Genomic DNA, 72089 nt, shown 5'->3' on the forward strand with positions numbered 1-72089 from the left:
TCTGTTCTCACTGTATGGAAAATCTTTGAGGATTGGTAAACGTGACACATGAATGAGAGGAAAAATTCTTACCTAATTTTTTTACTGTGTGTGACTCTTGCCCACTCCAGTGTGGCTTAACTTTTATTTTTTTTTAAAGAGATGAGCATGCTTAGCAGTGTTTGCTGTTCCAATCATCTTTATCAATATGGGTAGCTAAATCTACAGCTTTGGAAGAAGTAGTTCTAGTGGGTTTTTCTAGATGTCTGGTGACTTCCAAGGGAGATCCTCTTTTGAGAAGAAAAGCTGTGTTGTGAGGATTGGTGAGAATAGTAATGCTGAGAAGAAATGGTCAGGTAATAGCAAACTTTACGTTAAAGTTACTCCTAAACTTAATTTGTCTCATACTGTTATTAGGTTGGAGGAACCAATGATAACAATTTAACTTCCAGTCTGAAAGATCAACCTATTGCCGTATGTAAAGCTTTCAATAAACTTAAGTTCCAAGTTCTGTTGCCTTGTTTTTCCTCACAATAATACAGTGATAAATTGGCCCCTATTTTACTGAACAATAGCTGTTCCCTTGTACTTAAACTTTAACTCTTGGGACACTATTATTGCTTTATAGGTCTGAGCACCCACTACTATCATACCTCTTTAAATCAATGCTTTTCTTAAGAGTAAAGTTTTTCTTGCATAACAAGCAGATAAAATGTGTTTTCCTCCTGTGTTTTGGATAAGATTTTTAATACAGAAGGGTAACCTGAAAGTTGCAAACAACCCATAGAACTTCCTGTACACTCAAACATTTGATTACCTGGAATTGTAAAGCGGAGAAGTGAACCTGCACAACATGCAGAACTAGGGATTGCCATAAACTTGCAGAATTGGAAAACTGAAGTAGTGGCCATAGTATCATATTATGTGATATTGTCCATCTTTCTTCTTCTGGTGTCATGGTTGGGGAAACTTGCTGGGGTGATGCATGAAGGACTGGGTTGCAAGTGCTTAGCAGTGCAGATGTCAGAAGCAAACCTAACAGACAGCCTTGAAATGCAGTACAATCAACTAACATTCTGAAATGCCTCTGATTCCTTAATAAACTTGTGTTTATTTGTATTTACTCCAATATGAAAAGTGGGTCAAGGGACGCTGGAGCTTTGTGTAATACTTTGTTCAGGTGTAAGATTTATGTAGGAAGATTGCAGTGATCTTCAGATGACCAGATTTAGAAATTAATCTTCTAGTTAACCAAATTTAAACACTTTCCTAAAATAATGTAGAAGCGATCAGGATATGAAGCTTATCAGTCTTTGACATTTATATTTTGTTGCATTTGCACATTAACCTTATTATTTCCCATCTCTTCTATCTTTTCCTCTATTTTGTTTTTTCACCCAATCTCTTCCTTGCAATAAAATTCACCCCTCGCCCCAACTGAAAGGCAAGGGGATGACTTTTTTAAAGGCCTTTCTTCTCTGATCCAATCACCAAGGAATGGAGTGGCTAGTAAGATTAATTTGCATGCCAATTTTTTTTACATGCCTGATCCTAGCTGGGAGGGAGGAGGGAAATGCTAAAGTGTTTCACATTAACATTCTATATAATAGATTGAGAACTCTCACAGGATTCATTTAATCTGTGCACAACAGTAATGATCTGGAAATTATTTACTGGATGCAAGAAAATGTCTGCTTAGATGGCTTAAGAATATTTTACATAGAAGTAGTCATTTAATGCTGGCCAGCTGATGTGATTTCTCAGAGCCATACTCCACGTTGCATCCATTCCCTCAGACCAGAAAATCTCCCCTGAACTGGTATGATTTGCTTTCAGAGGTAATGGAGCAGTAACACTTTCTACTTAAGCACACCACCAGCACATTAGTGCAGGATGTTATTTAAATCTTAAATCACTTGGCCTTTCATTGTGTCTAAGCTGAAAAAGAGACAGGAGACTGCAATTCTAGTGACTCTTCTCTTACTGTTACCCATAAAATTCTACTTCTTCCATCAAAATGTCATGGGCTCCTCCAAGGTTCTATTATTTTTCAGTGTTTGAATAGCTTAGCAAGAGTTGATGTGCTGGGAGTAAGATTCTGAAATGCTAACATGCTGCTAGCACAACTATTCTAGCAGTTACTGACTAGATGCCTCCAGTAGCTGAATAGAAACCGATCTTATATTAAAGAAGATACCGTTTGTTCTCCAGGGGTTACTGTATTGGCCTAACTCAACATTTGTTTTGTAGGATGTCTTCTTAATTTGCTTTTCCCTTGTGAGTCCTGCATCCTTTGAAAATGTCCGTGCTAAGGTAAGTATAGGCTAGTGTCCCCATCTTTCCTTGGAGAGACTAATCACTGTACTGTTTCTTAGGGCACAGCCTGTATTCTTTGCTTTACAGTAGGAATTAAAGGAAAAACTAGGTTCACATGTTTTATGAAATTCTTGTGAAGACATCAGTAATGTTGGGGTTTAGCAGGTGTCATTTAAATTACATGACTGAACAATGTTTGCAGTGTTGTAGCCGCGTAGGTCCCAGGATATTAGAGAGACGAGGTGGGTGAGGTAATATCTTTTATTGGACCAACTTCTGTGGGTGAAGGAGACAAGATTTTGAACTGCACAGAGCTTTTCTTCAGGTCTCTGCAAGTTATGCAGCTCAAAAGCTTGTCTGCTTCACCCACAGAAGTTGGTCCAATAAAAGATATTACCTCACCCACCTTCTCTTTCTGTGATTGAACAATGCTACTTTACCTGTAAAGGAAAAATCCAGAATTTTGCTGCTTTCAGCCATGTCAGTTGATTCATCTTAAAAATTCTTTTTAGCAGTGCAGTGCACCTGCTACATTTCAAACTAGAATCTTTTTCCTTGATGTGTGATGGTAAGGAAAAAAGTAATTGACAAAACTGATAGGAAAATAAAATGTAAGGCAGTGGTTAAATGGAATACACAATCTTATAAACCTATTTTAAGATGTCAGGTGGTACGGGGAGCTCTAAAAGGCACATTTGAGAGCAAAGAATTTGGGAAAGTACATAGGCAAAAGGGGCAAATTTTGGTGATGGTGGAAGACTTGATCTAGGCTCTGGGCTTTGCCTGCTGAGTAACCAGAAAATCAGCTGGCATTCAGAAGCTTATTTTATTCCTGTCACGTTTCCATTGGTAAAGAGAAATGATCCATTCTGCATGATGGAGAGCTGTTGCAGATGGTCTGTATTATCGTGAAAGTATTCTCTTCTCCTTGTTTTGCAAAGCCACATAAGGATTTTTCAGCCTGTAGAAAAGTCAACTGTCCTGGATAAGAAAGGAGTTAAGTCTCTCTCTGATGTTAAATGCTGGATGCCATACTTGCTGGCCCAGGTTCACAAAGCCAAAATTTAGCTGTCGTGGGGGGGATCCCCTTTTGGATCCTATCTTTGTTATGCTTAATGTTCAGTGGATCTTGAACAAGGGGATGTATTTCAATTTAGGCACACATTGATTTTACAATTTACACTATATTGAAAGATATGGGAGAGTATTTCTTCCACCCACCATCCCTCTGTCTTGTTAATGTCCAGTATACCTATTCTGGGGTATCTGTGCCTGTAATTACACTCCTGAGCCCAGATGGACTTTAACTGAAATTTTTCTGCTAACTGTTGAATTGCCAAGTACATACTTGCATCCTTTTTTTGCAGTGGTATCCAGAGGTGCGACACCATTGCCCTAACACTCCCATCATTCTAGTGGGTACCAAACTTGATCTTAGAGATGATAAAGACACTATTGAAAAGCTGAAGGAGAAGAAATTGACTCCAATCACCTATCCACAGGGCCTTGCCATGGCAAAAGAGATTGGTATGATTTTTACTGAATTACATTGACTCTACCTGAAATTCATTGTCTAGGAGACACTGCTTTTAACTGACTGCCAAAAACAGAAACAAGGGTATCTTTGGCACAATGTAGAGAATTGTTTTGTAACTTCAAACCTTCTGGCTTTCTGCAGGTGCAGTGAAATACCTAGAATGCTCAGCACTTACACAGCGAGGCCTCAAGACAGTGTTCGATGAAGCTATTCGAGCAGTTCTCTGCCCTCCTCCTGTAAAGAAGAGGAAGAGAAAATGTCTGCTGCTGTAAATGTTACCCTGCCCCACCCCCACTCCGAACCTTGTGTGCTTTGCTCAGAACCAGGGAGCATTTCACATTCAATGCCAAGTTTTCTGTTATAAATTAGTTCTCTTCCATAACATTTTTGAATCAATCAATTTCATGGTTTCATTTGTTTAAAGTATGAAAACTGCTTTTCAAATCCTACTAAAAGTGAAATCCTAAAAAATGACAAACCTATGTAAAGCCTTATTTTTAAAGTCCTATTCTTGCTCAGATTAATCAAGTGTTGCCAAACTATCTGCTGAATTAAGTTGCGTTGTTGTGCTATGAACACTAAGCACTAAACTATTTTTAAGACTGTTGTCTTTAAGAAAACTCTAATGTCTGTAGGAAATGCAAAACACTCTAGTTTTTCACAAATATGTAACAGTACGGTATCCTTAGGAAAATGTTGCAGTCTAATGTAAATGTTTTCTCAACCTGTGGTTGTTGCATAGCATTGTATATCAAACCTAAACGATTAAGATAATTGACAATATGACTGACCTTAGAGTCCCAGTAAAAAATGGTTTATCACTGGTAAGGGCTCAGTTACAATCTAGTTCTTGCTGCTGTGATTAAAAATAAATATTCTTACTGAAGTATATGTACTCCTCTTGACAGCATTGTATTGTGATGGGTAAGTGAAACACATCTGGTTTGATCAAGTGATATTGCCAGACAGTATTTTGACATTGTACAGACCAATTTACACTACATTGTCAACTGAGTGGTTAAGCTGAATAGATTTTTTTTGTCACAGGTAAAATCAGTAACAGTAAAATTAACTTGTCACAAATATGCAGTAAGTGAAAAAGCGGTTGGTGTTTATAGGTAGGTTTTTGAATTTATTTTCAAGTAGGGCATTCATTTAACACAACTTTGAACTGGTCATTCCCACAGATGTTATATTTAGTAAATGCTTTTCTTGTAGAATTTCTTCTTATTGAGCAATATAACTTGTATTTTAAAACCTTTCTGATATATTAGCATTTTGTGTTTTTTTTGTAGATTAGAAAACTTAAGCATATCCTTATTTTCCTGTTACTTCTGATCCAGTAAATTACGTGCTTTCTGAGGCGTTTTCTTTAGTCTTCTAGTCATTAGGTGTAAAAATCATGTGAAACAGTTTACAAGTTTTAGTAATTTTTATACTTTAGACCTCCTTAATCTATGAACCTTCTCAAACATTACTTTGCCAGGTACCCCAACACTAACATGACTAATGCTGACAATTGTCCTTTAGCTCACCTACATGTGCATCACGTTGATTTATCTGGTAATGGTAACTTGGGTCTGTGAGGTTCTGTAACTTAGTGCTAACAATGTTCTGTACATCCTAAACTGGCAAGAATACAATGTTGAACTACACCCTTTCAACCACTAGAACAAAATTTAAAAATCAAGTTGCAAAATTGTGAAGTTTTTACATTGATCTTTTGCTAATGCAGTTAGTATGTTTTGCATGTATGACTTAATAAATTCTTGAATCACATCATTGGTAGTGCTTGATATTTTTGTCAAAATGTTCTTAAATCTTTATTGCAGAAGTGTGTGTGCTTGCTATTTATAGCAGAATGGTAGTAGTTTGGAACTGTCTGTCTTTCAGTAATATGTAAGTACATGCTCTTCAGAACAAATGAATTCCAGGTTGCTAGATGTCATAGGGTTAGGGATTAAAAAAACTAGTTCTTGGGTCACTAACCCGAGAACAATGCTGAGAGAAGTTTCCTGGACCTAACAGTTTTTCTTGCTCTTTGTAGGATGCCATGCTTTGGCCCTTCAAATAAAATTGCTTCTTACTACCTTGCCTTGATCCCTGTTTCAGTTGTGATAGAAAGCTAACCAGCTACTACTGTCTCTAGCTCCCAGTGGTGGCAATTTAATGCTTCAATGATTTGAAAACTGGGACTTGTAGTATGGGACAACCATCTTATCCCCTGGACCATGCTTTCAAACTCCTTTGTGGAGAGGGCTGGAGTATAACTCTAGGACTACCTCCTCCCTTCCTTAAAATAGTATATCTCACTGCTAATGGGAGGCCTAATCAAGAATGGCCTTTGTCATTCTTTGTTTAGCCAGTCAGCATCACTTACTGGGAGGACATCCGCTTTGTTTGTGCCCACTGCTATTGCCCGTTTCCTTTCTTTGCTCTTCATTTCCCTTGTTGCAGCAACTTTGTTCTCCCTCTATTCCTGTCTGATAAATTTAAGTATATAAAGTAGGAGTGATCAGCAGTTACAATTGATGGCATGAACATTATAGACAACACACCAGTAAGACTAATGGGGAGGGCTTTCAAGAAGCAGCCAACACTGCATCATGCTTACCTTGCATTTAGAATGTTAATATCCTAGAGGGCTGGAAGCATTTTTAATGAAAAGTTTATATTCTGTAGAATCTGATATTTTTGTGGTTCACTTAGAACACTTACTCTGGCCCTGTCAAGGCTGTATCCCCCCTTTGAACTTTAGGGTACAATGTGGGGGCCTGCATGAAGACTTCTAAGCTTAAATACCAGCTTAGCTCTGGTCCGCTGCCACCATCTCAAGCTAATTCCCTTCCCTGGGGAGCCTTGAGAAACCTTTCACCAATTCCCTGGTGAATACAGATCCAAACCCCTTGGATCTTAAAACAAGGAGAAATTAACCATTCCCCTCCTTCCTCCCACCAACTCCTGGTGAATACAGATCCAACCTCCTTGGATCTAAAAACAAGGAAAAATCAATCAGGTTCTTAAAAAGAAGGCTTTTAATTAAAGAAAAAGGTAAAAATCATCTCTGTAAAATCAGTATGGAAAATAACTTTACAGGGTAATCAAACTTAAAGAGCTCAGAGGACTCCCCTCTAGTCTAGGTTCAAAGTACAGCAAACAAAGATAAACACTCTAGTAAAAGGTACATTTACAAGTTGAGAAAACAAAGTAAAACTAAGACGCCTTGCCTGGCTATTTACTTACAAGTTTGAAATAGGAGAGACTTGTTTAGAAAGATGTGGAGAACCTGGATTGATGTCTGGTCCCTCTCAGTCCCAAGAGCGAACGAACCCCCAAACAAAGAGAACAAACAAAAGCCCCCCCCCCCCCAAGATTTGAAAGTATCTTGTCCCTTTATTGGTCCTTTGGGTCAGATGCCAGACAGGTTACCTGAGCTTCTTAACCCTTTACAGGGAAAAGGATTTTGGAGTCTCTGGCCAGGAGGGATTTTATAGTACTGTACACAGGACAGCTGTTACCCTCTTCCCTTTATAGTTATGACACAGATAGTGTTGGACATCCGGTTCCACACTGGCTGTGATTTCTTCCTGGAGTTCTAGGAGAAAACAGAGTTAATAAGACACATGTACCTTTAGACATACTACTGATTATATAAAAACTAACGATATGTTTCATTCCAGGAACAATTATTAATCAGTTAACTCTGGGAAACTTTCCCGGGAGAGTGCATCAGCCACTTTGTTAGAAGCTCCCGAAATGTGTTGTATTTCAAAATCAAAATCTTGGAGAGCTAAACTCCACCGAAGAAGTTTTTTGTTATTTCCCTTGGCGGTATGAAGCCACTGTAGCGCAGCATGGTCTGTTTGTAGTTGGAAACGCTGTCCCCAAACATATGGGCGTAGCTTTTCCAGCACGTACACAATGGCGTAGCATTCCTTTTCGCTGATTGACCAGTGGCTTTCCCTCTCAGTTTCTTGCTGAGAAACATGACAGGATGGAATTCTTGATCCGGTCCTTCCTGCATTAAAACTGCTCCCACGCCTTGCTCGGACGCATCTGTGGTTACTAGGAATGGTTTGTCAAAGTCTGGGGCCCTTAGCACAGGGTCAGACATGAGTGTTGCCTTAAGCTGGTTAAAGGCCTTTTGACACTCAGTCCACTGAACTGCATTTGGCTGTTTCTTTCTGGTTAGGTCTGTCAGCGGGGCGGCGATTTGGCTGTAGTGGGGTACAAATCGCCTATAATATCCACCCAAGCTAAGAAGGATTGGACCTGTTTCTTAGACTTTGGAACCGGCCACTTTTGGATAGCATCCACTTTGGCCTGTAGGGGATTTATAGTTCCTCGACCCACCTGGTGCCCCAGGTAAGTCACTCTGTTTTGGCCTATTTGACACTTTTTAGCCTTAACAGTTAGTCCTGCCTGCCGGATGCGCTCGAAGACTTTTTCCAGGTGCTCCAGGTGTTCTGTCCATGAATCAGAAAAAATGGCCACATCATCAAGGTAGGCAATTGCAGATTCTCCCAATCCCGCTAGGAGACCATCTACAAGTCTTTGGAAGGTGGCGGGTGCATTTCGCAACCCAAAAGGGAGTACATTGAATTCATACACCCCTGCCTGGGTGACGAAGGTTGACCTTTCCTTAGTGGGTTCATCTAGTGGTACTTGCCAGTATCCCTTGGTTAAGTCTAAAGTAGAGATGAATTGGGCATGTCCCAATTTCTCCAATAGCTCATCTGTGCGTGGCATTGGATAGTTGTCAGGATGAGTTACAGCATTTAGCTTACGGTAGTCCACGCAAAAGCGTATTTCCCCATCTGGTTTGGGAACTAGAACCACTGGAGATGCCCATGCACTATTAGAGGGGCGGATTATACCCATCTGTAGCATGTCCTGGATCTCCCTTTGTATAGCAGTTTGGGCATGAGGTGACTCCCGGTAGGGTGGGGTTCTAATTGGGTGAGCATTACCTGTGTCAATGGAGTGGTATGCCCGTTCGGTCCGTCCTGGAGCAGCTGAGAAAATTGCTGCAAAGCTTGTGCACAGCTCCTTGATCTGCTGTCGCTGCAGACGTCCAAGGGTCGTGGAGAGGTTCACCTCTTCCACGCCACCATTCCTTTTTCCTTCGTAGTAGACACCTTCAGGCCACTCCGTGTCATCTGTTTCCTGGGCTGTAAATTGGCAAACGTTTAATTCTCTGGAATAAAAGGGCTTAAGAGAATTAACATGGTATACCTTAGGCTTTATGTTGGAGGTGGGGGAGGCTATGAGATAGTTAACAGCTCCTAGGCACTCCTGGACTGTGAATGGTCCTTCCCACGACGCTTCCATTTTATGGGCCTGGAGTGCCTTTAAGACCATGACTTGGTCTCCTACTTTGAAGGACCGTTCTCTGGAATGTTTATCATACCAGGCCTTTTGCTCTTCCTGAGCATCCTTTAGGTTTTCTTTAGCAAGGGCTAAAGAGTGTCGGAGGGTGCTTTGTAGGTTGCTTGCAAAGTCTAGAATGTTAGTTCCTGGAGAAGGCGTAAACCACTCCCATTGCTGCTTCACCAACTGTAATGGCCCCTTAACCTCGTGGCCATACACAAGTTCAAATGGTGAAAACCCTAAACTGGGATGTGGTACAGCCCTGTAGGCGAAAAGCAACTGCTGCAACACTAGGTCCCAATCATTGGAGTGTTCATTTACGAATTTACGTATCATGGCCCCCAAAGTTTCATTAAACCTCTCCACCAGGCCATTGGTTTCATGGTGGTAAGGGGTGGCAACCAAGTGATTCACCCCATGAGCTTCCCACAGGTTTTTCATGGTCCCTGCCAGGAAATTAGTTAGACTCATAGACTGTAAGGTCAGAAGGGACCATTATGATCATCTGGTCTGACCCCCTGCATGCTGCAGGCCACAAGACCCTTCCCTGGACTCTGCCGTTGAATTCCCCAATCCTGTGTTTTAGTGACTTCAATCGGCAGAGACCCTCCTGCTAGTGATCCCTGCCCCATGCATGTTCCTGAATCTGTAAGGATGTCGGAGGGCCAACCTACCCTGGCAAAAATGTCTGTTAATGCCTGGCACACACTTTTAGCCCTGGTGTTGCTTAAGGGTACTGCTTCCGGCCATCGGGTAGCAAAATCCATGAAAGTCAGTACATACTGCTTTCCTCTGGGTGTCTTCTTTGGGAAAGGACCCAGAATATCCACAGCTACTCGCTGAAATGGGACCTCAATTATGGGTAGTGGCTGGAGAGGGGCTTTAACCTGGTCTTGGGGCTTTCCCACTCGTTGGCACACCTCACAAGACCAGACATAATTAGCAACGTCCTTGCCCATTCCCTCCCAGTGGAAGGACTTCCCCAACCGGTCTTTGGTTCTGTTCACCCCAGAATGGCCACTGGGATGATCATGGGCTAAGCTCAAGAGCTTTACCCGATACTTAGTGGGAACTACCAACTGTCTTTGAGGATGCCAGTCTTCCTGGTGTCCACCCGAAAGAGTCTCCTTGTATAAAAGTCCTTGTTCTACAACAAACCGGGATCGGTTAGAAGAGCTGAGAGGCGGTGGGGTGCTCCGTGCTGCTGCCTAAGCTTTCTGAAGGCTGTCATCTGCTTCCTGGAACTGTTCCCTTGATGCTGGAGACATCAGTTCCTCCTTGGACTGTGGACTGGGGCTTGGCCCCTCTGGAAGCGATGCAGGTGCTGGGGCTGTTTCCATTGACTGTGAACCGCTGTCCGCTGGTGCACTATGTGGTATGCCAGGCTCTGGCTGAGCCTCTTGGGTAGGGTTGTCTGCTGCTTCTGCCCTCTGGCATTGGAGTTGTAGACGGGTTTGCAAACGCTGGACTCAGTGCTGGCAATGGTTCTGGTGCTGGTTGGGTTGCCAGTTCCGGTTCTGGGACTGGCTTTGGCTGGGTCTCTGGGATTGGATCCACTACAGCTGTTGCAGTCGTTGGCAGGGGATCCGGTTCCACCACCTTTGTTTGGGTCTCAGGTAACACAGACGGGGCCCTGGTGGACAGCTCAGGAACAGGGATGGGGGTGCAAGCTTGCTTAGCCTGGCTGCGGGTAACTATTCCCACCCTCTTGGCTAGCTTCACATGGTTGGCCAAGTCTTCCCCCAGCAGCATGGGAATGGGATAATTGTCATAGACTGCAAAAGTCCACATTCCTGACCAGCCTTTGTACTGGACATGCAACTTGGCTGTAGGCAAGGTTACAGACTGTGACACGAAGGGTTGAATTGTCACTGGAGCCTTCGGGTTGATGAGTTTGGGGTCCTCTAGGGATTGGTGGATAGTTGACACTTGTGCCGCAGTGTCCCTCCAAGCGATAACCTTCTTTCCGCCCACTCTCAAGGTTTCCCTTCGCTCCGAGAGTATGAGAGAGGCGTCTGGGGATCTTTGGTGTGATTGTGATGTAATGAACTGTAATTGGTTGGGGTTTTTGGGGCAGTGAGCCTTTATATGTCCCAGTTCATTACATTTAAAACATCGCCCTGCTAAGGTATCCCCGGGGCGATGTTGGTTGGTGGAGACGGGTGTGGTGGGGTGAGAAGGCGTCTGGGGTTTCCCTTGGGATGTGGGTGGGACCTTGGGTTGTCCCCGGTGGTAAGGTTTGGTTTTGGGTTGCCCCTTCTGGCTCCAACTGCTACTAGTTTTTTTTTTTTTTCTGCCACCTCCACCTATTTGGCTCCAATCTCCCCCGCCTCAGTTACAGTTTTGGGCTTCCTATCTAGGATATACCTTTCTATTTCCTCAGGAACACCCTCTAAAAACTGCTCCATTTTTACTAGGGAAACCAGATCTTCCAGAGATTTAACATTTGCTCCTGATAGCCAGGCATCACAATTTTTGTCAATGTGGTAGGCATGCCGGATAAATGACACGTCTGGTTTCCACCTTAGGGCTCTGAACCGCCGACGGGCATGCTCGGGTGTTAGCCCCATTCTGAGTCTGGCCTTGTTTTTAAAAAGTTCATAACTGTTCATGTGTTCCTTAGGCATTTCAGCCGCCACCTCTGCTAAGGGTCCACTGAGCTGTGGCCTCAGCTCTACCATGTACTGGTCTGGAGTGATGCAGTATCCAAGGCAGGCCCTTTCAAAATTTTCTAAGAAGGCCTCAGTATCATCGCCTGCCTTGTAGGTGGGGAATTTTCTGGGATGGGAAGTGGTACCTGGAGAGGAGTTGCTAGGATGGGCTGGTGCATCCTGCCTAGCCCTTGCTACTTCCAGTTCATGCTTCCTTTCTTTTTCTCTCTCCTCCATCTCTTTTTTCTCTCGCCTCCTCTTTGGCTTTTTCAAGCTCCATCTCTCTCCTGTGGGCCTCCTCTTTGGCTTTCTCTTCTCTTTCTCTCTGCTCTGTCTCGCGTTTTTTTAATTGAAGCAGTCTGATGTTTTCTCTCATTTTCTTCTGCTTCTAGTTTGGCCAGTTCTATTTTGTTAGCTACTTCTTTGGTAGTCATTTTCCTGTTTTCTTGTGCTAGGTCACACCCTTCTGCAGTTGACTGAAACTGGGATGCACTTAGCTCAGGCTGTTGCTGAGTTAACAAACTTTCTAACTAGCTACTCCCGAGGATGTAAAAAGAAAAAAAAAAAAATTCAGCTTGTAAATTCCTTTTACCAGTCGTTTGCTCATTAATTGAACTCTTCTCTTAACAAAGGCTCTTGTTAAAAAAACTTAACACCTCTGCCTTCAGGCAAGGAGAGATAAGATATGCATCTACCTTCAGCTCTGCTTTCCAAGCAGCTAGAAGGAAAAAAAAAAATCTTACTGGCTTTTGGGTTTAAAATGAATCCCACCGCTATGCCACCATGTCAAGGCTTTATCCTCACTTTGAACTTTAGGGTACAATGTGGGGGCCTGCATGAAGACTTCTAAGCTTAACTACCAGCTTAGCTCTGGTCTGCTGCCACCATCTCAAGCTAATTCCCTTCCCTGGGGAGCCTTGAGAAACCTTTCACCAATTCCCTGGTGAATACAGATCCAAACCCCTTGGATCTTAAAACAAGGAGAAATTAACCATTTCCCTCCTTCCTCCCACCAACTCCTGGTGAATACAGATCCAACCCCCTTGGATCTAAAAACAAGGAAAAAATCAATCAGGTTCTTAAAAAGAAGGCTTTTAATTAAAGAAAAAGTTAAAAATCATCTCTGTAAAATCAGTATGGAAAATAACTTTACAGGGTAATCAAACTTAAAGAGCTCAGAGGACTCCCCTCTAGTCTTAGGTTCAAAGTACAGCAAACAAAGATAAACACTCTAGTAAAAGGTACATTTACAAGTTGAGAAAACAAAATAAACTAAGATGCCTTGCCTGGCTATTTACTTACAAGTTTGAAATAGGAGAGACTTGTTTAGAAAGACGTGGAGAACCTGGATTGATGTCTGGTCCCTCTCAGTCCCAAGAGTGAACGAATCCCCAAACAAAAGCCTCCCCCCCTCCCCCGCCAAGATTTGAAAGTATCTTGTCCCCTTATTGGTCCTTTGGGTCAGATGCCAGCCAGGTTACCTGAGCTTCTTAACCCTTTACAGGGAAAAGGATTTTGGAGTCTCTGGCCAGGAGGGATTTTATAGTACTGTACACAGGACAGCTGTTACCCCCCTTTATAGTTATGACAGGCCCGTATTTAACATCTGCCCTATGTGTACTAAAGTAAAGACAGCTCACTAACCAGGAGTGACTAGGTTACACCTCAATCTACTTCTCTCAGTGCACAGAAACTTGGGTCTCTTGCAGCCCAGATGAAGTGGCTAATCTGCTCTGGGTCTTAATCTCGCCTGTTAGAGCTCTTTTACTTAGTGTATATGACTATAGCAGTGGTTCTTAAACTTTTGAACAGGTGACCCCTTTCACATTGCAAGCCTCTAAGTACAACCCCCACCCCCAATAAATTAAAAACAGTTTCTTATATATTTTACCCTGTTATAAATGCTGGAAGCAAAGCAGGGTTTGGGGTGGAGGCTGACAGCTCATGACCCCCTGAGGTGTTCTGACCTCCAGTTTGAGAGCCCCTGGAAGATAGTGTGATGATTGTGGAAGACATGAATTCAAGTCCCTGCTTCTCCCACATTGGCTAGGGTAGTAGGTGGTGGTGTCAGTAGCTACCGGTGTGGTGCTCTGCTCTTGTTCAATGATAAGTCACCTGTGGGCGTGTTCCTTCTGTGTGCTGCCTCAGTTCTGTGCAGATAGCTGACAGCAGACCCTGAGAGAACCCCCAAAGACCACTCTAGTAAGGTATGAAGGAACCCAAGCCACGTTTATTAAACGAAACACAGTAATAGTTTCTTGTAGACTCTAAAAAACACTATGAATTTATGCCCCCAGCAATGGACCAGCTCAGTCAGTGGTGGGACTTTCCACTGCCCCCTAGGCCAGACAAAGATGTGCACTCCAGGACCTACTTTTATACAGTTACAGAACAGATTACATTGCAGTACAGCTCCTTGACTCATTGGGGGGCTATCTCCCCCTTTTGATCATGTTGGTTCACACACATCTATCCCTTACGTTGTCCTTTTGACCCTGTCTTTAATATGCACCTGCCTGTTCCTTGTTACCTCTGTGGAGTGTTCTGATGCTATCTTGGCACAAGTCCCTCGTATTAGCACTAATGTGTGGATGCACCTGCTTCTAGCAGCCCTCTTCTTGCCAACTTCTGTGAGTGGGGCCTGCCTCTGGCTCACAGCCCAGCTTTTGCTTAGCAATGCCTGGAAGTACTTTGGTTCAGGCTTCAGGCCTTTGATACAAGAGTTTGTTTCAGGGTCTCATCTTACTACAGGTGTCATCTTCCTGATCTTTATAAAACCTCAATTTGTCCCAGTGCCCAACAAGAAAACCTCTAGCCTTGTTGCTACTGTGATGTGCACAGGGACAGTTAAGAGGAACTCTTACAAGCAGGGATTAAACTTCACACTAGAGGGGAAAAATCAAAGGAAGCATCTTGCCTTTGGTTTGGTACTACTCTACTAAAATCTGATGGCAATATTTAAGACAGGTCTAAAGGACAAGTTAGCATGCCCTCTACTGGTAGTGCACTAATACTTCAAACAGCAATAGGTCAAAGTGCTCTAGACATGATGTGAGGGGTTTGTCTTGGCGATGTAAATCACTACACTAAGTACTTAAAGTGTTGCTGTAGCACAAAATCCACAACCTGCATTGCTTTTTAATATACAAATCATAAATTTCCTGTCCTGTGTTACACATACACTTGCATGATTACACTGAGACAAATTGAGATTTTTAGTTCCTGCTTGAAGGAGCACAGCAGGACTACCAAAACAAACTTGCACTACCCCAATACACAAATTCTGACTTTATATATTTTTTTTTTTTTGAAAAAGGTACAATAAGGGAGTGTCTCTGACAAGCAACATATGCTTTTTACAAAAGGATCACTTGCTCAGTACAAAGCAACCAAGTTTAATCAGACATTCACCATACAATCAATTTAAATAGTGGAGTTGCAAAATTGGTACTTGGACTGTCTAGTTAAGAAACCTTTGCAACTAAATTAAATGTATGGAAGGTAAGAGTCAGAGGGTCATTAGTCTCAGGCTGGATCTAGTGTAGAAAGGGTACAATGCTTCTCTGTCATTCCCTTAAGAATTTCTTTTCGGATTTATTCCTACATTCTAGAATTTAAAATGAGTCCTTTAGGGTTAAAAACAAACAGATACAAAAATATTGCACATGTATCCAAGCAGCATTTTGAAAAACAAGAGATCCAATATTAGAAAATAGTCATGAAATAAATGAGATACCATGGAGGTATTTTCAGAAGGTAACTAGTGCAATCAAGACTGGCTGTTTAAAAACAAAATAGAAAACTTTATTTTTTTTAAACCCTCTCTCTCTTTGCACTAGATTTGCAACTGCACCATCATTTACTACCCCATTTCCTTTAATGAAACTTCCTAGTGGCAGTGTTCATTTCTAATAATTATTAATACTGTGCTTTTACATAAGCACCTTTCACCCAAGAATCTCAATGCTTTGCAAAGATGGGTAATACTGTAATTTTACAGATGTGAAACTGAGACACAATGGAAGTTAAGTGACATGCTCAAGATAACATAGCAAGTCTGTGGCAGAGCTAGAATTAAGGTGTCATGGTTCCTCTGCTCTAGCTCAATTATCTCCCTATGAATTGTGTTCTCAGTTTATCCAAATCCTTCGCCCTGTAAAATGAAAGATACAGTAATATACATGTAACTGGCTAAGACTCATCTTACTGTCCCATTTCCAGAAAGGTTAGATCTGTTTCTGTCAAAATCCTGAATACATTCATTTTAACTATCTTATTACAGTTAGCCAGTAATGTTTACTTTTGCAGAACCTCTGCACAGTAAAATGCATTTTGCATTATGACCGTCACCAAGACAACCCCTCCACAGTTTCTATTTTAGGCATGTTAAAAAAAAAAACAAAAAAACCCACACCACCACTTAAGTCTGAGGTTAAAGGCTCCTGAATACTTGAAGCCTAAAGAAGGAAAAAAAAGGGCTGTTCTCTTAGAGTTATAGTCATACTGTGTTGGTGTGAAAATCTCCTTCTATTTGACAGGTAATACAAGATGCTTTTTCCTCAGTTAAGTTGTTCAGGGCTTTGAGCACAACATCTGGCATGTGATCCGTTATCATCTTGGGACTTATTAAAATATTGCTAAAGGCTGTTTCTTTTGACCATCTTGCAGTATATTTAACATCAGAAGAACACCACCTAAAAAGAAATATTTCAATAAAGCCTTTTAGACATTTAGAATATCACATGAATTTTGATCTGTGTCCACTATACAGTGCAAATCCACATGTTGGCCTTAGAAAGCATATTGGTCATATATTTAAAACCTTTGCAGATTATTAAAGGATATAAACAAATCTTTACTCAGCTACTACTAAATATTTTATACAATTAGAAGAAAAAGTGGGCTTTTCAAAAAACCCTCCGTATTGGCCTACTGTGCTCCAATTTATATCAATGGTAAAACAACGCTAATTTGAGAACTAATCCTATTCCCACATTCTTCTTACCCTGAGTTACAGATCCTGTTCTATTGTAACATTTGTGCAGATGGAGTCTGTCGGTTTATTTACATAAACAAATGGAATTTCTCAACTAATGATGAACACATTAGTTAGTGACATCAATGAGCAGCTAATAATTTTTTCCATATTTCCATCAATATAAAACTAAACCAATATTTGCCATTTTCTACATCTGAAACTTCTAAAGGAACCCTTTTTTCCTAGTCTTTAAAATGGTTATTTATTTTTTATTAGCAATATCTCAAAATCACATTTGGGGCTAGATGGACTGGACAAAGTAGTGGTGTGTTATTTACTGACTACCATTATGTTGAGGGTGCTTTTATTACATATCCAATATTAGATTAAATATTATAATACAGCTAATTACTGTGTGTCAGGCTGAACTGAGGAGGAAGGCTGGGGAGTTTATTAGCCCAGGCTATTGATATTAATTATCCACCCACTCAATTGAGACCATCCTCAGGTTATTGCCAAACAGTACTGATTTTTAAGCTAAAAATATTAAAAAACGAATGTGAAAGAAGAAACCAGAAAGCTAAAAGAAAGAGGGCTGGCAAACGGCTGAAAGGAAAGTGTTTTAAAAGAATCTGGCCTGTCCACCCTTCTTCATTTTCCTCCTCCCTTCTCTTCTGGTCAACAAGGAGGCTCTTTCTCCTCTAAATCATCCATCTTTTTGTGTCTGTTTCAAAATGGAACTAGGAGGGGTGGACAGAGGCAGGAGCCTTGCTGGCCCATAGAGTGGGAAGTGAGGAAGGAGGGAAGAGATTTGCCTTTTTTTAAAACTCTTAAAAAATGCTTCATTTTTTGGTAGTTTCATAATCCCCATTTTCTTTGCTATTTGAGCATCTGTCTCCTTCCTGCTTCAACACAAAAGGAGAGAGAAGCTGAGGCAGCAAGGTTCCTGCTGGACCAGTTTGAGAATTCCAAGTACAGGAGCCAGAAGCAGAGAGATTTGCATGCTCAGGCTACAGTTATTAAGGCAAATATGTAATAGAAATGGTAGTACTACATCATTAACACAACTGTACCATGGCTGGGACAAGCCTATTTCAGTATAATGGGTGGTATTACACCAACTTTGACAATAACTAGGTGCTCTCTCCACAAACAATGGTAATGTCACGGTAGTGTGTACCAAAGCAATTAGCATCACCATTACAGCACCTACATACTTTGTGATGCCTTATATAGTGCTGTACAGTAGGTGGCCTGCGCCAAACACATAACAAGTACCTGTCCTGGCTAGTTTACTGTTGAAAGGTGTAAGTGAGTAGAACAGATTCAACACAGAATGGATTTCAGTCATTACAGTTGCAATGTCACAAGACAGTATTCAGTGGAGGGGACAAAGAATGAGGAGGTTGTTCCCAGTTTTGGGGGTAAGTGTGAAATGAAGCACTGACTCAGAAGTAGGTTAAAGAAACAGGGAACACCAGAGAAGACTGGATACAATATATAAAGAGCATGAATAGATGTAGGAGAAGATGAGAGCAGAGAGACCAGAGCTCTTGCCTCTGCTTCTAAGGTGAAGAAGAGAAGCTCCAATTTAATAATTCAGTGAAGCATAATGCTGATCATTTACCTTCTTGAGCTGGTTTCTTCTACAATATGGATGATTTTTCCTGGGAGATAAAGATGAGGATACTGAGGTGGAGCATTTAAAGGAGATTCATCCTCAATGGCATTGTAAGAAGGTGACCGATGCATCATTAAACTCTCTTCAGCTAGAAGAGGCTGGGTTAGGGCATCTTGACATCTACCATCTAACTCAGTTGGGAAGTTATCTGGATCGCCTCCAAACACTTCATACCAACACCCATACAGCAGGATCTGGTACTGAGTTCAGAGAGAAAGAAGCAGAATATGAAATTTTGATGTTTATTTTCAAAGTAGTATTTAATTTTAAACACACACACAAAATGCAAGATCTCTATACCAAAGTTTCTCCAAATTAAGTGGAGACACTTTTGTGGACTGAGCTGATATCAATTAATTAAGAGGGGTCAATTCAGAGGGAAACGTCTGCAACTTTGACAATTAATTCCTCCCCCAGTTCTCCTATCCAGCTTGAATCCCCACATTCACAATCTCTAGCTGCCTATCAGCTTCTTTAAGTTTAACTCTTCACAGAAGGCCTCCATAGGGTCTCTAATCTTGGAAGTACACACAAATCTTGTGGAAAAACCCGTGGAGGATCTAGGGTTTAACTCTAGGCATCGATGGAGGGCAGTTTTTAACCCACTCCTTCTCACACCACAAGGAAGTCATCTTCCTGACAATTTATTGTTCCAGTCCTCCAGGAGTATCACCCTAAAGCCTCATCCAGCATGCGATCCTTCTCCAATGACTACCGCTCTGAGAATGCAAGCATAGCTTCTTTTGGAACTTCACCTGTGTTCCCTCAATGAACAGTAAGGGCTGATGGTACAGCCAGACAAAGCCTTCCCTGGTGATGGGGAGAAGGAGTCCCTTCTACAAAATTCCCACCCCCTTTTGGTCCCAGAAGACAGGACCAAACTTAGCCTACTGAGCCATACTGGAGTCCTCGGTCATTGATCTATCAATCCCTCCTTAATCAGCTGCAGGGATCATTGCTGAGCAACACCAGGAGCACATTGTCCCACTACAGACACTTTGCACAGCCTCTGCATACTTCTAGTTCCTTCTAGCCAACATGGCAACAAATTGGAATGGTAAATAAACAATGCTGCCCTGCAGGAGATTCACCACTAGGCCTCCCGAAACACATGTGAACTTGACTGCAGCCTACAGCGTTTAACCTCATTAATACCAAACCCAAAAACTAGACAATAAAAATGAGATTTTTGCCTTAAAAAAAGGCACTGAAAATAAAGATGTTTTAAACAATTCCCCTATTTTTGTAAGTAATAACGATTTACTAAAACTATTAAAAAATCTTATTGATTTGTCACCATTTATGCTATTTGGTTTATATTTTGCATTTCCCTTGAGCCGCAAACTTGTCTGAATTACATACCCTATTTCAGCTCTCAGGTCTTATGTACAACGACAAGAGTTTCCAAAACAGCAGGGAAAGGTTTAAATAAGATGACACCATATACCTATGTTGTCACTAAATTAAAAATTAACAAACATTTCTATTCAATTTGTGCTTTGGAACCCCCTTCTTAACAGAAAACAAGCCATCACCACACTAAAAGTTGTATCAAAACTACTTGACAATTCCCTTTGCTTTCATTGTTCATGGTGTGTTTTGTTACCTTCGGCCTGTTACAATTAGCAACTATTCTCACTAGCCTTCTCTTCAGGTCTTCCATGTTCGGCATACTTAACCTGTTTAACATACAAAACAAAGTGAAAAAAGCTTCTTAGGCCAACTGCTGGAGAATAACCATCTCTGAATAAAATGTAATGGTTCATCTCAAGTCCTTACCTTGCAACAAGGTCCTTTCCAACAACGACTGACACAATGAAGCATTTAGAGTAGTCTGCAAGTGATTTGCTAAAAAAAACAAAACAAATATATATTTTATTTTATTCTTGCTATAACCTATGTTATTTGTATAATATAATAATGTGTTGCAATAAAAACATTCAGTTATTTTACTGCACTTTTTTCTGGAACTAGCCTTTTAAGACTAATTCAAGAGCAGGTTATACTGAACCTCCTTACACATGCTAAATAATAGGGATGGACTAGATGACTTCTCATGGTCCCTTACAATCCTAAATTTCTATGATTCTATGTACAGGCCAAGATTAGTTAAGGATTTTGATTTGAAGCATTTACTTTCAGTATTAACAGTGTATTCGTTAACAGAATTAATAGAGTATTTAATTCTTTAATGGCTATACAGGAACGATGTCCGATGGGACAATTACAACTTTGCTGGAAAACTTTATTTTATAAATAAGCTATGAACAAGTTTCAGTCATCATCTACAAAGGCAAACCCCACAGTCAGAACAAGATAAGCCTGTTCAAATTTCTTTAATATTAAGGCTGTCGATTAATTGCAGTTAACTCATGCGATTAACTCAAAAATATTAATCATGGTTAATTACAGTTTTAATCACACTGTTAAACAATAGAATACCAATTGAAATTTATTAAATATTGTGGATGTTAGAGAGAAAGTACGTACGTATTTGGTGTTGTAATTGAAATCAAAGTCTATATTATTCTTGATTATCTTTTACAGTGTAAATATTTGTAAACAAAAGAAATAGTATTTTTCAATTCTCCGCATACAAGTACTGTAGTGCAATCTGTGTTGTGAAAGTGCAACTTACAAATGTAGATTTTTTATGTTACATAGCTGCACTCAAAAACAAAACAATGTAAAACTTCAGAGCCTACAAGTCCATTCAGTTTTACATTTACAGGAGATAATGCTGCCCTCTTCTCATTTACAGTGTCAATAGAAAGTGAGAACAGGCATTTGCATGGCACTGTTGTAGCCAGCATTGCAAGGTATTTACGTGCCAGATATGCTAAACATTTGTATGCCCCTTCATGCTTCAGCCACCATTCCAGAGGACATGCTTCCATGCTGATGACACTCATTAAAAAAAAAAAAAAAAAAAAAAAAAAAGAAAGAGTTAATTAAATGTGTGACTGAACTCTCTGGGGGAGAATTATATGTCCCCTGCTCTGTTTTACCTGCATTCTGCCATATATTTATGTTATAGCAGTCTCAGATGATAACCCAGCACATGTTGTTCATTTTAAGAACACTTTCACCGCAGATTTGACAAAAAGGCAAAGAAGGTACCAATGTGAGATTTGTAAAGATAGCTATAGCATCAATCCAAGGTTTAAGAATCTGAAGTGCCTTCCAAAATCTGAGAGGAACGAGGCATGGAGCATGCTCTCAAATGTCTTAAAAGAGCAACACTCAGATGAAGAAACTACAGAACCCAAACCACCAAAAAAGAAAATCAACCTTCTGCTGGTGGCATCTCACTCAGATAATGAAAATGAACATGTGTCGGTCCGCACTGCTTTGGATGGTTATCGAGCAGATCCCGTCATCAGCATGGACACATCCTCTGGAATGGTAGTTGAAGCATGAAGGGACATATGAATCTTTAGCATATCTGGCACATAAATATCTTGCGATGCCAGCTACAACAGTGCCATGAGAATGCCTGTCCTCATTTTCAGGTGACATTGTAAACAAGAAGCGGGCAGCATTATCTCCTGTAAATATAAACAAACTTGTTGGTCTGAGCAAATGGCTGAACAAGAAGTAAGACTGAGTGGACTTGCAGGTTCTAAAGTTTTACACAGTTTTGTTTTTGAATGCAGTTATGTAACCAAAAAAAAAAAAAAAAATCTACTTTTGTAAGTTGCACTTTCATGATAAGGAGATTGCACTATAGTACTTGTATAAGGTGAACTGAAAAATACTATTTCTTTTGTTTTTTTACAGTGCTAGTACTTGTAATCAAAAATAAATATAAAGTGAGCACTATACTTTGTATTCTGTGTTGTAATTGAAATCAATATATTTGAAAAATGTAGAAAACATCAAAAAATATTTAAATAAATAGAATTCTATTATTGTTTAATCGCGCAATTTAATTTTTTTAAATTGCATGATTGTGATTTTTTTAAATTACTTGACAGCCCTATTTAATATATTAAACTTAAAACCACTACAGCTTCTTCTGTCAAAATACGAGCCAAATCCATCTCTGAAACAACTCCATTCAGTCATACCTGGGATGAATTTGTGTAAGTATCTTAATGATTTCTTTATCTTGCACTTAAAACCAAGTGTTGTATTTACCTTAACAATCCTCCTGGAGGAGAAAAGGCATAACATCTTAATGTTGGGAAGGAGTTTCTGAGCATGATGGCCAATATGGAAGCTGTTCCACCACCTAAACTGTGACCAACTATAACTAGTTTATATTCCTAAAGACAAAAACAGAAGAGTTATATGGTGAGGTTAAAAGAGAGACAGCTTGCTCCACTTTGGTTTCCAATGTAACTGAAGTGTTTTATCAAACACTGCTGGCAAAATTGAATAATTTGCAAGTCAGGACTTACAGGAGCAATGGTGAAAGCCTGGTTTAAAATGCCATCATTTATTAGCCTTCTGTAGATGTAATTTGCTGCTTGAGTTATCCCCTAGAAGACAGTATTCTAAGTTAAGAGAAAAAAGTAGTGTCTAGTTGGAAATGCAATACACATATCCCTTTAAATGCAGTGTTCAAAGTACTGACTGCAAAAATGTGTGATAACCTAGTTAACAGTTTCAATGCTCTACTGAAGCCCAAGAGTGGCACCTGAATGAGTGTACTGCACATTTACATTTTTTCTTTTCTTTTTTTAATTTAAAGGGACACGGGAGGCAAGCAAAACACCAGGATTACAACTTAAAAACTCTGCCTCCTGCATTGCAGAGAAGAACACTGCCAACAAGCCACCCAGACAGCTGCTCTACTCTGTCTCACAAAAAACCCAGCTAATTCCATTTAACTGAAGAAATTTAGGGTTGTTCATTTGATTTTTTTTCATTGAATAAATCACTTCAAATGGTTAAAGATGACACATGCCTTATGTACAAAACCATTTTCCAGAACGTCTTCGAGCGTCAGGTCTTCACACTCTGCTGACAGATCAGTGAGGAGATCCTGCAAGTAAATAACAAGACAGACCTCTTTTGCTACAGACATCTATTATGGGAATTTTCACAGCCCTTGACACTGTGTTACTACAGTAATATCCTCAAGCAAACTGTGAGTCTGCAAGTAATTGCACATAGAAAAGAGAAGTATGAATGTCTCTTACTTACACACATCTAGAAACCCATCACAAAGTGCCCTTTACAGCTACTGTATATACAAACAATATTCTGATTCAAGCTACTATGCAAAAGCTGGAAAGTACACTGTACATACACCTCACATCATATTGACACAAAATTACCTTTGCCTTTCTCTCGCTTGCCCCTTAAAATGGCATATAGGCTCTCAGGCATCCAAGAACAGACAGGCTTACCACTTAAGAAGATTATCTACTTCCCCTATCTCATTGCTGACTCAACTGTTGGGTTATTTTAAAATTAATTGTGTCACTGTAGCACTACAGTATTTCGTCTAGCCACTACAGAGAAGTGTACTATCTCCTCCAAACCATTGGGACATACCCATCTCCAGAGCCAGTGTTACACAACAGAGATGATACCTCAAAAGACAAGGTTCCTCTCACTGCAACCACAATAGCCTCCTTTTTGTGATCCAAAGCAACAAAAAATGGGATCTCGAAAATCTGAAGGATAAAAAATTAGGTGTGTTTAATGAAGATACCAAATTTATTGTAGTTTCCTGGAAAGAAATGAACATGACATCATGAAATTCTATTTAGGCATATAAACTTTTCTTACTGAACTCAGGATTTTTAAAATCTATTGAAAGTTATCATTAGGATTGCTCTTATTCTTGTACAAAGTTACGCGAGAGCTTTTGTTATGTTTTGTGAAGTCTGTCAGTACTTAAAAAAATGTCAATGTTTGTGTCACTGTTATCTAAACAAGCATCCGTGTATTAGGGTTGGGGTTTTTTTTAAATGCTTTTAAAAACATTTTGGGTTAGTTGGGGCTTCCATTTTATAACAGGGGAGGGCAAGGAGAGGAAAGCATCCTCTTCCTGGTTTCTAATTGAACTCAAGAAATTACTGAGAATTCTCTTGCTGAATGTTTGTCCAGATTGTTTACCTTGTTATGAAAGCTGATATGAATGAAATCTCTGTACTGTAGCCCTGTTATTTTTAGGATGGATCCAAAGTGAAAGTTAAGATGATCACCACCAATTATATCAGAATCTGTTGGGCTGTTTCTGCAACTAAGGAAACATGGGAAAGAAAAGTGAACTTGCCAGTTCCAGCTAGTTACATTTCCTTTCAGAAAAAGAACTCAATTACATTCACAGCAGGGTTTCTATTGGGAGCACACTGGGTGTTTATACTAGAAAGACTGGCTAATACACCATTGCTATAAATCTTTTCGCAGAGTAAACAAGGCAATTCCTAAGATGATAATTTTTTTTTTTAAAACTACATCCAGATAGAAATCATACACTTGAGGAAAAATTTCAAGTACAAAAACAATTCTAAGGAATGAGTTAATTTGACCCCAGCCACAATTTCAGCTATAAAATTATAAATTCATTCAATTTCTCCCAAGTCTTTATTACTGTATGTTGTGACATCTCAGGAGGATAAATTAACTTTATGGAAATTAAAGCTGGATGGAATATTCACCCCTAATGTCACAAATAATGGAGGCGACTATTTAAACAGAGAGATACTATATAAGATTACGCTTGCCTTCTTAGTATTAACTGACAAAGTTTGCAGTGTTATTGTAGCTGTGATGATCACAGAATATTGGAGACAAGGTGGGTTAGATAATAACTTTTACTTGGTCAACTTCAAAGCTGCCAAAGTTTGACATTGATGCACTTAGTATAATTTCCCAATTTCTTTTTCTTAATTTTGACACACTTGTGTTACATTATGTTAAATATAATATTAACATACAAAGCTAGTTTATGGTGAGATTTACTTATGTTAGATTTTGATCCTGCACCTGTCTCAGTGCAGATAGCCGCCTGTGCAGAGACCCATTAACTTGGGGGAAGACTGTCTATACAGAGAGAATTTCAGGATCAGGGTCTTTAACAACTGACTCATTCCTTATATAGAAGCAAATGGTTCCACTGTAAGACAAAGAGGTCTAGGAGGGGAATCTTGCCTGATTCCCCTAAATAGAGAAAACAATCAATGTACTTCCATTTATACACACTCTTGTCTAAGCAAAAGCATACAAGGCCTCAATCCATCTTTTTCGGTTTGGTTTGATTCCAACAGCCCATGACCCCATTTTGAGGAATGTCCATTCAACTCAATCAAATGCCTTTTCAGATACTAACATTGATCTGGCTGAATGAAGACCAGTAACTCTTTACACTGTTTGCAATCTTTTGTTTCTTTGTTTTCTTGTGACCATTGGGTCACACTCTTTGTAGCTTGCATAGGCTGAGCTCACTGCAAGCACCAGGTGCTCCTTGCATCCTTCCACTCCATCCCACAAGGCCCTGTGTGCTACCCTCCTGTCCCTCTATTTCAGGTACTCCCTGAAATTTCCCCATATTCCCCACATGCCAGCAGCTTTGTGTGCACCCCCATTCCTGTCATACCCTCCATACTAGGAGCTCTGTGTGCACCCTTTTCCTCCATGCACCCCATCTTCCCAGTGCTGGAGCTGTGTGCCCCTCTCTACCCACACCAGGATACCCCAATCTCTGCCTCACTAGGTTCTGTCTCCCCCCTATTCTCCATGCTAGTGGTCTTGGGTGCTCTCCACTCATACCAAGGTCCCTCTATTTTCACTCCACACCAGGGGCTCTGTGTGCCCTTCCCCCATTCTGTCTCCCAGGCCAGGGGCTGTGTGCACACTCCCATTCTCCCATGCCCCAATTCCCCCAAACCAGTATATTTTTTTGGGAGATAAGTCATTCAAGGTGCAAACATGTTAAACTTTATTAGGACAGGCAGAAATGAGACAGAGGTAGTTTTCTGCTGGAAGGCATTAATGGGTGCCATTAACCAACTGTTTGATTTTATAGACAAATACAGAGGGGCTTAAAGCTGTGGCTCTATGTGTCTCCCATTCCCCCTTTCAGTTGTCCAATTCTATCCAAAATCAATAGGATTCTGGTCACTAATGCCCACGAACATTCTCTGAACATTTGTAATTAATCAGGTGCAGTGTTCAAAAACTTCTTGTGTTAATAACCAAACACAGAAATGCCATCAAGTTCAGTGTATGGCTTTGTAAGTTTGGCCAAAGAAAACAGCTTGCCTACCCTTCCAAAATCGGAAGTAGTATTTTGAAGGCTGGTTTCCTTTTACTCAATTTGCGAAAGACAACTCTAGCAATCAAGCTCATGTATACTTATTAATAGATAGAAATTGACGAAATAAGAGAACTTCTATTTAAGTGATTTGTACTGATATGAAAAAACAAATAATTAAAAAAGAAACTATGCACTTTTAAGATCTTATACCAACCTACCAGTCACCACTAAGCTTACAGAGTGCAGTAAATGGGTTAGTGTAGATGTAGTAAGGCCATCCATAAGCAGCTGCAGCAAACTGCATGTAGTGAGCAGCATTTTCTAATTCAATATCCAAATCATCAGTCTGGAGGGGGAAAGAAACAAAAACAAAAAACAAACATGTAAGGCAAGCCCAGGATAAAGAATGCAGGTGCACACCATGCCACTGTAACACTAAGGGCCTAGATCTCCCCACAGACCCAAATAGTCATGGCAATGACGTTTATTCTTTTACCTTTTCACTGTAAGCCCCAGGTAAGTGAAACAGAACAACTGAGAGGAAGGAGTTCACACTTAGGCATATTCAATTTTCTTATTTAGAAAAAGTTTAGGGTTTATTTGTTAATAATAAAGTCTTGAAAATGGAGTCTTGAAAATTCTAATTATTATTTAAAGTAATTGTTCAGTAACAGTACCAAGTTTATATGTTTCTATACTTTATTATGCACTGATAAACATGGAACTGAAAATTAAATGTTCATTCTAAGGGGTGTAGGTGGAGGAAAAGCTACAGATTATGTAACAGATAATTCTCACAAGAGCTTTTTTTCCTTTGCACAGAACCCACCATCAGCTGAATTCAAAAGGAACTATCTAGTAAGTGGCGTGCACTTAAACTGTTTCAACTGAAGTGGAATAATCTACTTGGGTTAGAACGGTGCATTAGGTGAGAAATTAAAGATTACAAAAGGTACAAAATAATTTACAAGAGATTTTTCCCATTTTAAGCCATTTAAGAGACGGGTGGAAGATCCCAAAATGAAGTGTCACTCCTGATCAGCAAGCATTAAACAATTACTGTTTCTGTTTCTCATCCTGTCTGGATGTTGGTTACTTAGTTATAATTTGAAAGACAAGTACAGTATAATGACACTCCCCGGGTTACGCAAACCTGACTTATGCAAATCCGCACTTATGGAAAAAGTTCCGTAAGCTTTTTTTTTTTTTTTTTTGGGGGGGGGGGGGGGCCCGCATAATAGTCGGGTATACGTTCCCGACTTGCGCAAGGCATTCCGGAACGGAACGCTTGCGTAAATCGGGGAGCATCTGTACTGCAAGACCAACATTTTCAGCTTTATGCTCATAGAACTGGAATGTCATCTTATTTGTTTCTGCGCATATTCTTCTTGGTGATCCAAAAAAACCTTTAATTTTCACACATATACCTACTTCCCATTTCAAAATTTCATATTTATCAATATAAATGAAAACATAATTGTGGGTGGCATTTTTGGAAGTGCCTAAGGAACACAACTCCCATTGTTTTTCAATGGGACTTGTTCTCCTAAATCACTTGGATGCTTTTGAAAATCCCACCCTTATAGCCCGTTTTGGTGGGAGGTTTTTAGTTTATAATCATTTTCTAGTCATTTTTACTTTCAGGTTCTCCATGTATTAGTACAATTCAGCAATGTTTTGATTGCAAACTTCATAAGAGGATTTTTATTGGATTACAAAATTTCCTATTCGAACTTAAAATACTGGGAACTATGAGCCTTAGATTTTGTCAAAGCTAATTTTTACAAAACTTGCGTTTTAGTTCAGTTTGACAAGACTCTGTCCCTTAAACGGGCTGTTATCACAAAGCTGTTTTTTGGTAGCATATCTTACCACATGGGATAGGTGGGAATGACACAGGACTTCTTCAGGCTCTTTTGGGCAGTTTTCCACTTTATCTTGCTCTTGATGGAGCAGAGTGAAGCCTGCTGCTATGTCACTAGGCACCAGGTCAGTGTCCTGCCAAAGAAAATGGAAAATATTCTTTAAAAATAAACCCACATCATCGCAGGCAATCCACTGAAAAATTTAAAGTGATTTTCTTTTGCAGTTCTATAGTAAATACATTTACATCAGAAAGCAAGGATGTGCTTGTGAAACATTCACATCCCCATCCAACACACTCAATGTTGCATCTTTAAAAACTTTCTGCAAATAAAAGCCACATACATAAATTCCAGTGTAAAAAAGAAAGTTAAAAGCATCTTCTTTAAAAGGCCTGTGGAGCCCTAAAGCAAAACATGATCTGAACATGACTAATAATTGTCACAAGCAACTTAGGGGAAAAAAAACCGCTTACCTCCCTCTACAGCTACTATGCAAGTTTGAAGGAGTGCTCATGCTGTTATTTGTGATATGTGACTAGCAAATACTCCTGCTCTGAACCTATGGCAAGGCACATAGCATTTGCTTACAGATCTTTAACAATACTGTAAATACAACCCTGTCACTTAGAGCTCGATCCTGCAAAGTGATGAGCACTACAGTCACAAATGAAGTTGATAAGAAGTGAGGACACTCAGCCCCTTACAGGGATTGGGTTCTTAGGGTGCCATGAAGATTATTCCATCTGTAAAGAAACCACATTAGAAGGCCAGGGAGTATGGTAATTGAGCTTTTCATCACAAGATTTTTTGTTCAAATTGACTCTAGGTCAACAGTGATCACTGGAAGGCTCTTAGCAACTTATGTGAAATGAGACTGGCAAAATAAACATGCTATATCATGAATAATAATTAGAAATACTGGCAGAAGGATTCCCCTTCTATTAGCCATGAGAACTGGGATTTTGAAGTTTGACGGCAATGGGAAGACTCAGCAAAATCAGGACGTGGGCACTTCCTTTTCTACCATGCATAAGTGAAGGGGGGTTTACAGAGGAAAGGTCCAGGTACAGAGGTGGGGAGGTTTTAATTCGGCTGCACAGGATGACTATTCTCCTTATCAAGGCTCCCTCTAACATCCTACAACTCACCGACTTGGAGGCAATTATAGAGCAGCATGCACAGACACCATTTTAATGGGTAAGAACCTCTCCCACCAACCTTGAGTATGAAAAGAGATCCTAAGGTCACTGCTGAACTCTACTCTCTCACACTGCTGCATAGCGTGCTGGCAGTTAAGTCCCAGCTCAGTCAATACTACGCAGACCTTAACTTGTGATGAGCTTTCTACAGAACAGCTTTCTTGTATGGGCCAGTTTGGTATAGTTCAGGATGGGAGAACTGCCTTAACACATTGTTAATGCTGACATTACCTCTTCATAAGCTCAATAAATTAATGTAGCTAAATTGTAAAAAGCAAGAGAGGGTCCTGTGGCACCTTTAAGACTAACCGAAGTATTGGGAGCATAAGCTTTCGTGGGTAAGAACCTCACTTTTTCAGATTGCAAGTTTCTTCATGAGGTTGATAGATTTCCATTCCATATGGCTAAATGTAGTGCCTTGCATGGTGTCAAGTACCAGAGGGGTAGCCGTGTTAGTCTGAATCTGTAAAAAGCTTTTTTTTGCTTTTTACAGATTCAGACTAACACAGCTACCCCTCTGATACTTGTAGCTAAATTGTTTGCTGTTTGTACCATTCCCTACTACGGGCAAGGGGAAAAATGGTAAAATCAACCTCATTCCCCGACTAGGGAATTGCCCAAGCTGAAGAGAAAAATAACTTCACTAGCCGAATTACAGCCAATAGCTTTATTGGGAAATCTAAATTCCCAATATAGACAAGATCCTAAACTCAATTAATACCACCAGGCATTCTTAGAGGATCATGAGAAAACTCGAGGGGAGTGGGTTTTTTTTTTTTAGTGAAGACAGTGAATATGTTTGTACAAGGAAAAAAGTAATGGTACCATTTTATTTTTTAAATGCAAGCAAGCATGATATTACAGGAAAGCAAGTTTGTGACCAAAATATTGGTGAAAAAGTGGAGGCAAATTCACTGTTGTGAAGCTATTGCCTATCTGGCTCCTATGTCTGTGAAGTGCCAAGTGTGTTAAAATAAAGTAGTTTGAAAAACAGTGGTTACTTGAGCATGTGACTTTTCCAAGTTTGAAGTTTGTAATTTGTTAGTTTGTGCAATTTTCCCAATCTCTTCCCCCAAGAGGGCAAAGGAACCCATGTTAAAAGGAGGACAGCGTGGTGTAAGTTTTCTGTTTCAGAATAGAGCTGATAGGTATCAAAGCCTGATTCTCAAGTAAATGGCACTGCTGAACTCTCACTGACCTAAAGGCAAGAGCCACATGTGAAAATGCTGCAGTATTGGGGATTCAGTGTTTAGTCAAATGGCATGATAAGAACAAATAAACAAATCTTTCCATCTTACTGAGAAGTAGGTGCGGAAAAGCTCTGCAATACTTGTAAAAGCCACTCGGTGATCATCATCTTGCATAATACAACAACACAGTAACCTGATTCTCCTCTCCCAGACTCTGGTTGCGGTCTTCTTGACATTATAAAACAATTGGCCTGATTGACTGCTTTCCAAGTTGCGATTTATATCATCAGCCAGGTACAGTGTCTTTTTCCCCCCAAGTGGATCAAAGACAATTACAACTGCAACGATGGTAAAGATGATGATAACCCAGCTGCAAAACAGAAGGGTGTGAGAGGAAAGGCTTGGTGAACCATGTACTCCTAAAGTACTGTATACAAGAGCATGCAGCTATAACTCTTGTCAGCTATACTTCTTGTCATAGAAAAGAAAATACAGTTTATTGTGGCATACCACCAGCACACTCACTTACTGGTACCGATGATAGCTTTGTAATGGAGATATCCCATCCCATCTCCTAGAACTGGAAGGGACCTTGAAAGGTCATCGAGTCCAGCCCCCTGCCTTCACTAGCAGGACCAAGTATTGATTTTGCCCCAGATCCCTAAGTGGCCCCCTCAAGGATTGAACTCACAACCCTGGGTTTAACAGGCCAATGCTCAAACCACTGAGCTATCCCTCCCCCGCATAAATTAATGGGGATAACCCATCTCCTAGAACTGGAAGGGACCTTGAAAGGTCATCGAGTCCAGCCCCCTGCCTTCACTAGCAGGACCAAGTACTGATTTTGCCCCAGATCCCTAAGTGGCCCCCTCAAGGATTGAACTCACAACCCTGGGTTTAGCAGCCCAATGCTCAAACCACTGAGCTATCCCTCAAACCACTGAGCTATCCCCCCTATAATAGGGACACCAATACACTAGGAACAGGATTGAGACTGCCAACTCATTTCACATAACACACTAAACCTCTACTGCAATCACCACTGATGGATGACTGTTTTGAAATAGCTACCTTAAGTTGGGGAAGGCTCCATATGCCATTACCGGTCTCTTAAGGCATCTATTCCTGCTCCTCTGTTTCTCTTCTCCCACCCTCTTCACATCTGTCTGATCGTCCATCTTTGTTTGTCTTTTTGACCCCTTCTCAACTTTACTCTTCATAGCTTTCACTTCATCCCCAGCTTTGTAAGGGAGGATGTCACAACATCTCTCAGATAATTAGAAAAGCACAATGAAAACAATGAGTTTATTCTAGTCTTTATATATTCACTCACTATAAAAATCCTTGTTTAAGAAACTCCAGTAATTTAAAACAAATATCCAAGTTTTGAGTGGTCAGAAAAAATCTTCACTGGATATTTAAAATATAAATGCATAATATAAGCTTAGCTTTGTTTTCTGTTAGCATCTTTACCTTGCAATAACTGTCCAAAATACGACATTTACCACAGTCCTTTCACAACGTACATCAGTGTCCGACACCCATATAGCGCCCACAACTGCCCAGACCAATTCTGGGATATAAAGACCTAGCCGAGTATAAATCAATTTAGGAAGAGATTTCCTTGGCCCAGGGTTAGAAATTGTTCCTGAAATTACAGATGGAATTTAAGTAAAAAGTCACTTATGTACATAAAATATCCACACACAAAAATCAGTGTTTTTATGCTATGGTGCCCACTGTGAAATTTAATCAAGTATATAAAAACCCAACAAACTAAGATTTTTAAAGTGAAGTTTCGAAGCAGTGAAACTGTAGACCATAAAATGTCTTAGAACTGAATGGTGAACATCTTTAGCATTTTTAATGGTTTAAAACTGGAAATATTAAAATCATTTCTGCTTTCTCAGAGGAATTTTTGTATCTGTTGTTGGACACATCTCATTTCCCAGAAGATACATTTCAGCCTCAGCCTGTTCACATAGGACCTGATTTGACTCTCTAGGCCAGTGGTTTCCAAACTTTTTATGCGCAAGATCACTTTTTGAATTTAAGGGCAACCCAGGATCTACCTTGCCCCTTCCCCGAGGCTCCACCCTTTCCCCAAAGCCCCCACCCCACTCTCTCAATTGCTCGCTCTCCCCCACCCTCCCTCACTTTCACCAGCCTGGGGTAGGGGGTTGGGGTTTTGGAGGGGATTCCTTACATTTCTGGCAAGCATTTTTTGCTTCTACATATTATACTGGCATAGAACAAGTATTTCTATTTGGAGTTGCATCTTTAAAGATTGACAGGTTTGTCCAGTCAACTTAATAGAGATCAATCTCAGACTTTAAATCACTGATCTTTATTCATGGACTTTTCTCAAAGTCACTTTAGCTACAACAAAAACCCAATCACTATACAGCTTATTTTCTCAATAGGTCTGGGCTTACTAATAAGGCAGTTATATACAAGAACACAAGATGATACAAATTCTGTTCAGATGTCTGTGACTGCAATACTCCATCTTTTTGGGCAAAAGAGCAGTCAAACATTATTCTCCAAGTCCACCCCAAAAATCTCTTTGGAGTTAGCTAATTGTTCTAACCCAGTCCCCTTCCTTGGGAGGGAATCATGTTGTCTGTGATGCATCCACCCTGCATAAGGATGGGACCCAAAATGCACACATTCGTGTCACAGTTTGGGGTACTACCACCAATCTACCATCCAGCCTTGTCTCACTACTTTAAGACTATGAAGAGAGTTTGGGTTTTTTGTTTTTTTTTTTTTTAAATGAAATTGTGTTCTAGCAGAAGGATCTCCTCAAAATAGAAAAGTGGCATCTGTCTGATAAAGAGAACCAAAGCTACCCAGGTCTGAAATACTAGAAACCTTATTGTATTTTCTGTGAGTTACAAGTAGTTCATAGAAGGGCGAGGATGAGCTCAATTTATAAATACTTTTTATACTGTGAGATTATCAACTACAGAGATGTTACTGACAAAACTTGTCACCCAACAAACTAAAAATGGCAATTTACACTCTAATGCGGCAGATATTGTCAAGCAGACGATAGCTTAATTAATTGAACATTTCAGTGCCTCAGATGGTGATGCATGTTACTCAGCCTAACAAACTTGTGTCCACCCACTTGATCCAGGCACGTAATTTAACTAACAATGGATTATTTCACTGTTACTGTTTGAAAGTGCATGAATTGTTTTTATTGGGGGGAGGAGGGGAAATAATGTAAAAGTATCAATTGACTCCAGATATACGAGAGACTTATTAGATTATTTACTCCATCTTCCAGTTTCCTTATTGCACATTTTGTAGAGTTTTCTTCACTTTAGTTTTAGAGACATTAAGTAACAGGGTTTCCACCATTTCCCTTCAGAGATATTGTTTTTAATTGGGGAATTCTCTGTTAGATTTCCCAGAGATCCAATCTCTGTTTTCCCTTTCTTAATTTATCTGGTGATTCCTAGTTATATGCCCTTAAATTATGCTGAATAATCCTTCTCCCTCCTTGATGTTTATATACATGTATTTATATATAGTTATATCCCCAATCGGCCCCAAACTTGTAGTTTGGGCAAGGTACCTATATTGATTTTTAATCTTTCATCAGATCAGTCCCTCCAGATGCCTAAATATTTTAGCTGTTTTTCTATGATCACTCTAGGATGGTCCAATGGTTGGTGCACTAGCCTAGGACCTGTGGAGCAGGGACTTGGACCTGGGTCTCCCAACAGACTTTGTGTGTGACCTCAGGCAAGTCACAGCCTCTCTGTAAAACGGAGATCATACTCTACTGGAGTGTTGTGAGGATAAATACACTAGAGATTGTGAAGTGCTCAAATACTACCCTAATGGAGGCATACAAGTACCTAAGACAGATATTAGGAGGGTCTATCTTTCTGGTAATGAGGCTCACAGAACAGAACACAATATACAAAGGGACCATTACAGGTACCTCTCTGTCCCATGATAAGGTGTCTGTGCATATGCTCCCATATCATATTAGTTTGCCTCTCTTCCTCAAGCTGAAACTCTTCCTGTTTACATAATTATTGTATTAATAAGACACTGTATAATTTGTGTGGACCACCTTTCTATATACTTTTCCTTAACAGCCTACTGTATCTGATACACTTTTGATATGTGGCGCTGACTGTGACTATATAAGGCTATGTTTATAAGTACCATTACGGAGCAGATGGATTCTGCATAGCTGCTCCTGGAAGTCTGTCAGAGGTGTTAAAAACAGTGCATCTTTTCAGATTATTTATTAGTGAACTAGTAAATTGCTGGATGTGGAAGTAGCAGCATTGCTGAATCTGATTTGGTTGTGAGAGGATATTTTGGAGTTCCCCTATTTTATAGTTATCTACAGGGTGTAGTAAACTGTTACCTCTATTTGATTATTTAAGGTTAGCAGAGTTTAATTTATTTGTATTAGGTAGTATTAATACTGAGAAGTGGTTACTATAAATCTTATTACTGTCAGGGCACACAGAATGTTTGTAAAGCTGTTCTATTTTAATGGCAAATCTAAATAAAATATATAAATCCTACTACTATAAATATCAGGTATTGCAGACTAAGTATTTACCTTGCATACTGATATACACAATAGCAGATACAGTGCATATTATGACAGCCAGGAGAACGAGGAGGACAAGCAGGTAGCTGTGCAATAATCCCCCTCCAGTACAGTTAAATTTCCCTTTGTGAATGGAGTACAAAATAAGAATTCCAATCCACCTGCAGAAAAACAGTACCATAAGTTGTCACAGCTAGGAAGAAACATATTTCACCACAAAGCTAATTCAGTCATAAAAAATTATCCATCTTCATTTAAAAATAATTCATTGTGGGAACATGCCCCTTTTATGAAACTCACAGAATGTAAAGACCCCAGTAGAGTATATTGCAGTAACCAAACAGAGACTACAAGCTCAACAATATACTCCTTTTTTTAATAGCACCTTTCATTCAGATGGATCCCAGAGCACTTCAATGATGGATGAAGTTTATCAGTTTAAGTGATGCAACCACATCTTGAAGTAGTAGCAAATGATTACTGTGTAGAATGGTCTTAATTTAGTACAGCATGCAAAAGTTACATTACATGTCTCATTCTCAATATGAAAACCCGGGTTATCAATACATGATAGGAAAAAACCCTCAATTTCTCTTTCACTTCTCTGTAATAAAATGCCAAATGGACCAGACAGTCTCACATCACATCTAAACAAATATTCCTAACAGCATACCAACTCAGCAGCTTCCCAGGCATGTTATAAAAATCAACAAGATAATCTACACATACATAATAGCAATTTCCTAAGGAGCCCAAGGACTACTCCAATTAGCATGAAAGTTAACATACATTTAAAATAAAACAATTAAAATAACCCTAACATTCGCATAATCCTTTATAGAGGACTAGAAATCACTTATCAATAGTTAATCAGCCGCTGATCAATTTTGCCTTCAGCCTGCTGTCACCAGGAGGGAATGGCTGCAGGCAGAACACTTGAGTCTGTCTGTATCTATCTGTTGTCTCTTGTCTTATACACTGTAAGCTCCTTGGGGCAGGGAACATCTTTTTGTTCTGTTCATACAACACCTAGCACAATGGCATACTGGGTTCTAATAATAGGGCACTGCAAATGTACAGTGCCCCTTCCATGGCAGACCAGATCTCCCAGCTGCATGGGTCTCCTCCCCTTGGAGGCTGGTGGGAAGTGAGGATGGGGTGGCTCTTACCAGATCATTCTGATGAAAAGTTCAAAGGCTCCCGGAAAAACAAAGTCATCACTAGCGATAGCCCAGCGTCTCCCAAATATCACCATTCCAGGCATCTTGGGGACCCTACCAGTGCTGTGCCTGCTCCTCCTGCAGGAAGCAAATGTACTGATGACCCACACATCTCCTTACCCTCACTAAAGCAGGGAGCCTGCCTCCTACCAAAACTAGCCACCATACCTCAGATTACGTCTCTCTGACCACAAGCTACGCATCTGCCCCCTTTCCCTGCCCCCCCTTCCCCCCCCTGCTCCTGAAGGGCCGTCCCCAGGCCTGCCGCAGCCGGGCTGCCCCCCCCCCCCCCCCCCCCCCCAGCCCAACCCCCCCCCGAAACACTTCCCTGCCCAGCCCCAGCCGGGCTGCCCGCCTTCCGTCCCCGCACTTCCCTGCCACACCCCCAGCCTCCCAAGAAGCGGCCCCGCACCAGCGAGACGCTCCCTGCTCTCCTCGGACAGAACGTCACACCAGTCCAAAGAGGATTTCGTAAAAACAACACAACGCCATGACGCAACCACGCAGCGTAAGCCCTTAGAATCGCGCAGTGCACACATTCACCCTTTCCCACCGGCGCATGAGTAGAGCTCGCGCGCTAGACGCTTTCCCATCCCGTTTCAGGATGAGACGCATGCGCAGGGCTTCTACGAGCCCCGCCCTTCGAGCGGCCAGGCGCATGCGCAAAGGACGCGGGGCTCGGAGTCCTCTCTGCTCCCTCTCGCCCACGCCTGCCTAGCCCCGAGGCGCATGCGCAGAGCTCTCCCGTGCTGACAGGCACTCCCCTGGAAGTGGAGACGCTGAGAGACAGCAGGCTGGGCACCGGACACTTGGCTGTCCCCCATGATGCTGCCCCCTGGCAGATGTGGCAGCTGGCCCTGTTCTGCCCCTTATGGCATTGTGACAACCATATGATATCACCTCACAGCACCATACCATCACCCTACATGCCACTACAATGTGGGGTCCTGTGGGTCCCTCCCACACTGACAAGATACAGCGGGGTTCTAAGAATCTCCTTATTCTGATCTGTATGTTCTGGTTCACCAAAAAAAGTTGTGAGCTCTCAACTGAAAGACAGCAAGAACACTGGTCGTCAATATAATTGTGAAATGTATGTATGTGTACTATGTAAGGAGTTATTAATCTGTACTAGAATATTATGGTTTTAAGCATACAAGTTAAAAGCAGGTCAGCAAAAGGTGACATGTCTTAGGCTGCTTCTTCCAGATAGGAGGTAAGAAATGTGTATTTCTGTCAGGCTGTAAATGAAGCATTGTAAGCTAACACAATGGATGCCTATTTACAAACAAAGTCAAATGGCAATGAACTGATGTGAACTCAACAAGAAAGGAGCACACAGAAAAAGAAAAAAAGCGATGGGTGTTATCCTGTCTCTGAGTAAAGACAATGAACTTTGGGATTATTTCTAAAAGGCAAAGATAACATCCTGGCATCCTCCACCTCCATTCATGAAAGCAGGGTCTCAGCCAAGCTAGGCTGAAAACGCTAAAGAGGACTTTGGGTGACAAACATCTTTAGACAGGTGGTTAACTTGTTAGTTAAGTTTAATCTCTGGAGAGCATGTTACAATTTTGTTTTCTGTGTAACCATTTGTTTCCAATATCCTTATCCATTATCTCCCCCATCTCTTGTCTTTGATAAATTTATTCTTGTTTTCACTATGCATAATACCACAGCACTGAGATATATTCAAAGTGCTGGTCATGAGTTGAATCTTACAAGTGTGTGGGGGGGTATCCTGTTCCTCTAGGACGAGTGGGCCTGGTAATTCTGCAAGTGTCCCGTGGATAATGGGCTGGACACTGCAGGGAATGCTCCAAATATCTGGGGGTTGGTGTGTGCCTGTCACTACCTGTACAGAGAGACTGAGGTCTGAGAAGGCTTGGAAAGCAGTGCTGATGCTGCTACAGGCTGTTGGTTTCAGGGACCTGCTCCAAAGCAAGTAGAGCCAAAACTCTGTCCCACTACATGCAAGTAGTGGCAAGGTGCTGCACAATCTTGGTTCTTGGGTACCCTTGGAAAGCAACATCGCTGCGTCAGACCCTGAGTTCCACTGTGAAAAATGACAGGGCTTGAACCCAAGTCAATCTGGATGCAGCTCAAGCCATAGACCTGAGTCAGAAGGTCTGCATAGTGTAGTCTGGACACATTAGCATGGCTCTGCTGGTCCAGCAGTTGTAAACCAGGTTTACAATGGAGCATGGGCTCCGAAACATCGAGTCCACAAGCCTGGGTCCCACAGACCCAGGTTTACAGTGCGGTATATACATACATTAGGATACCACATGATAAGTTTTTTTGTTTTTTTTTTTAATAAGATAGGAAATTACACACACACACAAATAATGTTAAAAGAACATTAAGACTGCTCATAAAAGTCAAGCACTCAAAAGTTAGGAAATGCCAGAATTAAGTGTGCCTGTGCAACTTTAATTCAGCCCCCTTGTGGATATGGATTTATGATAGTCATAATTACATAATCACATAGTATTTTCCCACAAGACCCCTGCCTCATTCAGTTCACAGAATGGAGCTACTCTGGGAATGAATTAGGGTCATATAGTGAAGAAACCTGTCTGTAGGACCCCTACTTCATTTGTTGCAAAGTTGGAAGTGTGTAATGAATGAGGCAGGGGATTGATTGCAAGTGAAAGAGACCTTAATAATGTCCTTTTAATGTAATTTTTGTGTGTTCAGTAATATTCCGTGTTCACCTCGCCCAAAGCTGGATATGTATAGAAAAAACAGAATTCTTGTACAGACCTCAGGACAGAGTCTTTCTACTTACAGAAGTGGCCACCTCAGAAAGGGAGATGCCCACATGTGAAGTTTATGTTCAATTTATGGGCTACAACTAGGATCAAAACCAGTCTTAACTTCAATGAGAAAAAAGCAAACCTTTCCCCAAAGGTGTGGGTCAGAGACAGCAGGTTTTCAATAGGTATGGAAGACAGGGGAGATGGAAACATTAGGGAACAAATGGGGAACTGGGAACAATATTAAAGGTGGAGAGAAATACACAAAATACGGGCAGAAATAAAAGAAAAGGATGTGGGAAAAGCAAGTCACAAAACTGTTGGATGGGTGTGAGAATATAGAAATGCCTCTAGTAGTTGGACTGGTAGCTGAAAAACAATCTCATATACATTTGAAGTTAGGTGGATTACGGGTGAGGGAAATAAAGGGACCCATACCAGACAAATACAATTTAACTAAATGCAGGTCAATAGTAATTAATAATATGAAATCTATCCAGGTACTTATTTGGCACTCATTACTGTAGTATCTGAACACCTCACAATCATACTGGATTTTATCCTAACACCGCCCCTGTGAGGGAGAAAGTATTATCACCATTTTACAGATGCAGAGCTAAGGCACAGAGTACATTAAGTCACTTATCCAAGTTCATACACAAAGTATAAGGCAAGAACTGAACCCAGCTCTCCTGAATCCCAATACAGTATTCAAAACAGTAGACCTTTCATACCCACTTTGTGTTTGATCTACTCATCTTCTCTGTCACATTTCTAAATCCAATCTAGTGCAGCCACAGATTTATTCCCACTTTTAAGATTATTTTCTAAAACATTCATACTAACAGATGTTTCTGTATTTAAAGATAATACATCTATTTTCCCCACAAACACCAGTACATCAACAATGAAATTAATTTAAACAACCGTCTGTTACTACAACTGTTCATCCAGACACAGGATGATACAAAGCCGTAATTTAAGAACAAAGATACAATTTACACCATTTCATAAAATGTTTATTGAGGATGGTAACACAGGATAAATCATGCAACAGCTCAGTAAAAAAGGGAATCATTTAAAGAATATAAAGAATGGTAATTGGTGCTGCTGATTTTCAAACAAGTTTATAAAAATCATACTAATTGTCCAAAAGTGATACATCAAAAACCACTTGAAGCTGAACATGGACATTACTTGTAAAGTATTCATTAAAAAACTGAAGACGTTTAAAATGATCACCTACAGATTACTGCAATTGACAACTATCATGGGTTATTCATCCTTATAGCTGCAACAATATTACTACTAATGAAAGTAGGGCTCTACATCCAAAACAGTTTAACCATCTTTTCCTGAATAAAGAACACAATAGAAATGTTTACCACTAAACCACACAGCCAAGCACCTTACCCTCTCTAACCTGCATTGCCACCAAATACTTTATCACTTGGATTGCCTTCCTAGACAACAGATCAAAGACACAGAGGGCACGCACCCTGGTGGCCACAAGAAGGGACTCCCTAACATCCTTTAACAGCCTGTTTTTAAAAGGGAAGGAACCAAAGAGAGAAAACTAACAAAACATGACTGCCAGCCTTAATGGCACTGGCATGTTTTCATAGGAAACTCCCTATCAGCACATGGCATAGCATACTGGTCACAAGAACTTCACATCAAATATCAGTGGGTTCAGATTTAAGTTGACAGATATAATTCACCTTTTGGAAAAAAAATAAATATAGTGGAATGAAAATTGAAATGAAGGGGAAGAATAATGATTACCATCCATCAGGAAGCACACACGTGTGTGCACTGAAATAAATCAGTAATTTGAAAGAATCCTTGAAAATTAAAAAAAAAAAAAGTGTTTGTACTTATTTCTGGTCATAAACAACCTCACAAAACCTCACTTTTGGAACTATTCAAATTGAAACTACACACTGAATTTATTAATACAGTATAAGTTTCTTTATGTAAAAAATCTTTATACATAGTAATAAAAAAGATAGAGGCAAGATGCATCAAACAGAAATCCGCTGGTTGTTTTTCCTCTGTTCTTACAGAGCCACTGATGACTATCTGTGCTAAAAAGAGAGTTGTATTTCTGACTTTCTGTCTCAAGCATCTTCGCCTTTGCTTGTGGTAAGGATTGTTCTGTCCAAGCATCCGGAAGGACAGATGCTGGTGATGATTTTTGGCACTTACGCTGGCAAACTGAGCTTCTTTCCTTTTAGTACTAGGAAAAAAAAAGAGAAAAGTTACTAAATAAATAGATGTATCCATGGACAAATTGTTGAAGTATGTGAAGGAATACAATTTATCAGACAGAATCACTTTTTTGTAAGAAATGCTCTATAATCAGGTTATAATGCTCTAACTCTCATCTCCCTGCCACTAATTCCGTGGGAGAGTACAGTAACTCCTCACTTAACATTGTAGTTATGTTCCTGAAAAATTACTTTAAGCGAACCAATTTCCCAATAAGAATTAATGTAAATGAGGGGGTTAGGTTCCAGGGAATTTTTTTTCACCAAATATTTACTGGTACACAGTGATGATGATTGTGAAGCTTGGTTGAGGTGGAGGAGTCAGAGGGTGGGATATTTCCAGGGAATGCCTTACTGCTAAATGATGAACTAGCAATTGGCTGAGCACTCAAGGGTTAACTCTCACACTCTACTGTACAAGGCAACAGGAAAGGAGGGAGGGCAGAGACCGAGACACACACCGTGTGTGTGTGTGTGTGTGTGTGTGTGTGTGTGAGAAAGAGAGAGAGATGCGCATTTCCCCTTTAAGTATGAAGAGTGGGTCAGAAGTACACTGCCTTGTTAATTAGATCAGCAAGCTGAGACCGGACTGCAGCTGTAACTGCCTGGAAGCTCCCTCTGTCGTGTGTCCCCCTTGCTCTATGGAAGATGGGGTAAGTGGGGTGTAGGAGCAGGGGGGATGGGGACACCCTGACATTAGTCCCCCTCTTCCTCCTCCCCCACAGCAAGCTAGGAGTCTCGGGGAGCAGCTCCAAGGCAGAGGGCAGGAGCAGCACATGGCAGTGGGGGAAGGACAGCTGCAATTGCTAGCCTGCTGGGCAGCTGCTGCACAGGGAACTTAGGGGAGCAGGGAGCTGATAGTCCACCCTGGTTCCAACCATACACCAGCTAGCTCCACCAGGCTGCTCTTCCTGCAAGCAGTGGACACAGCAGGCGGCTGCCAAACGGGATTAGAAGGGAGCATTGCACAACTTTAAACGAACATATTCCCAATGGGACGATTTTAAGTGAGGAGTTACTGTATATGGAAAGAAGAGCCTGTTCCACTCTGTCCCCTGTGTACACATGGAAATTCTTAAATTCTAGCATCATGAATTTTGCCAGGCCAGGGTATGATAACATCAATGAACCAGTAGTGGTGATCTACCATAGTGGGCCTAACCAAAGTAATAAGATTCACAATTATGCAACTTTGGGGTGATAAGATGGGGGGAAATATGAGGAGGGGCAGAACAGCTAACAGATTCTACAGGGCTGAGATCAACATAAAATACACTCAAATCTTATTTGTCTTATTTGTCTCCATCTTGAAAGACGCTCCTTCGGACTTGTACTACCAGTTTAAACAGTGTGGAAGAGCTGTGCTGATTTTATAGGGTTCAGGAAGCAGGGATGACATGACTGTTCCCCAAAAAAGGTGCAATGTGAATACACTGAATTACATTAGTTTTAACTATGTCACAGAGACTCATCAGAACCATGGTTCCACCTGTAGTGGAGACAGGCCCTCAAAAGGCCCAGAACTACCAAAAAAATGTACTGTAATAATTTACACATAATATTAACAAGTTGGTGACCTCAGTACAGACAATCAGTTAGAAAAAAGTCAATTTAACCATGCTTGACACTACGGGGTATTATAATACAACCTGATGCTGCCAGTTACTGTACTACTTACCTTTTGTAACATACAAATAGAAGAAGTCGCAGTAAAGAATGGTCTGGACCACACCAGCAACAACAGCTATGAGATCAAAGAATCCTTCAAAATAGTAGCGCCAAATCCAATTGATTAGGTACAAGGCACGGTACAGACCCAAGAAGAAAAGATAGTGAGTGGTTATGGTCTCTGCTTCCCCAGTTTTACTAATCATAAAAAGCTGGGGGAGGATAGCAACTGATTCAAGGTAGATAGAGAAGGTCCACAAGATCTGAAAGAAAAAAAGGCAAATACATTCAATACCACTAATTTCCCTCCATGCCTATGAGTAAGGAAGATGTTCAGGGGGTAAAAATTGAGGTCAAACCAAACAATTTTATGAACAAATACAGTAATTTGACAAGTCCTCCTTGTCACAAATCCAGACAAAACCTTCTCCAATCAGGACAAGTAGGAAAACTGCATAGACTTGTTCCTGAGATGAGTCACAGCCAAAGTGACTGTAGACAAGAGAATCTCTGAATCAACTATCTAATGAGCCTGCAGCAGTGGTTTGCGGATGAAGTCAATGCTTCCTAGTATGTGCCTTTGAGTTAAAGATTTGCAGCACCCTGAAATCCATTTAAGAGACTTGATTCTGTGAGATGCTGAGTGTCTCCAAATTGCTGAGGCCACTTTTCATCTCTCTGGATCAGAATTTAAACAAAGAATCTTAGGCTAGTAAATTGCAGGGCTTTGGAGCTGTGCTCCGGCTCCGCTCCAGCTCCTGGCAAAAACCTGCAACTCCACTGCTCCGCACTCCAGCTCCGCTCCAAAGCGGATGAGTAAGTTCCTCCTATTTTCTTTCACACGCACCCCCAATTAGAGCATGATCCTGCACAAACTGAACCCAGTAGCAAAACGTTCATAGACTTCACTTGTTGCAGGGTCAGGCTCTAATTGTGAAAAAAGTAAAAAAAAAAAAGTAGAGAAAAAACCTTCAGTTGACTAGAAGAGAATTCTTATCCATTTACCTTATTAACTGAGGGGAAAAAAAACTTATCAACCTACAGTTGTTGTGTAATCTCCAAATAAAAATCAGGCAAGAAGGTAAAATTCCATTTTATGCCTAAATGGAAAGAGCGTCCAGCCTCAAGTTTTGCAACATCCATGGAAATCAAAATAATTGAGCATTTTAACACTGGCTGAAAGCTCATGAGTCAACAGAAAAAAAAAAGAGAGATTTAAAAACAAAATGTTGCAATGAAGGACATCAAGACAATATTAAGACACTTTCCTTAATGAAATCTGACAATCCTATGGCCTAGAAAAATTCAGTTTCACTCCAATTAAAATATATACAGGAGTATTTTATACTATAGGGAAGCATTTATTTTCTGTGCTGATAAACGATAAATAAATTTACTGTATTTCTAGTGTGGCTACAATTTCTGTAAATACTCTAGAAGTTTGTAATACAGTATAATGATTCAGAATTTTTGTAATTCTGTTTGGTTTCACCAGATGGCACCAAAATCTCACTGGCTGCCAGTCTGGTAAGCTTGAAAAATGCCCGAAAACATAAGACAAATGATATTGCTGGATTAATATCACAGCCATGAGTGCGAGGTGAACAATATATGCTTCTGTTTGATAAAACAATGAAGTGACCATCCAATGGAGCACTAAATTCAGTCTTTCAAGCGCCATAACCTGTATTCTTTACACAGACGACATTCTGACTGAAGTTCAGCGAGTTTAAAGGTATGTGAGGGGTGCAGGACCACCATATCTGTCATTGGATGTATTTTACAAATGGGCTTTTAGAAATGTCTTTAATGTCCAATACACCCTCAAAATATTTGTTCATACTGAAACATTTCTAACTGTTGAAAGCATATTTTAAATAAAATTACATCATCTTTACATTATTACAGAAAACCAACAAACTTAAAATACCAGAAATAACCTCAACCAACCTCTAGAGGGGAGAAGTCATGATTGACAAGAAACGAGAGTCCACCAACAGGAACCACCAGAAACTCCACTCGGAATGTATCATGGTTTCCATCGTAGGTAGCCTTAAATTTCATGTAGATCAGGTATACAGTGGCATATGAGCAAGCAACGTAGATAAGCTAATAAGAAAAAAAACAGAACACAAATATGATTGTACACCCCCTAACAAAAAAAAATACATGACTGTTTACAAAAAAAACCCAAGTTACTGTTTGTCTATATGACACTGCAAAAGAATACAAGGAGTGAATGGTGTTTTACTCCTCTTCATAGAGTACTAATTCAAAAGCCAATAACTCTTGGTTCTACATTTTTAATCTAAATAATTATACAAGTTATAACCTGATGGCTTCTGTCATACAGGATGCGAGGCAGTTTCCAATATAACCCTCTATTTTCACATTTCACCTTTAGTTCTACATTTTTCCATACCTTACTTCTGGCTAACAGTGACTAAAGGAAGTTTCAACAAAACTCTTTCAGAAGTTTGAATGGAGAGGATTGGGAGGAAAAATACATTTTCCCTCTTGTAGAAAAATTGTGAAGGGGATACTAAAAAGTGCCAAACATTTAAACTTAAAATTGTACATATGCATAACCCATTACTAGTATGTGCTTTGGGACTTCTGAAAAATATGAAGTTATGAATGGTTGAAAATTACAGTGCAACATGCACATAGATATTAGAAAATTTATGCAGTGATCAGAAACACAGACCTGATCCTCATGCATGCTCTGTCATGTAGCAACAGCATCATGCTTACTCAACAGAGCCGATCTAACACTTTAAAAGCCACACAGCCTGGAGAAAGAGCACATGTCTAGAAGCCCTGAACTGTTGATTTCTATTTTTTTTTCCTTTTCTATCACTGACTAACCATAATACTGTACACAGTGTGCTTTGTTCCACTGCTTTGTCAGACTCTATGCAGAAAATAATGTTTAAAAAAGGCAAAAATTAAAAGATAAATATATTCAAATATGCCCAAAGTAACGAAACATGACCCCATCAATGTCCAGAGTACACACATCAAAGTGAACATGAAAGTTGAAGAAATATAATCTAGTGGCAGTTAGAGTGTTGGACTGGGACAAAAGATTCCGGGAGTGTGTTCCTGGCTCTGCTGTTAATTTCTTGAGCAACCTTGGGCAAGTCAGATTACCTGTTTTTACACACAGTATATGGTTTATCTTACAATGTTGTGATAACTGATGTTCATAAAGCTCTAAACGCCATAATGAAAAGTCCATCTTATTACACAGTTTTTAACAAATTACTAATTTTCTATAGTTGCAGCTTTATTTGATTTAGATGTCATATTTCCTCATATTAAGAGCTTATAGAAGGTTTCTTTGGTGGGAAAGAGTATTTGTATGGAGTGCAAATTTCCATATACGTTGTTTGAAGCTCCTTTGTCCTTTAAGTTACCAATGCAGTAGACCATCACCTACCTACCAGAAGAGGCTTTTGTTAAAGGAATTGTGTGTGCAAAACAATGACTAGCCTTTCTCACTTATGCAGAATACTGTACCTTCATAGATGTGTTATACAATGAAATGAATGCAGAGAAGAGATCCAGATAACGGGTAGTGAAGACCAGAGCAAAGAGAAGCTGGCTTTTCCCAGAAATACCTAAAGCAATAAATGAAATAATTATTATATATAACAAAGGACAATGTTTGCTGCTAAAGGTGTAGAAGTAAATGATGAAAGTGCAGGATTGGATTTCCCTGCACAATGAGGATAGAGACTGACTTCTCAGAACTAAGAGAAGCACCAACAATGTCATGAGTTTGTGCAGGTTAGTGATATCAAACTAAGGTGCACTGGCATCACTAAACTATGCAGTGGAAAAGGTGCCAGCATGATACAAGATTTAGTTAAAGTTATTAGAAGCCATACAGTTTGCAGATCATACTTTTGGAGGTTACGCCATCTGTTTAGTATCACCACTAGTGGTTTCTATATAGCAGAGCTCAGTTATATTAGTGAGAATTAGCTTTGTATGGTAACCCATGTTGTCACATGCCCCTATACATTAGCTACATACTGGACAGCTCCAAAGATGCAAGGATACTGCACGTAAACAAGAGATACTGCATATTCCAGGATAAGAGGAGCACACAAACACCAGTTGCTTAGTGACTTGAAAGGAATTAAAGCTATTTTAACAGTGAATGTGGCAAACTACTCTTACAGTTCAATTGCTCCACATGATTAGGCAAATAAATTTTATATAGAATAGTCAGAAAGTGTGCTTATTAGTTGCTATAAAAGTTAAAACCTGTCACTGCAAATCTTTACTCCTCTTTATTAAGGTCCATGGAATTAATTTCCTAGTAATGGCTTTTAGGATCAGGTCCTTAAAAAATACAGAGAAAGTTCAACCATGATGCTCTCCATGCAGAGAGGGAAATGCTTTGAGTAAAATTTCCCGTAAATAAAACAATGCTTTGCACTTAAATGAACTGTATTTATACAAAAAGTCCATATTACTTGAATAGCTTAATTGTAATATTTTCTTAATTAGGTATTTTATTACAACTTTCATATGTAATAAACATTTATTTGGGAAGCTTAATACATTCTCTCTAGTATCAACCAACTGCCAATAATCTAAATCTTAGCATAATAAAGTAAAACCTGTAAAAGCTTAAAATCTTCAGTTATGCAAATAGACAAACACTATATAGTTTTTGTTTATATCTTTTCTAAGTTGGAATTTTGCAATCTCACTTTCCAAAAAATGAAATTTATGGTTTAAGCCCCCACTCACCATTAGTCACAGCTGAATGGAGTTCTCAAGCTGTGAAAATGGGCATTTAGAATATTTTGAATATAAAAGTAAATCCATTTATTTGGCCCCTGAAGTCCAGACCTGCCAATTATACCTGGCATCAGGCCAGGTACAGAACCTACTGTAGACTTGAATCAGCCTACTGTGAAAAGTCAAGATTTGCAACAAACAAAACAACCAACCAACCCAAAATAACCCCCTCCAAACCGTTGTAGATTTAAAAAAAAAAAAAAAATCTTTCTAAAATGGCATTTTTTTGGAGAAAATATGGACTTGTCTTTCCCATACAAGTTGGCTACAGCCTCTAGTAAGGTTCAGTGATGAATGTGAAGTCAGAGCAGCTGGTCCCATGGAAGGTATTGATTCCAGGACCTACCAGATGGAAAAAGGTCAATTTAAAATGTGCATAATGGCCCTCTGACCCTGCTCATTTAGGGTATACATCATGTAGTTTGAGAGCCCTTGCAATTGCAGGTTATCTTTAACACTTGGGAAGGGATATTGCAGAAGAACAAATCAATTTCATGAGTTAATTTGCAGAGCAAACAATCTAACTTGAAATGGATTACAGAAAACAATCTGTACCTGACAGTTTTACTCCTGGGGAAATTCTGTGCCAAAAAAATTAAAAATTCTGCAAAATTCTGCATATTTATTTGTCAAAATAACACAATATAATCATGCCAGTTTCAATTATTTTGGCAATTTATTTCAAAATACCTGCCAGCAAGTATGTTTGTAACAACGTAGACAGAGGAAAAAAAGATTCAGGATTTTTTTTTTTTTTTGACAAATAGATTCCTTACTAGGCATATTAATACAGAACTCTAAGTAATTCATTTAAACTACAATATAGAAACGTACTTTCAACATCCCTCAGAAGCAGTGCAAAGGCCTGTGGAAGTCAGGGGTACTGGAGGAATTGAGGGAGAGGGAAAGAGCCTGGGAGGGAAGCAGGAGGGTTGTTGAATGTGGGTGGGAGAAGTATGTAACAGTTTTTTTGGGGGGCGGGGTTGCGGGGGAATTGTTAGGGAGTTGGGGAGCATCCCCCATACAGACCCTGGTTGACCTCTAGCCCCTCCCATTCAGTCATGCGCATCTGCCCCGTCCCCATGTGTCCCAGCACCCTGTACCCCCATTCCCTTCTGACCCTGAAGCCCTCTCCCTCTGTACCCCCACAGCCTCCCTCCCTGTCCCCATGTGACCCTGCAGCCCTCCTCCCATTTAGCCCCTTGCTCTATACTGTCACCCCACTAGCACCTTAGCCATGCCAATCTATCCCCCACCACTAACCCTTCTGAACCCCAGACTATGACCTCCCAGCAACCCCATGTGCCACACTTTGTCCATCCCCTGCCTCCTCACCTGTCCCCATGGTGAGGAACGCAGCCTCTTCCCCCTCCCTCTCTGCTGGCTGCCCTCTCTTCTGGAGCCACAGCAGCCCCTGGTAGGTGAAAGTGTAACTGCAGCGCCTTTCCAGCAGAATCTATATTCTGCAGAGGACATGAATTCTGTGTGTGCGCAGTGGCGTAGAATTCCCCCAGGAGTATAGTTCATGGAAGCACATTATTTAGCATCTTATATTGACTTCCATGTCATAAAAAGGAAATTTATAATGATATTAAATAAAGTCAGCAGAAACATCCTGTATGGAGTTCAACACAAAGAGATTCCTAGTAATTATTTCTGAGTTGCTGTTTGGTGTGATAAATATTGTTCTGAAGCCCTAATTCAAAAGCTTAAATAAGCAGTTTGGCTATCCAAAATCTGGATTGTTTTTCTGCCGAAGCTCTAATGAACAGTACTACCTGAGTTAATTAGCTCTCCCCTTGAATTCCTTCCTCTAACTTAATCTAATACATTACCAGAACAATTTAAGGCAGGGGTTCTCAAACACTGATAGTGTTATTCACTTCTCATATACAGAAATTGTCTTGTGGTCTCCCCTTCCCTATCACAAACCACCTCCTCCTCGAGGCCTCAATCTCCATTTCCTCTCCTTCTCTTAGGAATCAGTGGCTCAGAATAGAGGTACACAGGCTGTCTCCCCCTCATTTCCAGCTGCTTTTTCAGGCCTTCAAGCTCTTCTTGGAACACAGACCTTGGACACACACAGAAGCAGACGGAAAAGAGGAATCAGCACTATGACTTGCCAGCTCTCCGTGGTCCATAAACTACAGTTTGGGAATCACTCATTTGGGGGCTTTTTTGTTTAATTATTTCTAATTTTCTCCTTACTATGGGGTCACACAGTTAAACCATCTGTCGGTTTGCTCACACCCTTCCTTAACGTCTGAAAAAATCATAGGGTGCATGCATATTTGGTGTTAAGTTACAAACTGATCAAATAAACAAGCTTTGTAAGTGATAGCACAAAGCCCTCAAGATGACAGTTGGGTATTCATCAGTGACTGTTGAAGTGTTATCTGTTACCATTATAATGGGTGATGTGCTTCTGGAATGGCCTTACAAACAAATTTGAGTAAGCTGATGTTTCAGAATTCTTAGACTATAACGAACACCGATATGACAAACTCCCACAGGAAAAATCATAGAATCATAGAAATGTAGGGCTGGAAGGGACCTTGAGAAGTCATGTCCAACCCCCTGTGCTGAGGCAGGATTAAATAAACTTAAACCATGCCTCACAGGTGTTTGTCTACCGTGTTCTTAAATATCTCCAACAATGGGGATTCCACAACTTCCCCTGGAAGCCTTTTCCAGGTCCTAACTACCCTTATAGTTAGAAAGTTTTTCCTAATAGCTAACCTACATCTCCTTTGCTGCAGATTAAGCTCATTATTTCTTGTCCTACCTTCAGTGGACATGGAGAACAATTCTTTATAACAGCCCTTAACATATTAAAAGACTATTATCAGGTACCCCCTCAGTCTTCTTTTCTCAAGACGAAACATGCCTAGGTTTTTTTTAAACCTTTCCTCACAGGTCACATTTTCTGAACAATTTGTCATTTTTGGTGCTCTCCTCTGGACTCTCTCCAATTTGTCCACATCTTTCCTAAAGTGTGGTGCCCAGAACTGGCCACAGTACTCCAGCTGAAGCCTCACCACTGCTGAGTAGAGCAGGACAATTACCTCCCATTTCTTATATAGGACAGGCCTGTTAATACACCCGAGAATGATACTGTACTTTTTTTTGCAATTGTATCACATTAGTGATTCATATTAAGTTTATAATCCATTATGAGCTCCAGATCCTTGTCAACAGTACTACCACGTAGCTAGTTGTTCCTCATTTTGTAGTTATTTATTTTTTCTTTCTAGGAGAAGTACTTTGCACTTGTCTTTATTCAATCTCATCTTGTTGAATTTGACCAGTTCAACAATTTGTCAGGGTCATTTTGAATTCTAATCCTGTCTTTCAAAAAGCTTGCAATCCCTCTCATCTTGGTGTCACCTGCAAATTCTATAAGCACACCCACCACTCCAATATCCGAGTCATTAATGAAAATACTGACGAGTACCAGACCCAAGACTGATTCCTGCAGGACCCCACGAGGTACACGCTCCATGTTTGACAGCAAACCACTTAAAACTACTTTTTCAGTACAGTCTTTCTACCAGTTGTGCATTCACCTTATAGTAATTTCATTTAGACAGCATCTCCCTAGTTTGTTTATAAGCATGTCATGTGGGACTGTGTCAAAAACCTTACTAAAATCAAGATATAGCACATCTACTGCTTCCCCCACTAGGCCAGTAACCCTGTCAAAGAAGGAAATTTTGCTTTGGTTTGGCATGACTTGTTCTTGACAAATCCATGCTGGCTATGCCTTATAGCCCTATTAATCTCTAGGTGCGTAAAAACTGATTGTTTAATAATTTGTTCCAGCATCTTTTGAAGTATCAAAGTCAGGCTGATTGGTCTATAATTCCCTGTGTGCTCTATTTCCCCCTTTTTAAAGATAGGTACTATGTTTGCCCTTCTCCAGGCCTCTGGGACCTTACCAGTCCTCCAAGAGTTCTTAAAGATAACTGCTAACAATTCCAAGATTGCCTCAGCTCGTTCCTTAAGTATAGGGTGACCTGATGTCCCATTTTAAAGGGACAGTCCCATATTTAAGCCCTCCTGCAGGTGTCCTGACTTTTTCTTAAAAACGGGCAAATTGTCCCGTATTTTATCCCCCACCCCATCAGTATTGGCGGATCCGGCTGCTGACTGGATCCCTGCTCACCAGCCACCTGCCCACTGGCAGTGAGTGAGGGGGTCCAGTGGCTGACAATGGGGGTAGGTGTGCAAAGCTGGTGGCAGGGTGAAGATGCAGCTTGTGGGGTCAGCCGCTCCCTCTGCCGGTCCATCAGCACAGCCCCCACTGTGTGCTGGCTCAGCCAGCAGGGCCCGGCCCCCTGGCCCATTTCCGGCCGGCACTGGCTGTGTGCTATGAGGGCTGTGTGTATGGGCAGGCGCCAGGCAGCAGCCAGTTATGTGTTTCCTCTGCTGCTCACCCATCAGCCCTTTATGTGCTCCTCCTCTTTCTATCCTCTCCCTGATTTTCCCCTTCATCCCACCCCCCAGTCCCATGGCTCCCCCATATCTCCCCCGGTGGGACACATCTTGCTTCCAGCACTGTGCGGAGAACCAGCCCCTGGTCGGAGCACTCAGCTCACCAATAGTCTGGCCAGCAGGCTCCTTCCTTTCCCTACCGCCTCTGGCTGGGCTGGCACCTCAGGAAAGCCCAAGACTCTCTGGCCTGGGGTGCTGGCCAGAAGGAGCCAAGCCCTGCATGTGCCAAAGCCCTGTGCAGCGCTGGCATGGGGAAGCCTCTCCACCACTCAGCTAAGCTCTGGTGTGGTGGTGGAAGGAGGAAGTGATTTCCAGCCTGTTTACATCCCAACCCTGCAAGCTCCACAGCAGCCCTCTGGGAAGGGGCTTAGCACCCTCTTCAGCCACCCCCCTCGGGTCCTGCCCCTAGGGAGTGCAGGGCTGCTCCGCCCCCTAGGCACCCTTCCCTGGCGATCCAACTCTCTGACCAGGTTTGCTGAAGCCCCTGTAGTCAGGTTCCCTGGGTCCTGGTGCACAGTGCATCCTTAAGGCTTAACCCCTTCTTGCCCGCACTGTAGCTGGGGGACAGGAGATGGCTGGGTTATGTTGGTGGCCAGCAACAGCCTGAAGGTGTTAGCTGCCTTTTGACACTGTGCAGGCAGGAAGGGACAAGCTGCTTCCAGCCACAGGGATGAGATGAGCTCTGCAAAGACATGGGCCAGGTCATCCTTTCCCCCAGTCCCCTTCTCCTGCGGCTGGAGGCAGCTCCTCTCCCTTCCCTCCCGCACAGTGCCGAAAGGCTACTGCTGGCTACATTCTGGTGTGAACCCTGACAGAAATGGGGGTGGGGTGAGGGGGGACATGTGACCCTGCATGCCCCCCCACTCCATGTGTTGCTTTGGGAAGACGCAATGCCCGGTACCAGGAGAGGTGGGTCCATCCTGGGGGCCCAGCCAGGCATGGAAGGCAGAGAGCACCAGGCAGGGAGGGTTGGGTCGGTCAGTCGCACGCACACACACACCCCGTGTGAGAGAGGTGTACAAGAGTGTGTGTGTCACCTCTCCTAATGTGAATCTTAAAGCCTTAAAGACAAGAAGGTAAATAAAAAGAATCCAACTAAGCAGTATTTCTTTTTAACAGGCTCAGTCAACTTGATGTTAATTTAAACATTTGTACTGCATCGTTCTGATTGATTGCCATTGAACTTGCTTGAATATGAGTAATTTTACTAGGTGCCCCGTATTCAGCATAGGGAAATATGGTCACCCTACTTAAGTATTCTAGGATGAATTTAATCAGCCCCTACCTTTAACATACCTAAACTTTCATGACCTTGGTCTTTCCCTATTTTGGTTTGTATTCCTCGCCCCTTTGTTGTTTAATATTAAACTGTGTTGAGTATCTGGCCAGTAAACAGAGGACCTAAACTTTCCTTCATCTTTCTTTTGCTCATAATGTATTTACAGAACTTATTACCTTTTATGTCCCTTACTAGGTGTAACTCATTTTGTATCTTAGATTTTCTCATTTTGGCTGTACATCCTTTTGCTTTTCTTTTGTACTCATCCTTGCAATTTGTCCATGTTTCAACTTTTTGTAGGATTCCTTTCGATTTTCAGGTCATTAAAGAGCTCCTGATGGAGCCATATTGGCCTCCTCCTATCTTTCCTTCACATTGGGATAGTTTGCAATTGAGCCTTCAATACTGTCTCCTTGCAAAACTGCCAGCTCTCTTGAACTCCTTTTTCCCTTAGATTTTCTCCCCATATGACCTTACTTACCAGTTCTCTGAGTTTGTTAAAATCTGCTTTTTTGAAGTCCGTTGTCCTTATTCTAGTGCTCTCACTCCTCCCTTTCCTTAGAATCATCAAATCTATCATTACATGATCACTTGCACCCAAATGAACCACAGAAGGGATGAGCCTCTGAAGAAAAGCCCACAGTAAATTTATTCTCACTCGTTGTTGTTAGGGCTCATAGGCTAGAGCCCTGAGAGAAGAGAAAAGAAGGATTTGAACTCTTTCCCCCTAGTTCCACCTGACTTTTCTTTAAGAAAATAAACCCTGGTAAATTTATCTCCATCTCATAAAGAGGAATAGATAAGAGCATAAAGCAGATTTTTCCTACTAAAAGAGCTAAGGAAAAGTTAATTAATTTCCTTTAAGAAGGGCATTCTGGGAGTGGAAGGAGTCTGGGGCCCTATATAACACATGCTATTCCACTTCTTGGTGCTAGAAAAGCAGCCCCCAGGAGAGATGTTACAATTCTATAACTTACTGGAGACAGAGGTAAAGGTTTGTTTGTTTCCAAAAACCTACTAACTCTGGAGAAAATGACTTTGGGGAACGGATAGCATTTTGATCATTAAGCACCTTTGCGGGAGGGGAGAAGGGACTAAATTCTATTTTATATTGTATGTTTGCTGATATAATAAGTACCTCAGTATTCCAAAAAGATCACATAAGAAGTCTTGTGAAGCAGGGAACTGAACCAGGATCTTCTGAATCTCAGGTTAGCACCTTAACCACTCAATCAATAGAAAATATAACCTTTCATCTTAGTCACTGGTTTCAATATAGCCCTTCTTCAATATCTCATATGCCAGGGTTGGAAGTCTTTTTAAACTCCCAAACCACAAGCCTTTCTTTGCATTTGTTTCTTGACATGGGGCCCAGTACTCCAAAACTCTTATTTGTATGACTCACATCAAGAAGGATTTTTAGAATTGGGCTCTTTGACTGTAAACTCTACTGGCAAGGATTATGTTTTAAATAACATTAATCTGTAGGGCCCCTTATAAATAGTTCTGAACTGCTATTGTATCTACATCCTAAATTCACTGCTAGATAGTCTAATAAAGTTTGTTAGAAAACCAAGTTACTTATATATTGTGACAAATATTGTAACTCAAAATTGGTAACTTTAAAAAACAGTTTCCCCAAACTACCAAATTAATAGTGACTGTAGCTGACACAAGATATCAGTCTTTCCATATTCTTCACCTTTCCACATCTAGCTTACCTGCACAGGGTATTAGACATTTCAATGTAGTAAGTGTGGCTTAATTGCTTCACAACATACTACCTCTATATACCATCCATTTTATCTCCCCATCCTCAGGCCCCTTGGGGCTCTTAATTTACAATAACTCTCTATTTGTACTTTGTTAACCCACCACCTTAGCCATTCCTGCTTCACTATAAAATTAGTATGTAGGCAATGCTTCATGCCAACGAGTGACAGCAAGGACTAGTTACAGGAATACTTGCTCTCACTGATGGCGAAAAGAAGCTCCAGTTGAAGGCCAGGCTGTAGGAGAATTGGTATTACAGATAGCTGCTGGGTGGGCAGATTATTTAACACACATATATGGAGCACCTAGATTGAATTACTGGAGCAGCAGTAGTTCTAGCGTTCTGGAACAATGTACAATGGTAGAAAACTGCTTCCAAAGCTATTTCCAGATAGCTCTACTGTTCACTGAGTGAAATAGTAGAAGCCCAATCACTTTTCTCTATGGATACAGATTCCATTGTGATAATTTAGTCTGCCCTCCTGTATAATAGTCCCCAAAAGGATTCCTAAAGCATATTTTTAGAAAAACATCCAATCTTGATTAAAAAAAACTTTAAGTGAGGGGGAATCCATCATGAGCCTGAGCAATTTTTTTTAAACCACCATCCAGGGGATCCCTCCACACACTGGGGTTTCCCCTACTTAAACACACACCAGTCCAGGGAAGCTCCACTCTGTAGCAGAGAGTTAAGACTATGACTAGACAAAGCACTAATAAATGTACAATAGGAAGCAAGCCTTCCCCCGATGCAGTGACAGTGAATTTACACAGCTAAATTACAGACCCATGAGAATAGTGGTTCTGAAAAGCTGACACCGTACAGCCAGAATTCAACATCATCCCTCTTCCTAGCAGCCCAATCCACCACACCTTCAGTTAGCTGCCACGTCAGACTAGGCCAGGGATCCCAATTGAGAGCCTATTCTCAAGCCCGGATTCAGTCATTCGCTTCCAATTTTCTATTGCAATTGGCAATATAAGTGAGAAACCGCTCAAACCCCCCGAATCTAATAGGATGGCAACGTAACGCCTTTTGAAAAAGGCATTAAGAGTGCAAATTAGTGTGATTAGATATAGAATAGTAAGACAGCAAGAGAAACTTCAGGATTTGCAAACTGCAATGTCAGCTACTCCAAACATCTGCACCAAAGCCTACCCGTTGCAAATTAGATCTGTGTTTAAAGAAGGAAAGTATACAGACAGAGGAAAATTTAGGCTGGAAACTGCCAGAGAATGAGCACAGCTCACTTAAAATTAAGAAATTAATCTTATTTCTGCAACTCTGATGGAGTTGTGCAAAGTGACGCTTGCCTGCCTTCCAGGAGACTCGTTTCTTCCCTCCTCCAAACCATCTCCCCATTCATTCGCTTTGCGCCGGGCAGTTACATAAGGAATGAGCTGCACAACTGTAGGATGGAGGAAAGTACTAGTGCTTTCTGCAGCGCGTCAGGGACTGAAGCATGAATAACTGCAACTGCTTAAAGCCACTAAATCTGTAACATGATCAGAGCTGTCACACGAGGAGGCAATGGAAGCGCATCGCCTTTATTTAGAGCTACCCCAGCCCCGGGGTGTTTTTCGGGGGCGAAAGGGCAAGGATGCGTCTCCCTGATTCACATCTACCCAAGCCTCCCACATTTGGGAAGGGGAAGTCTTCATGTTGTCTACACGCGGGACAGCTCTTCAGAGAAAACTCCCCCCTTCTCCCTGCTGCTAGGGATTTTGTGAGTACCCCATGAAGACCTGACAGTTCTCTCTCCAGCAGCTGGAGCAGCCAAATATGCCCCCACAAAGAAATCCCTCTCTCCCCTCCCCAGCAAAGACACCGCTCCCCACCTCAGTGCCCCGGGGGGCGGAAGGGAGGAACCCCCCTCGCCGCCCCATACCCTGGCAACTGAGGCAACTCCTGGGGTGGGGTGCCCCACACCTGGAGGGGGGGGCAGAGGCCTCTGTGGAAAAGCGGGTCTCCCCACAGAAGGGGCTGAGATGAGACCGCGAGATCGATCCACTCTCTCCCCCCCCACACCCAGGTCGGTCTAGTTCCCTCCATCCCCCTCCCCGCATCGGAGGATCAGGCCCCGCTCCCCCACGTCGGGTCGGTCCGGTCCTCCCAGGGAACATCAGGCTCCGCTCCCTCGGGTGGATCAGTCCCCGCTCCCGCGGGTCGGCTCTGGTCAGTCCGGTCCGCCCAGGAAGGATCAGGCCCCGCTCCCCCAAGTCCGCGCGCTCCCCCCGGGCACGCACCGGCGCAGGAGCGGGTCTTCCAGATCTTGAGCAGCAGGATGATGATGGCCGCCAGATGGGACAGGTCCCCGGTGAGGCGGAAGATGTTCATGGCGGAGGCAGGGGAGCCCGGAGCCGGGGACCGAAGATGGCGAGAGCTCAACGGGCACCGAGCGACGTGGCCCGGAGACGTGGCCAGACAGCCAGCGCACCCAATGCACCCTGGGAAACCGGAGCGGGAGGCCCCGCCTCCACCGCAAGGGACACGCCCCCTCCTCTTCCCTCCCCCCCCCGCCTCGGGGCTGAGCGCGCTCGCACGCCCCCGAGTCCCCAGGCCCGTTTGGCACGCGCGGGGGGGGCGCGGCGCGAGCAGCAGATACGGCCCCCCTCGGCTGGCTGTTAGTGTGGCCCCTCCAGACAAGTCACTCAGTGCTCGGCCAGAGCTGCTGCTGGGCTTACGGAGCCGGGTGCACGAGTTAACCCGCTCCCCCCACCCCCCCATCCAGCAGCTTAATCTGCACTCTGGGCATGACTAGCTCGGGGCTGTGCTTCAGCGCCCCGGGGTGCAGGTAAGGAGGGCAAGAGGTTTGCAGAAGACTGTCCCTTCCTGTCCCCATCCCCAGGGGTGCCAGACAGGACATACTGGTCTTGGGCTAGGGACTGTGTCTTCCACTGTGTTTCAGAAAGGGCCTGCCCCTCTTGGGGCACTCCTGCACTCATTTCTCGCTTAGTGTATGGGTCACATCACTGGACTAGCTGACTTGCTCGGAGCAGGTTTCCTTTGACTTGGGCCTGGCTAGCTTCATGCTGATTTTTGGAGTCCAGAGTCTTGCAAGTCAATTTAATTGCAAGTGCAGTATTTGTCATAGTCACTAGCACTCCCTGCAGCGGGCTAAGGGTATTGCCATCGTATAAGGCTGTAATCTTGTTTGTAGACAAGCTATGTATGATTGCTTGATCTATTAGCCACTTACATTGGGAACTCTGTGGCAGAGAAGACGTTCCAAAGCAGAGAGGTCACAACTAATCTTGTCCCAATGGTTAGGGCACTAGCCTAGGACATGGGAGGCTGTTCAGTTCCCTGCTCCACCACAGACTTCTGTGTGACCTTGGGCCAGTCATAGAATATCAGGGTTGGAAGGGATCTCAGGAGGTCATCTAGTCCAACCCCCTGCTCAAAGCAGCACCAATCCCCAACTAAATCATCCCAGCCAGGGCTTTGTCAAGCCTGACCTTAAAAACCTCTAAGAAAGGAGATTCCACCACCTCCCTAGGTAACCTATTCCAGTGCTTCAACACCCTCCTACTGAAAAAGCTTTTCCTAATATCCAACCTAAACCTCCCCCACTGCAACTTGAGACCATTACTCCTTGTTCTGTCATCTGGTACCACTGAGAACAGTCTAGATCCATCCTCTTTGGAACTCCCTTTCAGGTAGTTGAAAGCAGCTATCGAATCCCCCCTCATTCTTCTTTTCTGCAGACTAAACAATCCCAGTTCCCTCAGCCTCTCCTCATAAATCACATGCTCCAGCCCCCTAGTCATTTTTGTTGCCCTCTGCTGGACTCTTTCCAATTTTTCCACATCCTTCTTGTAGTGTGGGGCCCAAAACTGGACACAGTACTCCAGATGAGGCCTCACCAATGTCGAATAGAGGGGAATGATCACGTCCCTCGATCTGCTGGCAATGCCCCTACTTATACAGCCCAAAATGCCATTATCCTTCTTGGCAACAAGGGCACACTGTCAACTCATATCCAGCTTCTCATCCACTGTAAACCCTAGGTCCTTTTCTGCAGAACTGCTGCCTAGCCATTCGGTCTCTAGTCTGTAGCAGTGCATGGGATTTTTCCGTCCTAAGTGCAGGACTCTGCACTTGTCCTAGTTGAACCTCATTAGATTTCTTTTGGCCCAATCCTCTAATTTGTCTAGGTCCCTCTATGATATCCCTACCCTCCAGTGTATCTACCACTCTTCCCAGTTTAGTGTCATCTGCAAACTTCCTGAGGGTGCAGTCCACGCCATCCTCCAGATCATTAATGAAGATATTGAACAAAACTGGCACCAGGTCCGACCCTTGGGGCACTCTGCTTGATACCGGCTGCCAACTAGACACGGAGCCACTGGTCACTACCTGTTGAGCCCGACGATCTAGCCAGCTTTCTATCCACCTTATAGTCCATTCATCCAGCCCATACTTCTTTAACTTGCTGGCCACTTGTGCCTCTCTGGACATGTCTACACTGTTCCCGCCCCAGAAAAAAACATGTTCTTAACTCAGTTAGCTAACCCACATCAGCTAACTTGGGTTAAAATAGCAACCTCAGGCTCCCCATACGTTGAACTCAAGCTGCTAACCTGAGGTAAAAGCCAAGTTGCTGTGTCATCACTGCTATTTTAACCTGAGTTAGCTGGTGTGTGTTAACTATCTGGAGTGAGGAACACACCTTCCTTTGCAGTGTAGACATTCCCTACAAATGTCTTAGTTCCCAATCTGTAAAATGGAGATGATAGCATTTCCCTGCCTCACCTTTTATTGTTGTGACAATGAAAAACATTAAAGTTTGTGAAGCATTTTGAGATCTACTGATGAAAAGTGTTATTAAGGTTTAGGTATTACGCTTACTTGAAGCAATATTAGGCCTCTCTCCTACAGGCTAGACCAGGGGTCAGCAACCTACGGCACGCGTGCCAGACACGGCACGCAAGCCGATTTTGAGTGCACACTGTCTCCTGCGGTCCCGGCCCCCAACCCCACTCAGCCCCCCCGCCCACCGCTCTCCACTGCGGGGGCAGGAGGCAGAAGCTTGGTCCTGCGGCAGCCAACCTTCCCCCAGCCCCCGCTTCTTCCCCCAGCGTGCTGCTTTCCTGCCCCTCCCACTCCCTCTCCCGGCCGCCGATCAGCTGATGGCCCTTGCGAGGGGGAGGGGGAGGAGTGGCAGCCTGCTCGCTGCTCCATAGAGGAGGCAGAGAAAAGGTAGGGATGGGGCCTTGGGGAAGGGGGTGGAACAGGGCATATCCAGCCCTCTGCCCTGACCCCTGAGCCCCCCACACACACACAGCCTTCTGCCCTGCACCCATGAACTCCCCCCCCCCCCCCCGCCCTCCGCCCTGCCCCCCCCCACACACCCCGGCCCTCTGCCCTGACCCCTGAACCCACCCACACACACACACCCAGCCTTCTGCCCTGCATCCCCACACACCTCCAGCCCTCTGTCCTGACCCCTGAACCCCACCCCCAGGTCTGGGGTCCCGGCTGCCGGCCCCTTGCCAGCCGGTGTCCCGGCCGCAGGCCCTGCTCAGCCCGCTGCCGGCCTAGGTGAACAGAACCCCAGGCTGGCAGCGGGCTGAGCAGGCTGGCGGCGTAAGATCAGCATTTTAATTTAATTTTAAATGAAGCTTCTTAAACATTTTGAAAACCTTGTTTACTTTACATACAACAATAGTTTAGTTATATAATATAGACTTATAGAGCGAGACCTTCTAAAAAACGTTATAATGTATTACTGGCACGCGAAACCTTAAATTAAACTGAATAAATGAAGACTTGGCACACCTGAAAGGTTGCCTACCCCTGGGCTAGACATTCAGCATGACAATAGAGGTGGACAAATAATTCACAGCAGATAACAATTATTTTTGCTTTTTGTTTACAAACTGCCCAGGAGCAGACTGACTCTTGCACAATTTTTTGCATAATTTGTGTGAATATTTCTGGGGCTGTAGTTCATTCACTAACAGCCTGTGAGTACTTAAAATTCAAGCTGTGACTGGTAACATGTTATGTTGCCCATCTGCATTTGGATGACTCTAGCCCCAGAATTGGGTTTTTGATGTGAATACTTGCTATTCCAACCCTAAATCTTACTTCCTCAGAATGGTAGAGACTAAACTTAAACAGAAGGGAGGCAGAGCAGTAGGATCAGAAATCAAAGAATAAAAGGTCCCTCAAAATGATTTGCCTGGTTTCAGAGGAAAACACATGGTGGATAATCTTGCCATTGTAGAAACTGGTGATTAATCATCTAGGGCAGTGGTTCTCAATCAGGAGTCTTGGACCCCAGGAGGGCTGCAAGCAGATTTCAGAGGGTCTGCCAATCATGACCGATGTTAGACTCGCTAGGACCCAAGGCAGAAAGCCAAAGCCCCACCACATAGGACTGCAGTCCAGGGCCCCGAACCCTGCCACTCAAGGTCAAAGCTGAAACTTGAGCAACTTAGCTTCACAGAGCCCCCTGTGGTGTGGGGCCCTGGGCAGTTGCCCTGCTTGCTACACCCTAATGCCGGCCCTGGCTTTTGTATGCGGAAAACCAGTTATGGCACAGCTGGTCCCTGGAGTTTTTATAGTATATTGGGGCGGGGGCTCAGAAAGTAAAAGGTTGAGAACCCCTGATATAGGGTCTCATGAAATCATAACTGGAGGTGGAAAAGACCTTTTAGGGCACCTAACACCATCCCTTGCCAATGCATCCCCTGCACTAATAACACTTTCATCTTCAAAGTGCTTTACAAACTTTTAATTAAGCATCAGCAAACTAATCTAACAATATTGGATATCACAGTCATGGGTGCTTTATAAATAAGCTTAGATTGAAGTAGGCTTCCTAGTGCTTTGTCCTTATCGTGTCTAGTCTCTCACATTTTTGGTAAAGACCAAGCCAGTCATGCATGTAATTACCAGACAGTTGGACAACATATGTAGGTAGGAATCTTTTTAAAAAGCTCTATTTGGATAAATGGGATAGGGGCAGCTTTAGTCACTTTCTAGGAAGCCCGTTCAAATGTCCATATTCTGACTTCTAATATAATGTATGGTGTACTTGATAGGTATTTACACAGTGACTTTTGTTTTCTTCTTGAAGATAAAGTTGGGGTTTGATTCTAGTTTAATGGGGCAAGGAAGAGAAAACTCAGAAACCTTATATATGCCTTTCAAGTAGACCAGTGATATTGTCACCTGCAACATTTAACGTTGCAAACTTTCACCCAGTGTTTTTGAAGAAATGAAATCCTAAACCTGAAGAAAGGTCCTACCTAGGCTCTTGTGACATTCATCACCATGGTATGTGTCCAATATCCAGATCAAAGATACATCTACTCCAAAGGAGTACTTTCACTCTTTCCAGCTCTTGCTGTGATAAGGCAGTCAGGCAGAGGACAACTGTTCCTTTAGGCAAAGTAATCTACGGACACTTTCATATGAGTAAGTCATCTAAAGACTACTGAGAAATAGGAAGTAGGTTCTCCCAGCTAATTTTTTTTTTTAAGTCTTAAACTCATGGAAGCTTTTCAATAAACATATTTTGCACTCCAGTACATCCACTTTGAGAAAATAATATAACTGCTTTATTATTGTAGAAAGCTGATATCTGTTACAAAAGGGTTGCCATGCTTGAGAAAAGTCAGAAAATTCTTCATAAGCAAAATATTTTTATTTTGTCACTTGAAAAATAGTGAAATGATTCTAACTGCAACTTTTTTCCTTTTCAGTGTTTATCCTGAATAAATTGTAGTTAAACTCTTTAAAGGGTTTACTTAGCACCTGAGTGTCAGTAGAATTATGATTTCATGTCAAACTATAATTCAGTTTATTATTGTTTATTAAAAGAAGCACCCATGCTATGACAGGAACATTTTTACATATTTTCAAAGATGCATAATCAAGACAAATAAGACTGCCATCATGCTCTAAATACCAAACTTGTAAGTCCACATTACAGCCCTTGACAAATTCCTTGATATCCTTAGCCCCACTCTTCCTGTAAAGTGCCCCAGGAAAGATGGGCTTAGTAGTGTTTGGAAAGCTATTGGATTTGAGCTCTGATGAACCAACCATCCTAAATAGATGGTCAAATATGTTTTAGGCACCATCAAATATATTTGTGTAGATGGCAGCAAGTAGGACCACATTTTGAGGGCACAAGTCAGGTGTTGGTTACTCAGATCTAATATTTGAAGAACTATATTGAAATTCCCATGAAAATGGAACTACATCAATCATGCGAAGTGACAGCAACCATTCCATAGAAAAACAATGTAAGTTAGACCATTGGTGTCTTCAGTGGCACCATACACCTGTTTTACACTGATGTAAGAGAGTCAGGGCCAGTAAGTACAATTTTCTTTCTTTCTTAGAAGAATACTTAGTTGAGCAACCAGATTTTGTTGATCCCTGGAGAAGTTGCTTGATCCAGGATTAATTGTATGGTATCTGGCATTCTAGGCATGGATAATTATCTGTTCAAATGCTTCTAAAGCTATGAGTAAAATAAAAGTACTTACTTAAACAACTGGAACTGGAGGCACAACTGGAACTGATAGTAAATGTATCAAGGGCACAGAACTAACAGCCTTCCTCTATCAAATATTCTCAGTTCATGCAGTATGTATGGAGAGCTTGTTTCTAACCCACTTTCTTTTGACATCTGAAGAAGTGTGTTTTGTACCCACGAAAGCTTATGCCCAAATAAATCTTTTAGTCTTTAAAGTGCCACTGGACTCCTAGTTGTTTTTACAGGAGAGTTTTTCTGTTGTTTTTGTTTGTTTGTTTTGTTTTGTTTCAGGGGTATTAGGGTTTATCAGGTAAAACCTAAAATGAGAAGCTGTATTTAGTTCTTCTGTTCTACACCTTCTCCTCTGGCGATTAAAAAAAAAAAAATTAAAAACCCCAAAGAGACTTCAGAATATAAGTGAGACGCAGTTAAAACAAGGTCTTAAGGCTAGCTAATACCCGCTAAAATCTGGAAGGTAAATGTGGCATGCCACCATTGCTAGCCAACCAAGAAATCTGACAATCGCAGCTTCTACATTTAGTACACCACTGCACAATCATTCTGATTGTAAGCCCTGCACACCAGGACTGAATCACGAGAAGGAGGAAATCCTCATTAACTGGGATTACAAAAGCAGACTGAAACTGAAGTACAGCTGATGGTCAAAAAAAGGGGGGCAAGCACATAGACAGATGTATATTGCCTGTTTGCTAAAGTAAGGAAATAGATTTGTTCTGACAACTGCAATGACTAATCTGCTTCCTGGTACAATTAAAGGACCAGGTGTTAATTTTGATAAAGCCTTATATGGTGCAAGCCAACTGTTGTCCCTGATTTCCAGTAAGGCAGTTGGGGTCAACTGAGGTACTTGAGATAAGACCCTTGATTTAACTGTGTAGGAGCTGAGTAGAGATACTAAAGTCATTCATGACAGACAGGACACTTGGCATAATAAAACAGAGCTATGAGCACTTGGAGGGTACAGAAGATTTACCTTGTTCTTGGGAAAGTTTGCTGGCTATCTCTATACTGTATTTCAGTGGAGGCTGTATATACTGATCCACAAGAGAGCCTTTTTTTCTGAAGAAAGCTTAAAGACGTTCTTGGGCTTGAGTGGGTTTGGTTAGAAGCTCCACTTGTGTTGGGAATTTGGGTTGCTTAATTTGAAGGCTTGTCTTTTCAATCGTATTTCACTGAGATAGACGCCCTTGGTCACAACTGTTACAGTCTGACATATCAGGTTTTCCAAAAATGAAGAGATGATTTGATTCACACGAGCAGAAATAACGGACCTCTGCTTCTGGATGCCACTTTCTGTCTCTCTAAGATGCTTTGAGAAACAGAACAGCAGCAGAACTTGACAGGACACTTGACATAAGTTCTCTGTCTAGGGGATATCCTGGTAAATGGCTTGTTTCCCTATTTATATACTGCAAAATGAGGATAATTCTATCAAGTCACATTTTTATACAACTCTCTAGATGTATTAAATCAGCACCTCTGGAAGGGGTTCTCCCTGCTGACTTTTATCCTGGGTGGAGATTCAAAACGTGTGTTTTTGGGGGGAGACATACAGCAATAATTGGCACAGAAAGTAGGATGTAAAAGAAGCTTCAACTCTCTTTTTTCCTGAAGAAATATCACAGGAATTTAATAAGGTCTTATCCTAAGAGAATAGGGCTGTAGGCTAAATGGCTGCATCAGTTGAAAACAAACTAGGTGGGAATGATCCTGAGGAAGGTGCAGCCTCCATGCAATGAGCCAGATCTGTCAGGATGCAGTACATAACTGCAACTGAAGTCTTAAGTCAGACTATGCCACAACTTACATAGGAACATAAGACTTCCTGCTTTTTAAAACAAAGGGAGATGCCCTTAATAACAAAAATGTTACATTAGATGCTCAGACTTAGATGGGGTAGGTTAGCTATGAAGTGTCTGTGATGGGTTGGATCATAGAAACCCTCTTGGGAGCTGCCACCTGATGCCCCCTGCTTTCCCTGCCAGCTCGGGACCCCAGCACCCTGTCTTGCTGAGCCAGACATGCCAGTCTGCTCCAACAAAGACCCAGGGTCTGAATTACTTGCCCCGAAGCTGCAGACTTAACTGAAAGCAGCTTACAGAAGTGTTCTTGTCTTTAACACTCAGATGCGCAACTCCCAATGGGGTCTAAACCCAAATAAATCCGTTTTACCCTGTATTAGCTTATACAGGGTAAACTCATTATTTGTTCGCCCTATATAACACTGATAGAGAGGTATGCACAGCTGTTTGCCCCACCCCCAGATATTAATACATACTCTGGGTTAATTAATAAGTAAAAAGTGATTTTATTAAATACAGAAAGTAGGATTTAAGTGGTTCCAAGTAGTAACAGACAGAACAAAATGAATTACTAAGTAAAATAAAATAAAACACGCAAATCTATGTCTAATACAGTAAGAAACTGAATACAGATAAGGTCCTCACCAGTTTCAGAATGCTTCCTTTTACAGACTAATCTCCTTTTAGTCTGGGTCCAGCAAATCACTCAGTCCTCTTGCAGTCACTGTCCTTTGTTCCAGTTTCTTTCAGGTATCTTTGGGGGTGGAGAGGGTCTCTCTTTAGCCAGCTGAAGACAAAATGGAGGGGTTTCCCACGGGCTTAAATAGACTTTCTCTTGTGAGTGGAGACCCACTACTCTCTCCTATGCAAAGTCCAGTTCCAAGATGGAGTTCTGGAGTCACCTGGGAAAGTCACATATCCATGCATGACTCACAGTTTTTTACAGGCAGAAACCATTGCCCACATGGTATCTTGAATGTCTCCAGGACGACTTCTTATGTGGATTGGAGCATTCCAAGATGCATTGTTCCTTAAGTGCTTCTTGATTGGGCACTTAACTTTGCAAATTCCTTTCTCCAGGAACTGACCAAATGCTCTACTAAGGTTATTTAGAAATCAAGCCAGTACACGGCCAATATTCATAACTTTGAGTACAAAAATGATACATGCATACAAATAGGATTAATAGATTCAGTAGATCATAACCTTTGGATAGATATGTTACATGGCATATGTAGCACAGAACATATTCCAATTATGTCATATATATTCATAAGCATATTTCCATAAAGCCTTATGGGATACATCGTCACAGTGTCAAGTTAAGGTATTGGAGTTATTCTGGATCGTTCTCTGAAAACATCCACTCAATGTGAAGGGGCGGTCAAAAAAGCTAACAGTGATAGAAACATGGGAGGGAGAGCTCAGAGGTTTGAGCATTGGCCTGCTAAACCCAGGGTTGTGAGTTCAGTCCTTGAGGGGGCCATTTAGGGATCTGGGGCAAAAATCTGTTTGGGGATTAGTCCTGCTTTGAGCAAGGGGTTGGACTAGATGACCTCCTGAGCTCCCTTCCAACCCTGATATTCTATGCTTCTATTAGGAAAGGGATAGACAAGACAGAAAATATCATAACTCCTCTATATAAATTCATGGTATGGCCACATCTGGAATACTGCGTGAAGATCTGGTCGCCGGTGCCATATCGCAAAAAAGATATTAGAATTGAGAAGGGCAACAAAATATATTAAGGTTATGGAATAGCTTACATATGAGGAGAGATTAAACAGACTGGGACTTTTCAGTTTGGAAGAGAGACAATTAATAGGAGATATAATAGAGGTCTATAAAATCATAATGGTGTGGAGAAAATGAATAAGGAAGCGTTATTTACTCCTTCACATAACACAAGAATCAGGGATCACCCAGTGAAATTAATAGGCAGCAGGTTTAAAACAAACAAAAGGAAGCACTTCTTCATACAACGCACAGTCAACCTGTGGAACTCATTGCCATGGGATGTTGTGAAGGCCAAAACTGTAACTGGGTTTATAAAAGAATTAGATAAGTTCATGGAGGATAGTTCCATCAATGGCTATTACCCAAGGTGGTCAGGGATGCAAACCCATGCTTTGAGGTCCATAACCTCTGACTGCCAGAACTGGGGAGTGAATGACACGGGAAGGATCGCTCGATGATTGCCTGTTCTGTTCATTCTCTCTCATTGTCGTCGATTCCTCGAGGATGATCTCTTTCACAGGTTTTATTTTTTATGGGTCCTTTGGTGACTGAGAAGTCCGAACCTTAACCCGCAGGCTTGTTGGCAGACATTGCAGGTGGTGGTAGAAGTCAGGGTTGGGCCATGATTGCTACGTGACAGTCATCTGTCCTCTCTTTTATGGCATTTTTCCTGTGACCAGGGCAAGGCAATTTTCCTCAAAAGTGGACATTCCTTCTCTGACAAGTCTTCGCCAGTTATCCCTATCTTGGGCTATTGTCTCCCAGTGTATGATGTCGATGCCACATCTCTTGATGTTTATTTTGAGGGTGTCTTTAAAGCGGGTTTGTTTGTTTTTTGCCTCTCTGTTTCCTTTCTTTTTTGGTGAGTTGTGTTATGCTTAAATCACACAAGATTGTGTCTGCTTTCTGTGAGAGATGGCTGCCAAGATAGGCAAAATGTTCTACATTTTCCAGTTCTTCTCTGTCAAGGTAGACCTTCCCTCTGAAGCACCTGGCATTGGCCAATGTTGGAAGACAGGATACTGGGCTAGATGGACTGTTGGTTTGACCCAGTATGACTGTTCTTATTTTCTTAAGGTCATTACAATTAAGAGGCAAATATTCCAGGCTTTGTATAAAAACCAGCATATTAACAGCCATGGAACTGCTTTCTCAAGGACACCTCTGATACTTGTTAGTGTTTTGCAAGGATTTAAGGATACCTGAATACTCAGTTGGGACTTCCTGGGCACTGGGCTGATGGAATATTCTCCTCCTCAGGGATGTTAGTATGGCACTAGGCTTTTTCTTTTCCTAATCATAATCTAGTTCCAAATAACAGTGCAGTAGTTTTAAAGCAAGTACTGAAATAGTGTACCAACAAACTTTTTCTGCTTTGTTAACTCAGAGGGATTAATGAACTTTACTCCTGCCAAATCAATTAAACTGAGTAACTTTCCCACTCTCCTTCTATTGGGCAGTGTTCTCAGTAAGTTGAGTCACTCCAGAAGCCTATGAAGTTTGGTCTACGTTCCGAGGTTGGACCCTCCTCTGTACTGACTGCTAGATATATATTCTGCAGTATATGCTGCAGCTCCTAGCAATGGCCAGAGTGGTGACTTTTAGAAAACAAAGCTGCAGCTCTTTTGGTATGGTAACATGTCCAATCACAACAGGTTTTTGGCATCTTTGAAATATAGTAGATTGAATTAAAGGGACATACTAAATGGAGGTTTAGTTAAAAACCTGCCAAAATCTAAGGCCAATAGAAATGTTTGTTAAAGATCTGTTTGCCTCTTAAAAATAAACATTCCTTTGCAACGTACGCATCCCCAAAACTGCAGCATTGTGATAGTGCATAAGACCCTGCCAATACTAGACAAATTAGAAACGAGCAAAATTGACTAAAGGTTACTTGTCCAAAATGTTGACTAGGGGGGATGGGAAGAGGAGGGAAATCAGAGGTATAACTAAAGTTTTTGGACTATATCCCTAATTTTAATAATCTAAGATCCCAATTCTGCAATTGGAACTGCATAGATGGACTGGACCTGGTCAGAGCCAATGGCAAAATAGGGGTCTAAACGATCACTTAGAGTTTTACTAACTTGTATTAACCTGTACTAATTTGACAGTGTTCCTTAATGTAGGGGGCATGGCTCGTCAAATGGGCTTTTAGAGCCATTGTCTCCAGATGTGGATTAAGGGAAGAATTGTCAATAACACAAAGCTCACCCATGCTTGTAGAAGACTTAACTCACAAAGCAGAGAAACAGCAACTAAACTTCTGGCTTTCAGTAAACCAAAGTAGTATTTCCCCATCTTTACACTCCTTGTGAATTTGTAGCCCAAGGGTATTGGCTCATGTAAGGAAGGAACAAACGTCAAGATTTCAGATTTGGTAAAAGTATGATTAATATAAAGTGAAACTGAAAATTAATTTGAATAAAATGAAATGACCTGTCTGGGAACAATCCTTACATTTTAGTAGACTAAAATCATTATAGCCAGACACATCCTTTATCCCCACAACGTTTCATAATTGAGGAAGGAGACTTATTTCTTATGATGTTAACTGCAGACTCTAAAAAAAATACCCATCTGGATGGATGACCTCTTAAGGTTTAAAATGCCTTCATTGATATTTTAAGAACATTCTGCAGTTTTGGTGCTGGGCTAATTACTACTTGTCATAGGGCCCAGCTTGCTAGCATGATGACTGGAGTAGTCCAGTAACTGCTGACTGAAAAGTGACCCAATGCATGTACCTGTTATACCTGATGGAAACATTCACATTGGAACTTGATTTTTTCACATTTACTAAAACCAACACAATTTTCAGTCTCTTGTAGCCCTCACTCCCTTGGAGTGATCCCACTCATTCCCATCAAAATCTCTCCTTCTGGGCTCCACTGCTCACTACTTTTTCTCTTTTTTCTTTTTGTGTCCGGCATTAATGCCACATTGTGCCCTGAACTTGGATTTGGATTCAGGATATTTAGAAGTAAGGGTAGCATGGTATGGTATTTCTGCACTGCTACTGGTGGGGCGCTGCCTTCAGAGCTGGGTGTTCAGCCAACAGCCACCGCTCTCCGGCCACCCAGCTCTGAAGTCAGCGCAGAAGTGAGGGTGGCAATACCGTGACCCCCCCTAAAATAACTTTGTGGTCCCCCTGCAACTCCCTTTTGAGTCAGGACCCCCCAGTTAGAGAAACACTGGTCTCCCCCATGAAACCTGTATAGTATAGGGTAAAAGCCCACAAAAGACCAGATTTCACTGTCTGTGACACATTTTTCATGGCCGTGAATTTGGTAGGGCCCTATCTGTGATGGAGCAAGGGAATTGAAATTGGGTCTCATGTTCCAGGCTAGCATTCCAACCACTGGACCACTCCTCCTCTCTCCACACTTCAAACTGTATTTGCCATGAAACCAGAGTTTAAGAAGCCATGACATTAAGCCTGGTTTAATAAATCATACACCTCTCAATCAGCAATGGGGTTTAACTTCTTTCATGCAAAATATTAAAATGGTAGTTGAAAAGGAACTTTCTAACTGTTAACATCCTGGATTTAACGATTTTACTTATATGGGTGTGTCCTCTTTTACAAGAATACTCAACAGTGGAAAGAAGTGACTCACCTTGTGCAGTAACTAAGGTTCTTCGAGATGTGTCCCCCTGTGGGTGCTCCATTTTTGGTGTTGGTGCGTCCCTGTGCCAGAGATCGGAGATTTTAGGTAGCAGTGCTCAGTCCGGGTGTGCGCGCGCAGCAGCTGTCTCTCGGTGTCGTTGGTGCCTCTTGTAGCGCGCGTATGACCCGACCCCCTCAGTTCCTTCTCTACTGTCTTTTGGCTGCAGACAAATTATGACTTCTCTAATTATGGCAAAACTGCAGGAACTCTTAGAGGATCTTACATCTCCAGCTCAAGGCCATCATGCCGGGGGGACATATAATAGTCCACATGGCTCTAAAGGCCTCAGTGGATGGTGCAGACGCAGCTGTACGAACAGCAGCCATAGCATCTCTTAAAACCGGGTGAGCCTGGCATTGTGTTTGATGATTTTTCCCACAACTGGGAAGGGAAATGGGAAGAAAAATGTAGAAATTGGTTAAAAGAAAACTCCATTTCTACTGCTAATCTAAGAAAACGAAGACTGAAGGGAAAGAAACAGAAAACTTTTTTTTGTAAATAACTGGCTAA

General features: G+C 41.7%; 3 protein-coding genes across 4 annotated transcripts in view; 1 reads left to right on the forward strand and 2 right to left on the reverse strand.

Annotated features, from left to right (window-relative positions):
• Positions 1–5611, forward strand: part of RAC1 (Rac family small GTPase 1) — an 18707-nt gene extending 13096 nt beyond the window's left edge. The window contains exons 4-6 of the mRNA XM_034783514.1: positions 2230–2292; positions 3663–3822; positions 3974–5611. Of these exons, the coding sequence (XP_034639405.1) occupies positions 2230–2292; positions 3663–3822; positions 3974–4104 (354 nt within the window). The 3' untranslated portion in view covers positions 4105–5611. The remainder of the gene's footprint in view (positions 1–2229; positions 2293–3662; positions 3823–3973) is intronic.
• Positions 5612–14971: 9360 nt separating this feature from the next.
• DAGLB (diacylglycerol lipase beta) lies at positions 14972–37360 on the reverse strand. 2 transcript variants are annotated; one of them, XM_034783675.1, is made up of 16 exons: positions 37202–37360; positions 36739–36867; positions 35579–35730; positions 32455–32629; positions 31090–31351; positions 28600–28725; positions 26946–27073; positions 24585–24711; positions 24056–24139; positions 23425–23502; positions 22916–22996; positions 22653–22780; positions 20292–20360; positions 20119–20191; positions 18459–18712; positions 14972–16547 (listed from the first exon to the last, which is right to left on the reverse strand). In XM_034783675.1, the coding sequence occupies exons 2-16, from the start codon at positions 36831–36833 to the stop codon at positions 16352–16354; spliced, it is 2028 nt and encodes a 675-aa protein (XP_034639566.1). In that variant the 5' UTR covers positions 36834–36867; positions 37202–37360; the 3' UTR covers positions 14972–16351. The 2 variants fall into 2 exon arrangements, with proteins under 2 accessions (XP_034639566.1, XP_034639567.1); XM_034783676.1 differs by lacking the exons at positions 32455–32629; positions 35579–35730; positions 36739–36867; positions 37202–37360 and adding an exon at positions 32053–32400.
• A 3185-nt stretch (positions 37361–40545) lies between these two features.
• KDELR2 (KDEL endoplasmic reticulum protein retention receptor 2) lies at positions 40546–58304 on the reverse strand. The gene is made up of 5 exons (XM_034784098.1): positions 58098–58304; positions 47009–47109; positions 45437–45595; positions 43497–43749; positions 40546–41787 (listed from the first exon to the last, which is right to left on the reverse strand). Exons 1-5 carry the CDS (start codon positions 58186–58188, stop codon positions 41753–41755), a joined length of 639 nt encoding a protein of 212 aa, XP_034639989.1. The 5' UTR covers positions 58189–58304; the 3' UTR covers positions 40546–41752.
• Between the last annotated feature and the right edge of the window lie 13785 nt (positions 58305–72089).

The sequence above is a fragment of the Trachemys scripta genome, chromosome 10, assembly GCF_013100865.1.
Source record: "Trachemys scripta elegans isolate TJP31775 chromosome 10, CAS_Tse_1.0, whole genome shotgun sequence".
NCBI lineage: Eukaryota > Metazoa > Chordata > Testudines > Emydidae > Trachemys > Trachemys scripta.

Excerpts from the sequence above, each read along its gene's own strand:
- DAGLB (XM_034783675.1), bottom strand. The coding sequence starts at position 36,833 with ATGCCTGGAATGGTGATATTTGGGAGACGCTGGGCTATCGCTAGTGAT. Across the intron at positions 24,140-24,584 it reads ATATCAGCTTTCATAACAAG|ATTTTCGAGATCCCATTTTT; the intron begins GTAAACAATCTG and ends TTTATCCTTCAG. Across the intron at positions 22,781-22,915 it reads AGGCTTTCACCATTGCTCCT|GAATATAAACTAGTTATAGT; the intron begins GTAAGTCCTGAC and ends TTTTGTCTTTAG.
- KDELR2 (XM_034784098.1), bottom strand. The coding sequence starts at position 58,188 with ATGAACATCTTCCGCCTCACCGGGGACCTGTCCCATCTGGCGGCCATC. Across the intron at positions 43,750-45,436 it reads ATGACTTCTCCCCTCTAGAG|ATCTTGTGGACCTTCTCTAT; the intron begins GTTGGTTGAGGT and ends TTTTTCTTTCAG. Across the intron at positions 41,788-43,496 it reads CTATTTGTATGTTACAAAAG|TACTAAAAGGAAAGAAGCTC; the intron begins GTAAGTAGTACA and ends TTTTTTTCCTAG.